This window comes from Salmo salar, chromosome 18 (assembly GCF_965601325.2).
Source record: "Salmo salar chromosome 18, fSalSal1, whole genome shotgun sequence".
Taxonomy (NCBI): domain Eukaryota; kingdom Metazoa; phylum Chordata; class Actinopteri; order Salmoniformes; family Salmonidae; genus Salmo; species Salmo salar.
This window is the reverse complement of record NC_138308.1, coordinates 35,394,714-35,466,802: the sequence shown is the minus strand read 5'-3', so window position 1 is coordinate 35,466,802 and position 72,089 is coordinate 35,394,714. Positions and strand designations below refer to the sequence as shown.

The 72,089-nt window shown below is 39.4% G+C and overlaps 1 protein-coding gene across 1 annotated transcript; it reads left to right on the top strand.

Annotated features, from left to right (window-relative positions):
• Window positions 1-17,920: 17,920 nt before the first annotated feature.
• On the top strand, window positions 17,921-71,551 carry LOC106594014 (butyrophilin subfamily 2 member A1). The gene is made up of 16 exons (XM_082964537.1): window positions 17,921-18,072; window positions 18,217-18,285; window positions 18,965-19,315; window positions 19,460-19,741; window positions 42,086-42,202; window positions 42,627-42,659; window positions 42,792-42,812; window positions 43,640-43,660; window positions 43,895-43,915; window positions 45,216-45,311; window positions 46,188-46,220; window positions 60,751-60,771; window positions 61,605-61,631; window positions 65,774-65,800; window positions 67,548-68,096; window positions 68,385-71,551. Exons 2-15 carry the CDS (start codon window positions 18,219-18,221, stop codon window positions 68,075-68,077), a joined length of 1,647 nt encoding a protein of 548 aa, XP_082820663.1. The 5' UTR covers window positions 17,921-18,072; window positions 18,217-18,218; the 3' UTR covers window positions 68,078-68,096; window positions 68,385-71,551.
• Window positions 71,552-72,089: the final 538 nt, after the last annotated feature.

Below are 72,089 nucleotides of genomic sequence, written 5' to 3'. Positions count from 1 at the left end.
ATACAGGGTCAGTTTAATACCATACTATATACAGGGTCAGTTCAATACCATAGTATATACAGGGTCAGTTTAATACCATACTATATACAGTGTCTGTTCAATACCATAGTATATACAAGGTCAGTTCCAGTACCATACAATATACAGGGTCAGTTTAATACCATACTATATACAGGGTCAGTTCAATACCATAGTATATACAGGGTCAGTTCAATACCATACTATATACAGGGTCAGTTCCAGAACCATACTATATACAGGGTCAGTTAATACCATACTATATACATGCTCAATTCCAGTACCATACTATATACAGGGTCATTTCAATACCATACTATATACAGGGTCAGTTCCAGTACCATACTATATTCAGGGTCAGTTTAATACCATACTATATACATGCTCAATTCCAATACCATACTATATACAGGGTCAGTTCCAGTACCATACTATATACAAGGTCAGTTCCAGTACCATAATATTTACAGGGTCAGTTCCAGTACCATACTATGTACAGGGTCAGTTTAATACCATACTATATACAGGGTCAGTTAATACCATACTATATACAGGGTCAGTTCCAGTACCATACTATATACAGGGTCAGTTCAATACCATACTATTTACAGGGTCAGTTCCAGTACCATACTATATACAGGGTCAGTTTAATACCATACTATATACAGGGTCAGTTTAATACCATACTATATACAGGGTCAGTTCCAGTACCATACTATATACAGGGTCAGTTCCAGTACCATACTATATACAGGGTCAGTTCCAGTACCATACTATATACAGGGTCAGATTAATACCATACTATATACAGGGTCAGTTCCAGTACCATAGTATATACATGCTCAGTTCCAGTACCATTCTATATACAGGGTCAGTTTAATACCATACTATATACAATGTCAGTTCCAGTACCATACTATATACAGGGTCAGTTAATACCATACTATATACAGGGTCACTTCCAGTACCATACTATATACAGGGTCTGTTTAATACCATACTATATACAGGGTCAGTTCAATACCATACTATATACAGGGTCAGTTCAATACCATACTATATACAGGGTCAGTTCCAGTACCATACTATATACAGGGTCAGTTCAATACCATACTATTACAGGGTCAGTTCCAGTACCATACTATATACAGGGTCAGTTCCAGTACCATACTATATACAGGGTCAGTTCCAGTTCCATACTATATACAGGGTCAGTTTAATACCATACTATATACAGGGTCAGTTCCAGTACCATACTATATACAGGGTCAGTTCCAGTACCATACTATATACAGGGTCAGTTTAATACCATACTATTTACAGGGTCAGTTCCAGTACCATACTATATACAGGGTCAGTTTAATACCATACTATATACAGGGTCAGTTAATACCATACTATATACAAGGTCCGTTCCAGTACCATACTATATACAGGGTCAGTTCCAGTACCATACTATATACAGGGTCAGTTCAATACCATACTATATACAGGGTCAGTTCCAGTACCATACTATATACAGGGTCAGTTCAATACCATACTATATACAGGGTCAGTTTAATACCATAATATATACAGGGTCAGTTCCAGTACCATACTATATACAGGGTCAGTTTAATACCATACTATATACAGGGTCAGTTCCAGTACCATACTACATACAGGGTCAGTTCCAGTACCATACTGTACACAGGGTCAGTTCCAGTACCATACTATATACAAGGTCAGTTTAATACCATACTATATACAGGGTCAGTTCCAGTACCATACTACATACAGGGTCAGTTCCAGTACCATACTGTACACAGGGTCAGTTCCAGTACCATACTATATACAGGGTCAGTTTAATACCATACTATATACAGGGTCAGTTCCAGTACCATAGTATATACATGCTCAGTTCCAGTACCATACTATATACAGGGTCAGTTTAATACCATACTATATACAGGGTCAGTTCCAGTACCATACTATATACAGGGTCAGTTAATACCATACTATATACAGGGTCAGTACCAGTACCATACTATATACAGGGTCAGTTTAATACCATACTATATACAGGGTCAGTTCCAGTTCCATGCTATATACAGGGTCAGTTCCAGTACCATACTATATACAGGGTCAGTTTAATACCATACTATATACAGGGTCAGTTCAATACCATACTATATACAGGGTCAGTTCAATACCATACTGCATACATGGTCAGTTCCAGTACCATACTATATACAGGGTCAGTTCCAGTACCAGACTATATACAGGGTCAGTTCAATACCATACTATATACAGGGTCAGTTCCAGTACCATACTATATACAGGGTTAGTTCCAGTACCATACTATATACAGGGTCAGTTCCAGTACCATACTATATACAGGGTCAGTTTAATACCATACTATATACAGGGTCAGTTCCAGTACCATAGTATATACATGCTCAGTTCCAGTACCATACTATATACAGGGTCAGTTTAATACCATACTATATACAGGGTCAGTTCCAGTACCATACTATATACAGGGTCAGTTCAATACCATACTATATCCAGGGTCAGTTCCAGTACCATACTATATACAGTGTCTGTTCCAGTACCATACTATATACATGCTCAGTTCCAGTACCATACTATATACAGGGTCAGTTCAATACCATACTATATACAGGGTCAGTTCCAATAACATACTATATACAGGGTCAGTTCCAGTACCATACTATATACAGGGTCAGTTCAATACCATACTATATACAGGGTCAGTTTAATACCATACTATATACAGGGTCAGTTAATACCATACTATATACAGGTTCAGTTAATACCATACTATATACAGGGTCAGTTCAATACCATACTATATACAGGGTCAGTCCCAATACCATACTATGTACAGGGTCAGTTCCAGTACCATACTATATACAGGGTCAGTTCCAGTACCATACTATATACAGGGTCAGTTCAATACCATACTATATACCGGGTCAGTTCCAGTACCATACTATATACAGGGTCAGTTCCAGTACCATACTATATACAGGGTCAGTTCCAGTACCATACTATATACAGGGTCAGTTTAATACCATACTATTTACAGGGTCAGTTCCAGTACCATACTATATACAGGGTCAGTTTAATACCATACTATATACAGGGTCAGTTAATACCATACTATATACAGGGTCAGTTCCAGTACCATACTATATACAGGGTCAGTTCAATACCATACTATATACAGGGTCAGTTCCAGTACCATACTATATACAGGGTCAGTTCAATACCATACTATATACAGGGTCAGTTCAATACCATACTATATACAGGGTCAGTTCCAGTACCATACTATATACAGGGTCAGTTCAGTACCATACTATATACAGGGTCAGTTCAATACCATACTATATACAGGGTCAGTTTAATACCATACTACATACAGGGTCAGTTTAATACCATACTATATACAGGGTCAGTTCAATACCATAGTATATACAGGGACAGTTTAATACCATACTATATACAGGGTCTGTTCAATACCATAGTATATACAGGGTCAGTTCCAGTACCATACTATATACAGGGTCAGTTTAATACCATACTATATACAGGGTCAGTTCAATACCATAGTATATACAGGGTCAGTTCAATACCATACTATATACAGGGTCAGTTCCAGAACCATACTATATACAGGGTCAGTTAATACCATACTATATACAGGGTCAGTTCCAGTACCATACTATATACAGGGTCAGTTCAATACCATACTATATACCGGGTCAGTTCCAGTACCATACTATATACAGGGTCAGTTCCAGTGCCATACTATATACAGGGTCAGTTTAATACCATACTATTTACAGGGTCAGTTCCAGTACCATACTATATACAGGGTCAGTTTAATACTATACTATATACAGGGTCAGTTAATACCATACTATATACAGGGTCAGTTCCAGTACCATACTATATACAGGGTCAGTTAATACCATACTATATACAGGGTCAGTTCCAGTACCATACTATATACATGGTCAGTTCAATACCATACTATATACAGGGTCAGTTCAATACCATACTATATACAGGGTCAGTTCCAGTACCATACTATATACAGGGTCAGTTCAATACCATACTATATACAGGGTCAGTTTAATACCATACTACATACAGGGTCAGTTTAATACCATACTATATACAGGGTCAGTTCAATACCATAGTATATACAGGGTCAGTTTAATACCATACTATATACAGTGTCTGTTCAATACCATAGTATATACAAGGTCAGTTCCAGTACCATACAATATACAGGGTCAGTTTAATACCATACTATATACAGGGTCAGTTCAATACCATAGTATATACAGGGTCAGTTCAATACCATACTATATACAGGGTCAGTTCCAGAACCATACTATATACAGGGTCAGTTAATACCATACTATATACATGCTCAATTCCAGTACCATACTATATACAGGGTCATTTCAATACCATACTATATACAGGGTCAGTTCCAGTACCATACTATATTCAGGGTCAGTTTAATACCATACTATATACATGCTCAATTCCAATACCATACTATATACAGGGTCAGTTCCAGTACCATACTATATACAGGGTCAGTTCCAGTACCAGACTATATACAGGGTCAGTTTAATACCATACTATATACAGGGTCAGTTCCAGTACCATACTATATACAGGGTCAGTTCCAGTACCATACTATATACAGGGTCAGTTCCAGTACCATACTATATACAGGGTCAGTTTAATACCATACTATATACAGGGTCAGTTCCAGTACCATAGTATATACATGCTCAGTTCCAGTACCATACTATATACAGGGTCAGTTTAATACCATACTATATACAGGGTCAGTTCCAGTACCATACTATATACAGGGTCAGTTAATACCATACTATATACAGGGTCAGTTCCAGTACCATACTATATACAGTGTCTGTTCCAGTACCATACTATATACAGGGTCAGTTTAATACCATACTATATACAGGGTAGGTTAATACCATACTATATACAGGTTCAGTTAATACCATACTATATACAGGGTCAGTTCAATACCATACTATATACAGGGTCAGTTCAATACCATACTATATACAGGGTCAGTCCCAATACCATACTATGTACAGGGTCAGTTCCAGTACCATACTATATACAGGGTCAGTTCCAGTACCATACTATATACAGGGTCAGTTCAATACCATACCATATACCGGGTCAGTTCCAGTACCATACTATATACAGGGTCAGTTCCAGTACCATACTATATACAGGGTCAGTTCCAGTACCATACTATATACAGGGTCAGTTTAATACCATACTATTTACAGGGTCAGTTCCAGTACCATACTATATACAGGGTCAGTTTAATACCATACTATATACAGGTTCAGTTAATACCATACTATATACAGCGTCAGTTTAATACCATACTATATACAGGGTCTGTTCAATACCATAGTATATACAGGGTCAGTTCCAGTACCATACTATATACAGGGTCAGTTTAATACCATACTATATACAGGGTCAGTTCAATACCATAGTATATACAGGGTCAGTTCAATACCATACTATATACAGGGTCAGTTCCAGAACCATACTATATACAGGGTCAGTTAATACCATACTATATACAGGGTCAGTTCCAGTACCATACTATATACAGGGTCAGTTCAATACCATACTATATACCGGGTCAGTTCCAGTACCATACTATATACAGGGTCAGTTCCAGTACCATACTATATACAGGGTCAGTTCCAGTACCATACTATATACAGGGTCAGTTTAATACCATACTATTTACAGGGTCAGTTCCAGTACCATACTATATACAGGGTCAGTTTAATACTATACTATATACAGGGTCAGTTAATACCATACTATATACAGGGTCAGTTCCAGTACCATACTATATACAGGGTCAGTTAATACCATACTATATACAGGGTCAGTTCCAGTACCATACTATATACATGGTCAGTTCAATACCATACTATATACAGGGTCAGTTCAATACCATACTATATACAGGGTCAGTTCCAGTACCATACTATATACAGGGTCAGTTCAATACCATACTTTATACAGGGTCAGTTTAATACCATACTACATACAGGGTCAGTTTAATACCATACTATATACAGGGTCAGTTCAATACCATAGTATATACAGGGTCAGTTTAATACCATACTATATACAGTGTCTGTTCAATACCATAGTATATACAGGGTCAGTTCCAGTACCATACTATATACAAGGTCAGTTTAATACCATACTATATACAGGGTCAGTTCAATACCATAGTATATACAGGGTCAGTTCAATACCATACTATATACAGGGTCAGTTCCAGAACCATACTATATACAGGGTCAGTTAATACCATACTATATACATGCTCAATTCCAGTACCATACTATATACAGGGTCAGTTTATACCATACTATATACAGGGTCAGTTTCAGTACCATACTATATACAGGGTCAGTTAATACCATACTATATACAGGGTCAGTTCCAGTACAATACTATATACAGTGTCTGTTCCAGTACCATACTATATACATGCTCAGTTCCAGTACCATACTATATACAGGGTCAGTTCAATACCATACTATATACAGGGTCAGTTCCAATACCATACTATATACAGGGTCAGTTCCAGTACCATACTATATAGAGGGTCAGTTCAATACCATACTATATACAGGGTCAGTTTAATACCATACTACTTACAGGGTCAGTTAATACCATACTATATACAGGTTCAGTTAATACCATACTATATACAGGGTCAGTTCAATACCATACTATATACAGGGTCAGTTCAATACCATACTATATACAGGGTCAGTCCCAATACCGTACTATATACAGGGTCAGTTCCAGTACCATACTATATACAGGGTCAGTTCAATACCATACTATATACCGGGTCAGTTCCAGTACCATACTATATACAGGGTCAGTTCCAGGACCATACTATATACAGGGTCAGTTCCAGTACCATACTATATACAGGGTCAGTTTAATACCATACTATTTACAGGGTCAGTTCCAGTACCATACTATATACAGGGTCAGTTTAATACCATACTATATACAGGGTCAATTCCAGTACCATACTATATACAGGGTCAGTTTATACCATACTATATACAGGGTCAGTTTCAGTACCATACTATATACAGGGTCAGTTAATACCATACTATATACAGGGTCAGTTCCAGTACAATACTATATACAGTGTCTGTTCCAGTACCATACTATATACATGCTCAGTTCCAGTACCATACTATATACAGGGTCAGTTCAATACCATACTATATACAGGGTCAGTTCCAATACCATACTATATACAGGGTCAGTTCCAGTACCATACTATATACAGGGTCAGTTCAATACCATACTATATACAGGGTCAGTTTAATACCATACTACTTACAGGGTCAGTTAATACCATACTATATACAGGTTCAGTTAATACCATACTATATACAGGGTCAGTTCAATACCATACTATATACAGGGTCAGTTCAATACCATACTATATACAGGGTCAGTCCCAATACCGTACTATGTACAGGGTCAGTTCCAGTACCATACTATATACAGGGTCAGTTCCAGTACCATACTATATACAGGGTCAGTTCAATACCATACTATATACCGGGTCAGTTCCAGTACCATACTATATACAGGGTCAGTTCCAGTACCATACTATATACAGGGTCAGTTCCAGTACCATACTATATACAGGGTCAGTTTAATACCATACTATTTACAGGGTCAGTTCCAGTACCATACTATATACAGGGTCAGTTTAATACCATACTATATACAGGGTCAGTTAATACCATACTATATACAGGGTCAGTTCCAGTACCATACTATATACAGGGTCAGTTCAATACCATACTATATACAGGGTCAGTTCCAGTACCATACTATATACAGGGTCAGTTCAATACCATACTATATACAGGGTCAGTTCAATACCATACTATATACAGGGTCAGTTCCAGTACCATACTATATACAGGGTCAGTTCAATACCATACTATATACAGGGTCAGTTCAATACCATACTATATACAGGGTCAGTTTAATACCATACTACATACAGGGTCAGTTTAATACCATACTATATACAGGGTCAGTTCAATACCATACTATATACAGGGTCAGTTCCAGTACCATACTATATACAGGGTCAGTTCAATACCATACTATATACCGGGTCAGTTCCAGTACCATACTATATACAGGGTCAGTTCCAGTACCATACTATATACAGGGTCAGTTTAATACCATACTATTTACAGGGTCAGTTCCAGTACCATACTATATACAGGGTCAGTTTAATACTATACTATATACAGGGTCAGTTAATACCATACTATATACAGGGTCAGTTCCAGTACCATACTATATACAGGGTCAGTTCAATACCATACTATATACAGGGTCAGTTTAATACCATACTACATACAGGGTCAGTTTAATACCATACTATATACAGGGTCAGTTCAATACCATACTATATACAGGGTCAGTTTAATACCATACTACATACAGGGTCAGTTTAATACCATACTATATACAGGGTCAGTTCAATACCATAGTATATACAGGGTCAGTTTAATACCATACTATATACAGTGTCTGTTCAATACCATAGTATATACAGGGTCAGTTCCAGTACCATACAATATACAGGGTCAGTTTAATACCATACTATATACAGGGTCAGTTCAATACCATAGTATATACAGGGTCAGTTCAATACCATACTATATACAGGGTCAGTTCCAGAACCATACTATATACAGGGTCAGTTAATACCATACTATATACATGCTCAATTCCAGTACCATACTATATTCAGGGTCAGTTTAATACCATACTATATACATGCTCAATTCCAATACCATACTATATACAGGGTCAGTTCCAGTACCATACTATATAGAGGGTCAGTTCCAGTACCAGACTATATACAGGGTCAGTTTAATACCATACTATATACAGGGTCAGTTCCAGTACCATACTATATACAGGGTCAGTTCCAGTACCATACTATATACAGGGTCAGTTCCAGTACCATACTATATACAGGGTCAGTTAATACCATACTATATACAGGGTCAGTTCCAGTACCATACTATATACAGTGTCTGTTCCAGTACCATACTATATACATGCTCAGTTCCAGTACCATACTATATACAGGGTCAGTTCAATACCATACTATATACAGGGTCAGTTCCAATACCATACTATATACAGGGTCAGTTCCAGTACCATACTATATACAGGGTCAGTTCAATACCATACTATATACAGGGTCAGTTTAATACCATACTATATACAGGGTCAGTTAATAGCATACTATATACAGGTTCAGTTAATACCATACTATATACAGGGTCAGTTCAATACCATACTATATACAGGGTCAGTTCAATACCATACTATATACAGGGTCAGTCCCAATACCATACTATGTACAGGGTCAGTTCCAGTACCATACTATATACAGGGTCAGTTCCAGTACCATACTATATACAGGGTCAGTTAATACCATACTATATACAGGTTCAGTTAATACCATACTATATACAGGGTCAGTTCAATACCATACTATATACAGGGTCAGTTCCAGTACCATACTATATACAGGGTCAGTTCCAGTACCATACTATATACAGGGTCAGTTCAATACCATACTATATACAGGTTCAGTTAATACCATACTATATACAGCGTCAGTTTAATACCATACTATATACAGGGTCTGTTCAATACCATAGTATATACAGGGTCAGTTCCAGTACCATACTATATACAGGGTCAGTTTAATACCATACTATATACAGGGTCAGTTCAATACCATAGTATATACAGGGTCAGTTCAATACCATACTATATACAGGGTCAGTTCCAGAACCATACTATATACAGGGTCAGTTAATACCATACTATATACAGGGTCAGTTCCAGTACCATACTATATACAGGGTCAGTTCAATACCATACTATATACCGGGTCAGTTCCAGTACCATACTATATACAGGGTCAGTTCCAGTACCATACTATATACAGGGTCAGTTCCAGTACCATACTATATACAGGGTCAGTTTAATACCATACTATTTACAGGGTCAGTTCCAGTACCATACTATATACAGGGTCAGTTTAATACTATACTATATACAGGGTCAGTTAATACCATACTATATACAGGGTCAGTTCCAGTACCATACTATATACAGGGTCAGTTAATACCATACTATATACAGGGTCAGTTCCAGTACCATACTATATACATGGTCAGTTCAATACCATACTATATACAGGGTCAGTTCAATACCATACTATATACAGGGTCAGTTCCAGTACCATACTATATACAGGGTCAGTTCAATACCATACTTTATACAGGGTCAGTTTAATACCATACTACATACAGGGTCAGTTTAATACCATACTATATACAGGGTCAGTTCAATACCATAGTATATACAGGGTCAGTTTAATACCATACTATATACAGTGTCTGTTCAATACCATAGTATATACAGGGTCAGTTCCAGTACCATACTATGTACAAGGTCAGTTTAATACCATACTATATACAGGGTCAGTTCAATACCATAGTATATACAGGGTCAGTTCAATACCATACTATATACAGGGTCAGTTCCAGAACCATACTATATACAGGGTCAGTTAATACCATACTATATACATGCTCAATTCCAGTACCATACTATATACAGGGTCAGTTTATACCATACTATATACAGGGTCAGTTTCAGTACCATACTATATACAGGGTCAGTTAATACCATACTATATACAGGGTCAGTTCCAGTACAATACTATATACAGTGTCTGTTCCAGTACCATACTATATACATGCTCAGTTCCAGTACCATACTATATACAGGGTCAGTTCAATACCATACTATATACAGGGTCAGTTCCAATACCATACTATATACAGGGTCAGTTCCAGTACCATACTATATACAGGGTCAGTTCAATACCATACTATATACAGGGTCAGTTTAATACCATACTACTTACAGGGTCAGTTAATACCATACTATATACAGGTTCAGTTAATACCATACTATATACAGGGTCAGTTAATACCATACTATATACAGGGTCAGTTCAATACCATACTATATACAGGGTCAGTTCCAGTACCATACTATATACAGGGTCAGTTCCAGTACCATACTATATACAGGGTCAGTTCAATACCATACTATATACAGGTTCAGTTAATACCATACTATATACAGCGTCAGTTTAATACCATACTATATACAGGGTCTGTTCAATACCATAGTATATACAGGGTCAGTTCCAGTACCATACTATATACAGGGTCAGTTTAATACCATACTATATACAGGGTCAGTTCAATACCATAGTATATACAGGGTCAGTTCAATACCATACTATATACAGGGTCAGTTCCAGAACCATACTATATACAGGGTCAGTTAATACCATACTATATACAGGGTCAGTTCCAGTACCATACTATATACAGGGTCAGTTCAATACCATACTATATACCGGGTCAGTTCCAGTACCATACTATATACAGGGTCAGTTCCAGTACCATACTATATACAGGGTCAGTTCCAGTACCATACTATATACAGGGTCAGTTTAATACCATACTATTTACAGGGTCAGTTCCAGTACCATACTATATACAGGGTCAGTTTAATACTATACTATATACAGGGTCAGTTAATACCATACTATATACAGGGTCAGTTCCAGTACCATACTATATACAGGGTCAGTTAATACCATACTATATACAGGGTCAGTTCCAGTACCATACTATATACATGGTCAGTTCAATACCATACTATATACAGGGTCAGTTCAATACCATACTATATACAGGGTCAGTTCCAGTACCATACTATATACAGGGTCAGTTCAATACCATACTTTATACAGGGTCAGTTTAATACCATACTACATACAGGGTCAGTTTAATACCATACTATATACAGGGTCAGTTCAATACCATAGTATATACAGGGTCAGTTTAATACCATACTATATACAGTGTCTGTTCAATACCATAGTATATACAGGGTCAGTTCCAGTACCATACTATGTACAAGGTCAGTTTAATACCATACTATATACAGGGTCAGTTCAATACCATAGTATATACAGGGTCAGTTCAATACCATACTATATACAGGGTCAGTTCCAGAACCATACTATATACAGGGTCAGTTAATACCATACTATATACATGCTCAATTCCAGTACCATACTATATACAGGGTCAGTTTATACCATACTATATACAGGGTCAGTTTCAGTACCATACTATATACAGGGTCAGTTAATACCATACTATATACAGGGTCAGTTCCAGTACAATACTATATACAGTGTCTGTTCCAGTACCATACTATATACATGCTCAGTTCCAGTACCATACTATATACAGGGTCAGTTCAATACCATACTATATACAGGGTCAGTTCCAATACCATACTATATACAGGGTCAGTTCCAGTACCATACTATATACAGGGTCAGTTCAATACCATACTATATACAGGGTCAGTTTAATACCATACTACTTACAGGGTCAGTTAATACCATACTATATACAGGTTCAGTTAATACCATACTATATACAGGGTCAGTTCAATACCATACTATATACAGGGTCAGTTCAATACCATACTATATACAGGGTCAGTCCCAATACCATACTATGTACAGGGTCAGTTCCAGTACCATACTATATACAGGTTCAGTTCCAGTACCATACTATATACAGGGTCATTTCAATACCATACTATATACCGGGTCAGTTCCAGTACCATACTATATACAGGGTCAGTTCCAGTACCATACTATATACAGGGTCAGTTCCAGTACCATACTATATACAGGGTCAGTTTAATACCATACTATTTACAGGGTCAGTTCCAGTACCATACTATATACAGGGTCAGTTTAATACCATACTATATACAGGGTCAGTTAATACCATACTATATACAGGGTCAGTTCCAGTACCATACTATATACAGGGTCAGTTCAATACCATACTATATACAGGGTCAGTTCCAGTACCATACTATATACAGGGTCAGTTCAATACCATACTATATACAGGGTCAGTTCAATACCATACTATATACAGGGTCAGTTCCAGTACCATACTATATACAGGGTCAGTTCAATACCATACTATATACAGGGTCAGTTCAATACCATACTATATACAGGGTCAGTTTAATACCATACTACATACAGGGTCAGTTTAATACCATACTATATACAGGGTCAGTTCAATACCATACTATATACAGGGTCAGTTCCAGTACCATACTATATACAGGGTCAGTTCAATACCATACTATATACAGGGTCAGTTTAATACCATACTACATACAGGGTCAGTTTAATACCATACTATATACAGGGTCAGTTCAATACCATAGTATATACAGGGTCAGTTTAATACCATACTATATACAGTGTCTGTTCAATACCATAGTATATACAGGGTCAGTTCCAGTACCATACTATATACAGGGTCAGTTTAATACCATACTATATACAGGGTCAGTTCAATACCATAGTATATACAGGGTCAGTTCAATACCATACTATATACAGGGTCAGTTCCAGAACCATACTATATACAGGGTCAGTTAATACCATACTATATACATGCTCAATTCCAGTACCATACTATATACAGGGTCAGTTTCAGTACCATACTATATACAGGGTCAGTTAATACCATACTATATACAGGGTTAGTTCCAGTACCATACTATATACAGGGTCAGTTCCAGTACCATACTATATACAGGGTAAGTTTAATACCATACTATATACAGGGTCAGTTCAATACCATACTATATACAGGGTCAGTTTAATCCCATACTATATACAGGGTCAGTTCCATTACCATACTATATACAGGGTCAGTTTAATACCATACTATATACAGGGTCAGTTCAATACAATACTATATACAGGGTCAGTTTAATACCATATTATATACAGGGTCCAACCAGCCAGTCAAAATGCTCTCAATGGTACAGCTGTATAACTTTTTGAGGATTTGAGGGCCATTACCAAACTTTTTCAACCAGCTGATGGGGAAGAGGCACTGTCATGCCTTCTTCACGACTGTAAGTGTGTGTTTGGACCATTTTAAGTCTTCAGTGATTTGGACACCAAGGAACTTGAAGCTCTCGACCTGCTCAACTGCGGTCGCGTTGATGTGGATGACGACGTGCTCTAATGTGGTTTCCGTGCCCACCACAGCACTTAGACAGCCTTAGTTACCGAGGTAAATGATCTTAGAGCCAACACAGATGCCAAACAGCTTTCTGTCCTTGTACTCTTATATTTAAGTGCTGCATTTGACACTGTTGACCATGATGTCCTTCTGGACAGACTGGAGAGGTGGGTTGGCCTCTCCAGTCCAGTCCTATTTAACCGGTCAAGAGTTCTTTGTCACCCTCGGTGAACAGAACTCAGAGAAAATACATATCACATGTGGCGTTCCACAAGGTTCTATTTTGGGTCCGGTACTGTTTAGTTTATATATGTTACCCCTTGGCAGCGTTATCAGAAAGCACAGGATTGATTTTCAATGCTACGCAGACGATACACAACTGTACATTTCTGTGTCACCAGAGTATTTTAGCTCCAAGGATAAATGATTAGACTATATTAGTGATTTAAATACTTGGACTTTCTCCAGCTAAATCAATACTAGACCGTGGTACTTATTGTTGGAGTCAAAGCACAGAGAGAGAATCTAGTCGCACATTTTAATTCACGGGCAATAAAGGTAAAAAACCTAGGTGTTATTTTAGATTCTGAAATAAATGTTGAATCACACACTAGGAATGTGACCAAACTATAGCTTTTTACCACCTGTTTTTAAATCAATCCACGGTTGTGCACCCCCATACATGTCAGACATGCTTCTAAGTTATGTACCCAGTAGGTTCCCTTAGGTCCTCTGGCACTGGCCTTTTAACTATCCCAAAGCCGAGGACCAAGAGACATGTAGAGGTAGCCTTTAGTTATTATGCCCCCAGCCTCTGGAATAGCCTGCCAGAGAACCCGAGGAGGGCCTAAACTGTGGACATGATTTAAAACACATTTTTAGCTTTGCTTTTCCTCAGTCTGCTATTTAGTTGTTCACTTTGTGTAATTCTTTTGTTTTTTATCTGATGTTTGTTGTCTAGTAGATATTTCAGCTTTTATTTTCATTGTTTTTTATTTGTTTGTTCCTGTGAAGCACATTGCATTGCATCCCATGCCTGAAATATTATGTATAAATAAAGCTTGATTTGATTTTATTCAGTTCATCATTTTGCTCATATTATTACAACCACAAGTAGGAAAACATCTAAGTAGGAAAATATCTTAAAGGGACAATCTGCGTTTGGTACATACATTTTTGGACTTCTAAATTAACGATTTATACCCATTGATTCTTGAAGAATATAACTTATAAATGCCTCAGGAGCTTAGTTCAACGTACCCCATTAGAACCCCATTAGAACCCAAAATACAAGCTTATTTTACTCCATATTTGTATTTGTATTTGTAAACAAACTCTGTATGGCCTCAAAACGTGGTTAAAACTGTAATTTCATGTATGGTCAGTCCTTGCATCCAAAGCTCACTTTATGAATTTGTGTGGTTTCATTTCTTCAGCTCAATCCCTCAGCTGTTTACCAAACAAAGTGACGGGAGGCCGTTTAGTTATTTAAATCTCAGATTGCCCCTTTAAGGATAATGGGATAGTGATGCTCACAGGTAAAGAGGGATCAGTGTTTGTGGAAATGTATTTCATTTGATTTCTTATTTCCGTTTTGTGTGTTTGATATTTGGGTTTGTGACAGTTTTTTCTCAAACCTGTTCCCACTGCCTGTATACATTTTCAGGGATGCCTTTGCACATTCTAAAGATATGAAATGAATGTGACCTATAGTTAACTGGTGCTGAATAATAAGATCTGTGGAGGAAAACTATGGACTGTAAAATGTAAGGGACTTTCTATGGAAAAAGTATATATCAATGATGTCGCTCTTGCTGCGGGTGATTCCCTGATCCACCTCTACGCAGATGACACCATTCTGTATACATCTGGCCATTCTTTGGACACTGTGTTAACTAACCTCCAAACAAGCTTCAATGACATACAACACTCCTTCCGTGGCCTCCAACTGCTCTACACTAGTAAAACCAAATGCATGCTTTTCAACTGTTCGCTGCCCGCACCCGCCTGCCCGACTAGCATCACTACCCTGGACAGTTCTGACCTAGAATATGTGGACAACTACAAATACCTAGGTGTCTGGCTGGACTGTAAACTCTCCTTCCAGACTCAGATCAAACATCTCCAATCCAAAATCAAATCTAGAATTGGCTTTCTATTTCGCAACAAAGCCTCCTTCACTCACACCGCCAAACTTACCCTAGTAAAACTGACTATCCTACCAATCCTCGACTTCGGCGATGTCATCTACAAAATAGCTACCAATAATCTACTCAGAAAACTTGATGCAATCTATCACAGTGCCATCCGTTTTGTTACCAAAGCCCCTTATACCACCCACCACTGCGACCTGTATGCTCTCGTCGGCTGGCCCTCACTAGATATTCGTCGCCAGACCCACTGGCTCCAGGTCATCTATAAATCTATGCTAGGTGAAGCTCCGCCTTATCTCAGCTCACTGGTCACCATAACAACACCCACCCGTAGCATGCGCTCTAGCTGGTATATCTCACTGGTCATCCCCAAAGCCTTTGGCCGCCTTTCCTTCCAGTTCTCTGCTGCCAGTGACTGGAACGAATTGCAAAAATCGCTGAAGCTGGAGACTTACATTTCCCTCACTAACTTTAAACATCAGCTATCTAAGCAGCTAACCGATCGCTGCAGCTGTACACAGCCCATCTGTAAATAGCCCACCCAATCTACCTACCTCATCCCCATATTGTTTTTATTTACTTCTCTGCTCTTTTGCACACCAGTATCACTACTTGCACATCATCATCTGCTCATCTATCACTCCAGTGTTAATCTGCTAAATTGTAATTACTTTGCTACTATGGCCTATTTATTGCCATACCTCCTCATGCCATTTGCACACACTGTACATAGACTTTCCTTTTTTTCTATTGTGTTGACTGTACGCTTGTTTATTCCATGTCACTCTGTGTTGTTGTTTCTGTCGCACTGCTTTGCTTTATCTTGGCCAGGTCGCAGTTGTAAATGAGAACATGTTCTCAACTAGCCTACCTGGTTAAATAAAGGTGAAATACAAATTACAAATAAAAAAAGAGCCTATAGAAAGGTTTGAATGCCTTGCTGTCCTTGGCTGTTCCTTTTAATGTACATACTAATGGAAATTATTTAGAAGAGGTACATGAGTGTGAACGTGTATTTGTCCGTGGTGAGATTTAAACACGTAAACACTAGATTATTACACTAGATGTTTACGTTATATGTCCACCTCGACCAACCACCCTCTTTTCACTGTTGCCTTAAGTAACCATACCAAACGTAACTTATACTAATTTGAGTGTTCTGGATTTATGTTTATTAAGTTACATCTAGTCTAGTAATGTAACCTAACATAAACATATCATACTATATGAATGGAGTGGCACAGATTTAAGTAAACTATAATATGTTTTGCTTGGGTTCCAGACCTCTCTGTGTCACATGGTCTGCACATCAGCCAGGCTCGGAAACTACAACCAAATTTCACCCCCACAGTTCACACCCATGTTATCTGATTCTGAGCTCACTATGCAACAGCTGTGTGCAGCTATGCAGTTGAACAGGTTCTTGTTCCAAGGAATAGAAAGAATAAGAAGGTAGTTTGATCACATCACAATAGTTTGATCACAGAACACTAGTACATTTATCAGACAAAGCTGCAGTGCCTCAATAGCACTGATTCAACCAGGTAAATGTATCAGCTAGTTGTCTTTTGAAATGTGTTATACTATGTTATCCATTGTTATTGTAGAATTAATGCTACAGTATTGCTTTCCTGGTTTGAAGTTATGTTAGTCTTTCTCTTTATGATGAATGTAATTGTCTTCTTCAGGAATGAAGGTGACTCAACTAGACTGTCTGTGTGTGATTCTTCTACATCTCCTACACACAGCAGGCTCTGGTACAGTAGAATACACATTTAATATCTCACTGCCTTTAATACCTCTGTGTGTATGATTAATATGATCTCATTGTGTCTTTAGTCACTATTGTGGTCTTAAGGGTTCTACACAGTCTAAACAAACGGAGCCGACGGAGGTCCTTTTGCTTCTCTGTCTACATAGTTCTACGTACTTTTGTCCGTCGGCTCCATTGTGTAAACTGTGGAGATCCCTTTAGGGTGTCTGGCCTAAGGTGATTTCCTCTCCCACTCTCCTTTCCTTCATCTGCACTGATGTAAAAACTCAACTAAAGGTGAATGCAACTCTTCTGTAGACATCCACCCTATAGTACTACTATATATATTACAATGTAAAGTACTACTATATATACTACAGTGTATAGTACTACTATATATACTACAGTGTATAGTCGTAATGTACTACTATATATACACCACAGTGTATAGGACTACTATATATGCTACAGTATATAGGACTACTACATATACTACTGTGTATAGGACTAGTATATATAGTACAGGGTCTAGGACTACTACATATACTACAGTGTCTAGTACTACTATATATACTACAGAGTAAAGTACTACTATATATACTACAGTGTATTTCAGATCAGTGCAGATGACAGAGGAGAACACTTTAAACTATTTAAACTGTTATTCCGTCTTTTCTCTTCAGAGAGGTTTGAGGTTCTAGGTCCAACTGATGTCATTGCTGCTGTGGCTGGTGATGACATCATTCTGCCCTGTTACCTCAAACCCAACATCAGTGCTGAGGACATAACAGTGGACTGGCTGAACCTTGACTTCTTAGACGGTCGTGTCTATCGCTACCAAAACAGCGAAATCATACGAGAGGATCAGATTCTCTTCTATAGAGGAAGAACGTCACTGTTTAAAGAGGAACTGTGGAGGGGAAACACCTCTTTAAAACTGACCAGGGTACAAGGCACTGATGAGGGACGTTACAAATGCTTTATTAAGGCAAAGAGCTGGTATGATGATTTCACTATTGAAGTCCTCGTTAAAGGTGAGGTTTATTTTCATGTTATTGTAATAATATAACTACAGTACAATGACATCATCTCTTTTCTTCATATTACTGGATACAGTATGTGTCTATTTGTTCACAGCCTGTCACCAGGTAACATCCAGTCTATCTGTGTGTCTGTAGCTGTAGGATCCAAGCCAGTGGTGTCCATTGAGGGACACAGAGAGGGAGGGATGGGTCTGCTGTGTGAAACAGAAGGCTGGCACCCTGAGCCTGAGCTGCTGTGGCTGGAAAGTAAAGGAGTCAATCTCTCTGCTGGTCCTCCTGAGATACATAGAGACTTAAAAGGATTCTACACAGTGAAACAACATGTCATTGTCCAGGAGACTGACACCAACCGCTTTACCTGCAGAGTCCAACAGAGCCGGATCAATGAGAAGATGGAGACAGAGGTTCACCTCCCTAGTGAGTAACAACATAATATTATTTAGACATAAAACACTAGAGATATTGATGTATTAATGTACAGTGTTTGTTTTCACCAAAGGCTTTGAGACAACAATACAAAAGATTTGTGTTTATTATGATACACTCCACTGCTGTGTGGTAGTATTAGTACCAAACCCTGTTGTTGATGTGTGGTAGTATTAGTACCAAACCCTGTTGTTGATGTGTGGTAGTATTAGTACCAAACCCTGTTGTTGATGTGTAATGATGTGTGGTAGTATTAGTACCAAACCCTGTGGTTGATGTGTAATGATGTGTGGTAGTATTAGTACCAAACCCTGTTGTTGATGTGTAATGATGTGTGGTAGTATTAGTACCAAACCCTGTTGTTGATGTGTAATGATGTGTGGTAGTATTAGTACCAAACCCTGTTGTTGATGTGTATTGATGTGTGGTAGTATTAGTACCAAACCCTGTTGTTGATGTGTAATGATGTGTGGTAGTATTAGTACCAAACCCTGTTGTTGATGTGTAATGATGTGTGGTAGTATTAGTACCAAACCCTGTTGTTGATGTGTAATGATGTGTGGTAGTATTAGAACCAAACCCTGTTGTTGATGTGTAATGATGTGTGGTAGTATAGGTACCAAACCCTGTTGTTGATGTGTAATGATGTGTGTGGTAGTATTAGTACCAAACCCTGTTTTTGATGTCTTATGATATGTGTGGTAGTATTAGTACCAAACCCTGTTGTTGATGTGTATAAATGTGTGGCAGTATTAGTACCAAACCCTGTTGTTGATGTCTAATGATGTGTGTGGTAGTATTCATACCAAACCCTTTGTTGATGTGTAACGATGTCTGTGTGGTAGTATTAGTACCAAACCCTGTTGTTGATGTGTAATGATGTGTGGTAGTATTAGTACCAAACCCTGTTGTTGATGTGTAATGATGTGTGGTAGTATTAGTACCAAACCCTGTTGTTGATGTGTATTGATGTGTGGTAGTATTAGTACCAAACCCTGTTGTTGATGTGTAATGATGTGTGTGGTAGTATTAGTACCAAACCCTGTTTTTGATGTCTTATGATATGTGTGGTAGTATTAGTACCAAACCCTGTTGTTGATGTGAGTAAATGTGTGGTAGTATTAGTACCAAACCCTGTTGTTGATGTCTAATGATGTGTGTGGTAGTATTCATACCAAACCCTTTTGTTGATGTGTAACGATGTGTGTGTGGTAGTATTAGTACCAAACCCTGTTGTTGATGTGTAATGATGTGTGGTAGTATTAGTACCAAACCCTGTTGTTGATGTGTATTGATGTGTGGTAGTATTAGTACCAAACCCTGTTGTTGATGTGTAATGATGTGTGTGGTAGTATTAGTACCAAACCCTGTTTTTGATGTCTTATGATATGTGTGGTAGTATTAGTACCAAACCCTGTTGTTGATGTGAGTAAATGTGTGGTAGTATTAGTACCAAACCCTGTTGTTGATGTCTAATGATGTGTGTGGTAGTATTCATACCAAACCCTTTTGTTGATGTGTAACGATGTGTGTGTGGTAGTATTAGTACCAAACCCTGTTGTTGATGTGTAATGATGTGTGGTAGTATTAGTACCAAAACATGTTGTTGATGTCTAATGATGTGTGGTAGTATTAGTACCAAACCCTGTTGTTGATGTGTGGTAGTATTCGTACCAAACCCTTTTGTTGATGTGTAACGATGTGTGTGTGGTAGTATTAGTACCAAACCCTGTTGTTGATGTGTAATGATGTGTGGTAGTATTAGTACCAATCCCTGTTGTTGATGTGTAATGATGTGTGTGGTAGTATGAGTACCAAACCCTGTTGTTGATGTGTATTGATGTGTGGTAGTATTAGTACCAAACCCTGTTGTTGATGTGTAATAATGTGTGTGGTAGTATTAGTACCAAACCCTGTTGTTGATGTGTAATGATGTGTGGTAGTATTAGTACCAAACCCTGTTGTTGATGTGTAATGATGTGTGGTAGTATTAGTACCAAACCGTGTTGTTGATGTGTGATGATGTGTGTGTGGTAGTATTAGTACCAAACCCTGTTGTTGATGTGTGGTAGTATTAGTACCAAACCCTGTTGTTGATGTGTAATGATCTGTGGTAGTATTAGTACCAAACCTTTTTGTTGATGTGTATTGATGTGTGGTAGTATTAGTACCAAGCCCTCTTGTTGATGTGTAATGATGTGTGTGGTAGTATTAGTACCAAACCCTGTTGTTGATGTGTAATGATGTGTGGTAGTATTAGTACCAAACCCTGTTGTAATGATGTGTGGTAGTATTAGTACCAAACCCTGTTGTTGATGTGTAATGATGTGTGTGGTAGTATTAGAACCAAACCCTGTTGTTGATGTGTAATGATGTGTGGTAGTATTAGTACCAAACCCTGTTGTTGATGTGTAATGATGTGTGAGTATTAGTACCAAACACTGTTGTTGATGTGTGATGATGTGTGTGTGGTAGTATTAGTACCAAACCCTGTTGTTGATGTGTGGTAGTATTAGTACCAAACCCTTGTGTTGATGTGTAATGATGTGTGGTAGTATTAGTTCCAAACCCTGTTGTTGATGTGTAGTGATGTGTGGTAGTATTAGTACCAAACCCTGTTGTTGATGTGTAATTATGTGTGGTAGTATTAGTACCTAACCCTGTTGTTGATGTGTAATGATGTGTGGTAGTATTAGTACCAAACCCTGTTGTTGATGTGTATTGATGTGTGGTAGCATTAGTACCAAGCCCTGTTGTTGATGTGTAATGATGTGTGGTAGTATTAGTACCAAACCCTGTTGTTGATGTGTGATGATGTGTGTGTGGTAGTATTAGTACCAAACCCTGTTGTTGATGTGTGGTAGTATTAGAACCAAACCCTGGTGTTGATGTGTAATGATGTGTGGTAGTATTAGTACCAAACCCTGTTGTTGATGTGTGATGATGTGTGGTACTATTAGTACCAAACCCTGTTGTTCATGTGTAATTATGTGTGGTAGTATTAGTACCTAACCCTGTTGTTGATGTGTAATGATGTGTGGTAGTATTAGTACCAAACCCTGTTGTTCATGTGTAATGATGTGTGGTAGTATTAGTACCAAAACCTGTTGTTGATGTCTAATGATGCGTGGTAGTATTAGTACCAAACCCTGTTGTTGATGTGTGGTAGTATTCGTACCAAACCCTTTTGTTGATGTGTAACGATGTGTGTGTGGTTGTATTAGTACCAAACCCTGTTGTTGATGTGTAATGATGTGTGGTAGTATTAGTACCAATCCCTGTTGTTGATGTGTAATGATGTGTGTGATAGTATGAGTACCAAACCCTGTTGTTGATGTGTTTTGATGTGTGGTAGTATTAGTACCAAACCGTGTTGTTGATGTGTAATAATGTGTGTGGTAGTATTAGTACCAAACCCTGTTGTTGATGTGTAATGATGTGTGGTAGTATTAGTACCAAACCCTGTTGTTGATGTGTAATGATGTGTGGTAATATTAGTACCAAACCCTGTTGTTGATGTGTAATGATGTGTGTGGTAGTATTAGAACCAAACCCTGTTGTTGATGTGTAATGATGTGTGAGTATTAGTACCAAACACTGTTGTTGATGTGTGATGATGTGTGTGTGGTAGTATTAGTACCAAACCCTGTTGTTGATGTGTGGTAGTATTAGTACCAAACCCTGTTGTTGATGTGTAATGATGTGTGGTAGTATTATTACCTAACCCTGTTGTTGATGTGTGATGATGTGTGTGTGGTAGTATTAGTACCAAACCCTGTTGTTGATGTGTGGTAGTATTAGTACCAAACCCTGTTGTTTATGTGTAATGATGTGTGGTAGTATTAGTACCAAACCCTGTTGTTGATGTGTGGTAGTATTAGTACCAAACCCTGTTGTTGATGTGTAATGATGTGTGGTAGTATTAGTACCAAACCCTGTTGTTGATGTGTAATGATGTGTGGTAGTATTAGTACCAAACCCTGTTGTTGATGTGTATAAATGTGTGGCAGTATTAGTACCAAACCCTGTTGTTGATGTCTAATGATGTGTGTGGTAGTATTCATACCAAACCCTTTGTTGATGTGTAACGATGTCTGTGTGGTAGTATTAGTACCAAACCCTGTTGTTGATGTGTAATGATGTGTGGTAGTATTAGTACCAAACCCTGTTGTTGATGTGTAATGATGTGTGGTAGTATTAGTACCAAACCCTGTTGTTGATGTGTATTGATGTGTGGTAGTATTAGTACCAAACCCTGTTGTTGATGTGTAATGATGTGTGTGGTAGTATTAGTACCAAACCCTGTTTTTGATGTCTTATGATATGTGTGGTAGTATTAGTACCAAACCCTGTTGTTGATGTGAGTAAATGTGTGGTAGTATTAGTACCAAACCCTGTTGTTGATGTCTAATGATGTGTGTGGTAGTATTCATACCAAACCCTTTTGTTGATGTGTAACGATGTGTGTGTGGTAGTATTAGTACCAAACCCTGTTGTTGATGTGTAATGATGTGTGGTAGTATTAGTACCAAACCCTGTTGTTGATGTGTATTGATGTGTGGTAGTATTAGTACCAAACCCTGTTGTTGATGTGTAATGATGTGTGTGGTAGTATTAGTACCAAACCCTGTTTTTGATGTCTTATGATATGTGTGGTAGTATTAGTACCAAACCCTGTTGTTGATGTGAGTAAATGTGTGGTAGTATTAGTACCAAACCCTGTTGTTGATGTCTAATGATGTGTGTGGTACTATTCATACCAAACCCTTTTGTTGATGTGTAACGATGTGTGTGTGGTAGTATTAGTACCAAACCCTGTTGTTGATGTGTAATGATGTGTGGTAGTATTAGTACCAAAACATGTTGTTGATGTCTAATGATGTGTGGTAGTATTAGTACCAAACCCTGTTGTTGATGTGTGGTAGTATTCGTACCAAACACTTTTGTTGATGTGTAACGATGTGTGTGTGGTAGTATTAGTACCAAACCCTGTTGTTGATGTGTAATGATGTGTGGTAGTATTAGTACCAATCCCTGTTGTTGATGTGTAATGATGTGTGTGGTAGTATGAGTACCAAACCCTGTTGTTGATGTGTATTGATGTGTGGTAGTATTAGTACCAAACCCTGTTGTTGATGTGTAATAATGTGTGTGGTAGTATTAGTACCAAACCCTGTTGTTGATGTGTAATGATGTGTGGTAGTATTAGTACCAAACCCTGTTGTTGATGTGTAATGATGTGTGGTAGTATTAGTACCAAACCGTGTTGTTGATGTGTGATGATGTGTGTGTGGTAGTATTAGTACCAAACCCTGTTGTTGATGTGTGGTAGTATTAGTACCAAACCCTGTTGTTGATGTGTAATGATCTGTGGTAGTATTAGTACCAAACCTTTTTGTTGATGTGTATTGATGTGTGGTAGTATTAGTACCAAGCCCTCTTGTTGATGTGTAATGATGTGTGTGGTAGTATTAGTACCAAACCCTGTTGTTGATGTGTAATGATGTGTGGTAGTATTAGTACCAAACCCTGTTGTTGATGTGTAATGATGTGTGTGGTAGTATTAGAACCAAACCCTGTTGTTGATGTGTAATGATGTGTGGTAGTATTAGTACCAAACCCTGTTGTTGATGTGTAATGATGTGTGTGGTAGTATTAGAACCAAACCCTGTTGTTGATGTGTAATGATGTGTGGTAGTATTAGTACCAAACCCTGTTGTTGATGTGTAATGATGTGTGAGTATTAGTACCAAACACTGTTGTTGATGTGTGATGATGTGTGTGTGGTAGTATTAGTACCAAACCCTGTTGTTGATGTGTGGTAGTATTAGTACCAAACCCTTGTGTTGATGTGTAATGTTGTGTGGTAGTATTAGTTCCAAACCCTGTTGTTGATGTGTAGTGATGTGTGGTAGTATTAGTACCAAACCCTGTTGTTGATGTGTAATTATGTGTGGTAGTATTAGTACCTAACCCTGTTGTTGATGTGTAATGATGTGTGGTAGTATTAGTACCAAACCCTGTTGTTGATGTGTATTGATGTGTGGTAGCATTAGTACCAAGCCCTGTTGTTGATGTGTAATGATGTGTGGTAGTATTAGTACCAAACCCTGTTGTTGATGTGTGATGATGTGTGTGTGTTAGTATTAGTACCAAACCCTGTTGTTGATGTGTGGTAGTATTAGAACCAAACCCTGGTGTTGATGTGTAATGATGTGTGGTAGTATTAGTACCAAACCCTGTTGTTCATGTGTAATGATGTGTGGTAGTATTAGTACCAAAACCTGTTGTTGATGTCTAATGATGCGTGGTAGTATTAGTACCAAACCCTGTTGTTGATGTGTGGTAGTATTCGTACCAAACCCTTTTGTTGATGTGTAACGATGTGTGTGTGGTTGTATTAGTACCAAACCCTGTTGTTGATGTGTAATGATGTGTGGTAGTATTAGTACCAAACCCTGTTGTTGATGTGTAATGATGTGTGGTAGTATTAGTACCAAACCCTGTTGTTGATGTGTATTGATGTGTGGTAGTATTAGTACCAAACCCTGTTGTTGATGTGTAATGATGTGTGTGGTAGTATTAGTACCAAACCCTGTTTTTGATGTCTTATGATATGTGTGGTAGTATTAGTACCAAACCCTGTTGTTGATGTGAGTAAATGTGTGGTAGTATTAGTACCAAACCCTGTTGTTGATGTCTAATGATGTGTGTGGTAGTATTCATACCAAACCCTTTTGTTGATGTGTAACGATGTGTGTGTGGTAGTATTAGTACCAAACCCTGTTGTTGATGTGTAATGATGTGTGGTAGTATTAGTACCAAAACATGTTGTTGATGTCTAATGATGTGTGGTAGTATTAGTACCAAACCCTGTTGTTGATGTGTGGTAGTATTCGTACCAAACCCTTTTGTTGATGTGTAACGATGTGTGTGTGGTAGTATTAGTACCAAACCCTGTTGTTGATGTGTAATGATGTGTGGTAGTATTAGTACCAATCCCTGTTGTTGATGTGTAATGATGTGTGTGGTAGTATGAGTACCAAACCCTGTTGTTGATGTGTATTGATGTGTGGTAGTATTAGTACCAAACCCTGTTGTTGATGTGTAATAATGTGTGTGGTAGTATTAGTACCAAACCCTGTTGTTGATGTGTAATGATGTGTGGTAGTATTAGTACCAAACCCTGTTGTTGATGTGTAATGATGTGTGGTAGTATTAGTACCAAACCGTGTTGTTGATGTGTGATGATGTGTGTGTGGTAGTATTAGTACCAAACCCTGTTGTTGATGTGTGGTAGTATTAGTACCAAACCCTGTTGTTGATGTGTAATGATCTGTGGTAGTATTAGTACCAAACCTTTTTGTTGATGTGTATTGATGTGTGGTAGTATTAGTACCAAGCCCTCTTGTTGATGTGTAATGATGTGTGTGGTAGTATTAGTACCAAACCCTGTTGTTGATGTGTAATGATGTGTGGTAGTATTAGTACCAAACCCTGTTGTAATGATGTGTGGTAGTATTAGTACCAAACCCTGTTGTTGATGTTTAATGATGTGTGTGGTAGTATTAGAACCAAACCCTGTTGTTGATGTGTAATGATGTGTGGTAGTATTAGTACCAAACCCTGTTGTTGATGTGTAATGATGTGTGAGTATTAGTACCAAACACTGTTGTTGATGTGTGATGATGTGTGTGTGGTAGTATTAGTACCAAACCCTGTTGTTGATGTGTGGTAGTATTAGTACCAAACCCTTGTGTTGATGTGTAATGATGTGTGGTAGTATTAGTTCCAAACCCTGTTGTTGATGTGTAGTGATGTGTGGTAGTATTAGTACCAAACCCTGTTGTTGATGTGTAATTATGTGTGGTAGTATTAGTACCTAACCCTGTTGTTGATGTGTAATGATGTGTGGTAGTATTAGTACCAAACCCTGTTGTTGATGTGTATTGATGTGTGGTAGCATTAGTACCAAGCCCTGTTGTTGATGTGTAATGATGTGTGGTAGTATTAGTACCAAACCCTGTTGTTGATGTGTGATGATGTGTGTGTGGTAGTATTAGTACCAAACCCTGTTGTTGATGTGTGGTAGTATTAGAACCAAACCCTGGTGTTGATGTGTAATGATGTGTGGTAGTATTAGTACCAAACCCTGTTGTTGATGTGTGATGATGTGTGGTACTATTAGTACCAAACCCTGTTGTTCATGTGTAATTATGTGTGGTAGTATTAGTACCTAACCCTGTTGTTGATGTGTAATGATGTGTGGTAGTATTAGTACCAAACCCTGTTGTTCATGTGTAATGATGTGTGGTAGTATTAGTACCAAAACCTGTTGTTGATGTCTAATGATGCGTGGTAGTATTAGTACCAAACCCTGTTGTTGATGTGTGGTAGTATTCGTACCAAACCCTTTTGTTGATGTGTAACGATGTGTGTGTGGTTGTATTAGTACCAAACCCTGTTGTTGATGTGTAATGATGTGTGGTAGTATTAGTACCAATCCCTGTTGTTGATGTGTAATGATGTGTGTGGTAGTATGAGTACCAAACCCTGTTGTTGATGTGTATTGATGTGTGGTAGTATTAGTACCAAACCCTGTTGTTGATGTGTAATAATGTGTGTGGTAGTATTAGTACCAAACCCTGTTGTTGATGTGTAATGATGTGTGGTAGTATTAGTACCAAACCCTGTTGTTGATGTGTAATGATGTGTGGTAGTATTAGTACCAAACCGTGTTGTTGATGTGTGATGATGTGTGTGTGGTAGTATTAGTACCAAACCCTGTTGTTGATGTGTGGTAGTATTAGTACCAAACCCTGTTGTTGATGTGTAATGATCTGTGGTAGTATTAGTACCAAACCTTTTTGTTGATGTGTATTGATGTGTGGTAGTATTAGTACCAAGCCCTCTTGTTGATGTGTAATGATGTGTGTGGTAGTATTAGTACCAAACCCTGTTGTTGATGTGTAATGATGTGTGGTAGTATTAGTACCAAACCCTGTTGTAATGATGTGTGGTAGTATTAGTACCAAACCCTGTTGTTGATGTGTAATGATGTGTGTGGTAGTATTAGTACCAAACCCTGTTGTTGATGTGTAATGATGTGTGGTAGTATTAGTACCAAACCCTGTTGTTGATGTGTAATGATGTGTGAGTATTAGTACCAAACACTGTTGTTGATGTGTGATGATGTGTGTGTGGTAGTATTAGTACCAAACCCTGTTGTTGATGTGTGGTAGTATTAGTACCAAACCCTTGTGTTGATGTGTAATGATGTGTGGTAGTATTAGTTCCAAACCCTGTTGTTGATGTGTAGTGATGTGTGGTAGTATTAGTACCAAACCCTGTTGTTGATGTGTAATTATGTGTGGTAGTATTAGTACCTAACCCTGTTGTTGATGTGTAATGATGTGTGGTAGTATTAGTACCAAACCCTGTTGTTGATGTGTATTGATGTGTGGTAGCATTAGTACCAAGCCCTGTTGTTGATGTGTAATGATGTGTGGTAGTATTAGTACCAAACCCTGTTGTTGATGTGTGATGATGTGTGTGTGGTAGTATTAGTACCAAACCCTGTTGTTGATGTGTGGTAGTATTAGAACCAAACCCTGGTGTTGATGTGTAATGATGTGTGGTAGTATTAGTACCAAACCCTGTTGTTGATGTGTGATGATGTGTGGTACTATTAGTACCAAACCCTGTTGTTCATGTGTAATTATGTGTGGTAGTATTAGTACCTAACCCTGTTGTTGATGTGTAATGATGTGTGGTAGTATTAGTACCAAACCCTGTTGTTCATGTGTAATGATGTGTGGTAGTATTAGTACCAAAACCTGTTGTTGATGTCTAATGATGCGTGGTAGTATTAGTACCAAACCCTGTTGTTGATGTGTGGTAGTATTCGTACCAAACCCTTTTGTTGATGTGTAACGATGTGTGTGTGGTTGTATTAGTACCAAACCCTGTTGTTGATGTGTAATGATGTGTGGTAGTATTAGTACCAATCCCTGTTGTTGATGTGTAATGATGTGTGTGATAGTATGAGTACCAAACCCTGTTGTTGATGTGTTTTGATGTGTGGTGGTATTAGTACCAAACCCTGTTGTTGATGTGTAATAATGTGTGTGGTAGTATTAGTACCAAACCCTGTTGTTGATGTGTAATGATGTGTGGTAGTATTAGTACCAAACCCTGTTGTTGATGTGTAATGATGTGTGGTAATATTAGTACCAAACCCTGTTGTTGATGTGTAATGATGTGTGTGGTAGTATTAGAACCAAACCCTGTTGTTGATGTGTAATGATGTGTGAGTATTAGTACCAAACACTGTTGTTGATGTGTGATGATGTGTGTGTGGTAGTATTAGTACCAAACCCTGTTGTTGATGTGTGGTAGTATTAGTACCAAACCCTGTTGTTGATGTGTAATGATGTGTGGTAGTATTATTACCTAACCCTGTTGTTGATGTGTGATGATGTGTGTGTGGTAGTATTAGTACCAAACCCTGTTGTTGATGTGTGGTAGTATTAGTACCAAACCCTGTTGTTTATGTGTAATGATGTGTGGTAGTATTAGTACCAAACCCTGTTGTTGATGTGTGGTAGTATTAGTACCAAACCCTGTTGTTGATGTGTAATGATGTGTGGTAGTATTAGTACCAAACCCTGTTGTTGATGTGTAATGATGTGTGGTAGTATTAGTACCAAACCCTGTTGTTGATGTGTATAAATGTGTGGCAGTATTAGTACCAAACCCTGTTGTTGATGTCTAATGATGTGTGTGGTAGTATTCATACCAAACCCTTTGTTGATGTGTAACGATGTCTGTGTGGTAGTATTAGTACCAAACCCTGTTGTTGATGTGTAATGATGTGTGGTAGTATTAGTACCAAACCCTGTTGTTGATGTGTAATGATGTGTGGTAGTATTAGTACCAAACCCTGTTGTTGATGTGTATTGATGTGTGGTAGTATTAGTACCAAACCCTGTTGTTGATGTGTAATGATGTGTGTGGTAGTATTAGTACCAAACCCTGTTTTTGATGTCTTATGATATGTGTGGTAGTATTAGTACCAAACCCTGTTGTTGATGTGAGTAAATGTGTGGTAGTATTAGTACCAAACCCTGTTGTTGATGTCTAATGATGTGTGTGGTAGTATTCATACCAAACCCTTTTGTTGATGTGTAACGATGTGTGTGTGGTAGTATTAGTACCAAACCCTGTTGTTGATGTGTAATGATGTGTGGTAGTATTAGTACCAAACCCTGTTGTTGATGTGTATTGATGTGTGGTAGTATTAGTACCAAACCCTGTTGTTGATGTGTAATGATGTGTGTGGTAGTATTAGTACCAAACCCTGTTTTTGATGTCTTATGATATGTGTGGTAGTATTAGTACCAAACCCTGTTGTTGATGTGAGTAAATGTGTGGTAGTATTAGTACCAAACCCTGTTGTTGATGTCTAATGATGTGTGTGGTAGTATTCATACCAAACCCTTTTGTTGATGTGTAACGATGTGTGTGTGGTAGTATTAGTACCAAACCCTGTTGTTGATGTGTAATGATGTGTGGTAGTATTAGTACCAAAACATGTTGTTGATGTCTAATGATGTGTGGTAGTATTAGTACCAAACCCTGTTGTTGATGTGTGGTAGTATTCGTACCAAACCCTTTTGTTGATGTGTAACGATGTGTGTGTGGTAGTATTAGTACCAAACCCTGTTGTTGATGTGTAATGATGTGTGGTAGTATTAGTACCAATCCCTGTTGTTGATGTGTAATGATGTGTGTGGTAGTATGAGTACCAAACCCTGTTGTTGATGTGTATTGATGTGTGGTAGTATTAGTACCAAACCCTGTTGTTGATGTGTAATAATGTGTGTGGTAGTATTAGTACCAAACCCTGTTGTTGATGTGTAATGATGTGTGGTAGTATTAGTACCAAACCCTGTTGTTGATGTGTAATGATGTGTGGTAGTATTAGTACCAAACCGTGTTGTTGATGTGTGATGATGTGTGTGTGGTAGTATTAGTACCAAACCCTGTTGTTGATGTGTGGTAGTATTAGTACCAAACCCTGTTGTTGATGTGTAATGATCTGTGGTAGTATTAGTACCAAACCTTTTTGTTGATGTGTATTGATGTGTGGTAGTATTAGTACCAAACCCTGTTGTTGATGTGTGGTAGTATTAGTACCAAACCCTGTTGTTTATGTGTAATGATGTGTGGTAGTATTAGTACCAAACCCTGTTGTTGATGTGTGGTAGTATTAGTACCAAACCCTGTTGTTGATGTGTAATGATGTGTGGTAGTATTAGTACCAAACCCTGTTGTTGATGTGTAATGATGTGTGGTAGTATTAGTACCAAACCCTGTTGTTGATGTGTATAAATGTGTGGCAGTATTAGTACCAAACCCTGTTGTTGATGTCTAATGATGTGTGTGGTAGTATTCATACCAAACCCTTTGTTGATGTGTAACGATGTCTGTGTGGTAGTATTAGTACCAAACCCTGTTGTTGATGTGTAATGATGTGTGGTAGTATTAGTACCAAACCCTGTTGTTGATGTGTAATGATGTGTGGTAGTATTAGTACCAAACCCTGTTGTTGATGTGTATTGATGTGTGGTAGTATTAGTACCAAACCCTGTTGTTGATGTGTAATGATGTGTGTGGTAGTATTAGTACCAAACCCTGTTTTTGATGTCTGATGATGTGTGTGGTAGTATTAGTACCAAACCCTGTTGTTGATGTGAGTAAATGTGTGGTAGTATTAGTACCAAACCCTGTTGTTGATGTGTAATGATGTGTGGGTAGTATTCAGTACCAAACCCTGTTGTTGATGTGTAACGATGTGTGTGTGGTAGTATTAGTACCAAACCCTGTTGTTGATGTGTAATGATGTGTGGTAGTATTAGTACCAAACCCTGTTGTTGATGTGTAATGATGTGTGGTAGTATTAGTACCAAACCCTGTTGTTGATGTGTGGTAGTATTCGTACCAAACCCTTTTGTTGATGTGTAACGATGTGTGTGTGGTAGTATTAGTACCAAACCCTGTTGTTGATGTGTAATGATGTGTGGTAGTATTAGTACCAAATGTGTGGTAGTATTAGTACCAAAACATGTTGTTGATGTCTAATGATGTGTGGTAGTATTAGTACCAAACCCTGTTGTTGATGTGTGGTAGTATTCGTACCAAACCCTTTTGTTGATGTGTAACGATGTGTGTGTGGTAGTATTAGTACCAAACCCTGTTGTTGATGTGTAATGATGTGTGGTAGTATTAGTACCAATCCCTGTTGTTGATGTGTAATGATGTGTGTGGTAGTATGAGTACCAAACCCTGTTGTTGATGTGTATTGATGTGTGGTAGTATTAGTACCAAACCCTGTTGTTGATGTGTAATAATGTGTGTGGTAGTATTAGTACCAAACCCTGTTGTTGATGTGTAATGATGTGTGGTAGTATTAGTACCAAACCCTGTTGTTGATGTGTAATGATGTGTGGTAGTATTAGTACCAAACCGTGTTGTTGATGTGTGATGATGTGTGTGTGGTAGTATTAGTACCAAACCCTGTTGTTGATGTGTGGTAGTATTAATACCAAACCCTGTTGTTGATGTGTAATGATCTGTGGTAGTATTAGTACCAAACCTTTTTGTTGATGTGTATTGATGTGTGGTAGTATTAGTACCAAGCCCTCTTGTTGATGTGTAATGATGTGTGTGGTAGTATTAGTACCAAACCCTGTTGTTGATGTGTAATGATGTGTGGTAGTATTAGTACCAAACCCTGTTGTAATGATGTGTGGTAGTATTAGTACCAAACCCTGTTGTTGATGTGTAATGATGTGTGGTAGTATTAGTACCAAACCCTGTTGTTGATGTGTAATGATGTGTGAGTATTAGTACCAAACACTGTTGTTGATGTGTGATGATGTGTGTGTGGTAGTATTAGTACCAAACCCTGTTGTTGATGTGTGGTAGTATTAGTACCAAACCCTTGTGTTGATGTGTAATGATGTGTGGTAGTATTAGTTCCAAACCCTGTTGTTGATGTGTAGTGATGTGTGGTAGTATTAGTACCAAACCCTGTTGTTGATGTGTAATTATGTGTGGTAGTATTAGTACCTAACCCTGTTGTTGATGTGTAATGATGTGTGGTAGTATTAGTACCAAACCCTGTTGTTGATGTGTATTGATGTGTGGTAGCATTAGTACCAAGCCCTGTTGTTGATGTGTAATGATGTGTGGTAGTATTAGTACCAAACCCTGTTGTTGATGTGTGATGATGTGTGTGTGGTAGTATTAGTACCAAACCCTGTTGTTGATGTGTGGTAGTATTAGAACCAAACCCTGGTGTTGATGTGTAATGATGTGTGGTAGTATTAGTACCAAACCCTGTTGTTGATGTGTGATGATGTGTGGTACTATTAGTACCAAACCCTGTTGTTCATGTGTAATTATGTGTGGTAGTATTAGTACCTAACCCTGTTGTTGATGTGTAATGATGTGTGGTAGTATTAGTACCAAACCCTGTTGTTCATGTGTAATGATGTGTGGTAGTATTAGTACCAAAACCTGTTGTTGATGTCTAATGATGCGTGGTAGTATTAGTACCAAACCCTGTTGTTGATGTGTGGTAGTATTCGTACCAAACCCTTTTGTTGATGTGTAACGATGTGTGTGTGGTTGTATTAGTACCAAACCCTGTTGTTGATGTGTAATGATGTGTGGTAGTATTAGTACCAATCCCTGTTGTTGATGTGTAATGATGTGTGTGATAGTATGAGTACCAAACCCTGTTGTTGATGTGTTTTGATGTGTGGTAGTATTAGTACCAAACCCTGTTGTTGATGTGTAATAATGTGTGTGGTAGTATTAGTACCAAACCCTGTTGTTGATGTGTAATGATGTGTGGTAGTATTAGTACCAAACCCTGTTGTTGATGTGTAATGATGTGTGGTAATATTAGTACCAAACCCTGTTGTTGATGTGTAATGATGTGTGTGGTAGTATTAGAACCAAACCCTGTTGTTGATGTGTAATGATGTGTGAGTATTAGTACCAAACACTGTTGTTGATGTGTGATGATGTGTGTGTGGTAGTATTAGTACCAAACCCTGTTGTTGATGTGTGGTAGTATTAGTACCAAACCCTGTTGTTGATGTGTAATGATGTGTGGTAGTATTATTACCTAACCCTGTTGTTGATGTGTGATGATGTGTGTGTGGTAGTATTAGTACCAAACCCTGTTGTTGATGTGTGGTAGTATTAGTACCAAACCCTGTTGTTTATGTGTAATGATGTGTGGTAGTATTAGTACCAAACCCTGTTGTTGATGTGTGGTAGTATTAGTACCAAACCCTGTTGTTGATGTGTAATGATGTGTGGTAGTATTAGTACCAAACCCTGTTGTTGATGTGTAATGATGTGTGGTAGTATTAGTACCAAACCCTGTTGTTGATGTGTATTGATGTGTGGTAGTATTAGTACCAAACCCTGTTGTTGATGTGTGGTAGTATTAGTACCAAACCCTGTTGTTGATGTGTAATGATGTGTGGTAGTATTAGTACCAAACCCTGTTGTTGATGTGTAATGATGTGTGGTAGTATTAGTACCAAACCCTGTTGTTGATGTGTATTGATGTGTGGTAGTATTAGTACCAAACCCTGTTGTTGATGTGTAATGATGTGTGTGGTAGTATTAGTACCAAACCCTGTTTTTGATGTCTTATGATATGTGTGGTAGTATTAGTACCAAACCCTGTTGTTGATGTGAGTAAATGTGTGGTAGTATTAGTACCAAACCCTGTTGTTGATGTCTAATGATGTGTGTGGTAGTATTCATACCAAACCCTTTTGTTGATGTGTAACGATGTGTGTGTGGTAGTATTAGTACCAAACCCTGTTGTTGATGTGTAATGATGTGTGGTAGTATTAGTACCAAACCCTGTTGTTGATGTGTATTGATGTGTGGTAGTATTAGTACCAAACCCTGTTGTTGATGTGTAATGATGTGTGTGGTAGTATTAGTACCAAACCCTGTTTTTGATGTCTTATGATATGTGTGGTAGTATTAGTACCAAACCCTGTTGTTGATGTGAGTAAATGTGTGGTAGTATTAGTACCAAACCCTGTTGTTGATGTCTAATGATGTGTGTGGTAGTATTCATACCAAACCCTTTTGTTGATGTGTAACGATGTGTGTGTGGTAGTATTAGTACCAAACCCTGTTGTTGATGTGTAATGATGTGTGGTAGTATTAGTACCAAAACATGTTGTTGATGTCTAATGATGTGTGGTAGTATTAGTACCAAACCCTGTTGTTGATGTGTAATGATGTGTGTGGTAGTATGAGTACCAAACCCTGTTGTTGATGTGTATTGATGTGTGGTAGTATTAGTACCAAACCCTGTTGTTGATGTGTAATAATGTGTGTGGTAGTATTAGTACCAAACCCTGTTGTTGATGTGTAATGATGTGTGGTAGTATTAGTACCAAACCCTGTTGTTGATGTGTAATGATGTGTGGTAGTATTAGTACCAAACCGTGTTGTTGATGTGTGATGATGTGTGTGTGGTAGTATTAGTACCAAACCCTGTTGTTGATGTGTGGTAGTATTAGTACCAAACCCTGTTGTTGATGTGTAATGATCTGTGGTAGTATTAGTACCAAACCTTTTTGTTGATGTGTATTGATGTGTGGTAGTATTAGTACCAAGCCCTCTTGTTGATGTGTAATGATGTGTGTGGTAGTATTAGTACCAAACCCTGTTGTTGATGTGTAATGATGTGTGGTAGTATTAGTACCAAACCCATGTTGTTGATGTCTAATGATGTGTGGTAGTATTAGTACCAAACCCTGTTGTTGATGTGTGGTAGTATTCGTACCAAACCCTGTGTGGTGTGTTGATGTGTGATGATGTGTGTGTGGTAGTATTAGTACCAAACCCTGTTGTTGATGTGTAATGATGTGTGGTAGTATTAGTACCAAACCCTGTGTTGATGTGTAATGATGTGTGGTAGTATTAGTACCAAACCCTGTTGTTGATGTGTATTGATGTGTGGTAGTATTAGTACCAAACCCATTAGTACCAAACCCTGTTGTTGATGTGTAATTATGTGTGGTAGTATTAGTACCTAACCCTGTTGTTGATGTGTAATGATGTGTGGTAGTATTAGTACCAAACCCTGTTGTTGATGTGTATTGATGTGTGGTAGCATTAGTACCAAGCCCTGTTGTTGATGTGTAATGATGTGTGGTAGTATTAGTACCAAACCCTGTTGTTGATGTGTGATGATGTGTGTGTGGTAGTATTAGTACCAAACCCTGTTGTTGATGTGTGGTAGTATTAGAACCAAACCCTGGTGTTGATGTGTAATGATGTGTGGTAGTATTAGTACCAAACCCTGTTGTTGATGTGTGATGATGTGTGGTACTATTAGTACCAAACCCTGTTGTTCATGTGTAATTATGTGTGGTAGTATTAGTACCTAACCCTGTTGTTGATGTGTAATGATGTGTGGTAGTATTAGTACCAAACCCTGTTGTTCATGTGTAATGATGTGTGGTAGTATTAGTACCAAAACCTGTTGTTGATGTCTAATGATGCGTGGTAGTATTAGTACCAAACCCTGTTGTTGATGTGTGGTAGTATTCGTACCAAACCCTTTTGTTGATGTGTAACGATGTGTGTGTGGTTGTATTAGTACCAAACCCTGTTGTTGATGTGTAATGATGTGTGGTAGTATTAGTACCAATCCCTGTTGTTGATGTGTAATGATGTGTGTGATAGTATGAGTACCAAACCCTGTTGTTGATGTGTTTTGATGTGTGGTAGTATTAGTACCAAACCCTGTTGTTGATGTGTAATAATGTGTGTGGTAGTATTAGTACCAAACCCTGTTGTTGATGTGTAATGATGTGTGGTAGTATTAGTACCAAACCCTGTTGTTGATGTGTAATGATGTGTGGTAGTATTAGTACCAAACCCTGTTGTTGATGTGTAATGATGTGTGTGGTAGTATTAGAACCAAACCCTGTTGTTGATGTGTAATGATGTGTGAGTATTAGTACCAAACACTGTTGTTGATGTGTGATGATGTGTGTGTGGTAGTATTAGTACCAAACCCTGTTGTTGATGTGTGGTAGTATTAGTACCAAACCCTTGTGTTGATGTGTAATGATGTGTGGTAGTATTAGTTCCAAACCCTGTTGTTGATGTGTAGTGATGTGTGGTAGTATTAGTACCAAACCCTGTTGTTGATGTGTAATTATGTGTGGTAGTATTAGTACCTAACCCTGTTGTTGATGTGTAATGATGTGTGGTAGTATTAGTACCAAACCCTGTTGTTGATGTGTATTGATGTGTGGTAGCATTAGTACCAAGCCCTGTTGTTGATGTGTAATGATGTGTGGTAGTATTAGTACCAAACCCTGTTGTTGATGTGTGATGATGTGTGTGTGGTAGTATTAGTACCAAACCCTGTTGTTGATGTGTGGTAGTATTAGAACCAAACCCTGGTGTTGATGTGTAATGATGTGTGGTAGTATTAGTACCAAACCCTGTTGTTGATGTGTGATGATGTGTGGTACTATTAGTACCAAACCCTGTTGTTCATGTGTAATTATGTGTGGTAGTATTAGTACCTAACCCTGTTGTTGATGTGTAATGATGTGTGGTAGTATTAGTACCAAACCCTGTTGTTCATGTGTAATGATGTGTGGTAGTATTAGTACCAAAACCTGTTGTTGATGTCTAATGATGCGTGGTAGTATTAGTACCAAACCCTGTTGTTGATGTGTGGTAGTATTCGTACCAAACCCTTTTGTTGATGTGTAACGATGTGTGTGTGGTTGTATTAGTACCAAACCCTGTTGTTGATGTGTAATGATGTGTGGTAGTATTAGTACCAATCCCTGTTGTTGATGTGTAATGATGTGTGTGATAGTATGAGTACCAAACCCTGTTGTTGATGTGTTTTGATGTGTGGTAGTATTAGTACCAAACCCTGTTGTTGATGTGTAATAATGTGTGTGGTAGTATTAGTACCAAACCCTGTTGTTGATGTGTAATGATGTGTGGTAGTATTAGTACCAAACCCTGTTGTTGATGTGTATTGATGTGTGGTAGCATTAGTACCAAGCCCTGTTGTTGATGTGTAATGATGTGTGGTAGTATTAGTACCAAACCCTGTTGTTGATGTGTGATGATGTGTGTGTGGTAGTATTAGTACCAAACCCTGTTGTTGATGTGTGGTAGTATTAGAACCAAACCCTGGTGTTGATGTGTAATGATGTGTGGTAGTATTAGTACCAAACCCTGTTGTTGATGTGTGATGATGTGTGGTACTATTAGTACCAAACCCTGTTGTTCATGTGTAATTATGTGTGGTAGTATTAGTACCTAACCCTGTTGTTGATGTGTAATGATGTGTGGTAGTATTAGTACCAAACCCTGTTGTTCATGTGTAATGATGTGTGGTAGTATTAGTACCAAAACCTGTTGTTGATGTCTAATGATGCGTGGTAGTATTAGTACCAAACCCTGTTGTTGATGTGTGGTAGTATTCGTACCAAACCCTTTTGTTGATGTGTAACGATGTGTGTGTGGTTGTATTAGTACCAAACCCTGTTGTTGATGTGTAATGATGTGTGGTAGTATTAGTACCAATCCCTGTTGTTGATGTGTAATGATGTGTGTGATAGTATGAGTACCAAACCCTGTTGTTGATGTGTTTTGATGTGTGGTAGTATTAGTACCAAACCCTGTTGTTGATGTGTAATAATGTGTGTGGTAGTATTAGTACCAAACCCTGTTGTTGATGTGTAATGATGTGTGGTAGTATTAGTACCAAACCCTGTTGTTGATGTGTAATGATGTGTGGTAATATTAGTACCAAACCCTGTTGTTGATGTGTAATGATGTGTGTGGTAGTATTAGAACCAAACCCTGTTGTTGATGTGTAATGATGTGTGAGTATTAGTACCAAACACTGTTGTTGATGTGTGATGATGTGTGTGTGGTAGTATTAGTACCAAACCCTGTTGTTGATGTGTGGTAGTATTAGTACCAAACCCTGTTGTTGATGTGTAATGATGTGTGGTAGTATTATTACCTAACCCTGTTGTTGATGTGTGATGATGTGTGTGTGGTAGTATTAGTACCAAACCCTGTTGTTGATGTGTGGTAGTATTAGTACCAAACCCTGTTGTTTATGTGTAATGATGTGTGGTAGTATTAGTACCAAACCCTGTTGTTGATGTGTGGTAGTATTAGTACCAAACCCTGTTGTTGATGTGTAATGATGTGTGGTAGTATTAGTACCAAACCCTGTTGTTGATGTGTAATGATGTGTGGTAGTATTAGTACCAAACCGTGTTGTTGATGTGTGATGATGTGTGTGTGGTAGTATTAGTACCAAACCCTGTTGTTGATGTGTGGTAGTATTAGTACCAAACCCTGTTGTTGATGTGTAATGATCTGTGGTAGTATTAGTACCAAACCTTTTTGTTGATGTGTATTGATGTGTGGTAGTATTAGTACCAAGCCCTCTTGTTGATGTGTAATGATGTGTGTGGTAGTATTAGTACCAAACCCTGTTGTTGATGTGTAATGATGTGTGGTAGTATTAGTACCAAACCCTGTTGTAATGATGTGTGGTAGTATTAGTACCAAACCCTGTTGTTGATGTGTAATGATGTGTGTGGTAGTATTAGAACCAAACCCTGTTGTTGATGTGTAATGATGTGTGGTAGTATTAGTACAAAACCCTGTTGTTGATGTGTAATGATGTGTGGTAGTATTAGTACCAAACACTGTTGTTGATGTGTGATGATGTGTGTGTGGTAGTATTAGTACCAAACCCTGTTGTTGATGTGTGGTAGTATTAGTACCAAACCCTGTTGTTGATGTGTAATGATGTGTGGTAGTATTAGAACCAAACCCTGTTGTTGATGTGTGATGATGTGTGTGTGGTAGTATTAGTACCAAACCCTGTTGTTGGTGTGTGGTAGTATTAGAACCAAACCCTGGTGTTGATGTGTAATGATGTGTGGTAGTATTTGTACCAAACCCTGTTGTTGATGTGTTGATGTGTGGTAGTATTAGTACCAAACCCTGTTGTTGATGTGTAATGATCTGTGGTAGTATTAGTACCAAACCTTTTTGTTGATGTGTATTGATGTGTGGTAGTATTAGTACCAAGCCCTCTTGTTGATGTGTAATGATGTGTGTGGTAGTATTAGTACCAAACCCTGTTGTTGATGTGTAATGATGTGTGGTAGTATTAGTACCAAACCCTGTTGTAATGATGTGTGGTAGTATTAGTACCAAACCCTGTTGTTGATGTGTAATGATGTGTGTGGTAGTATTAGAACCAAACCCTGTTGTTGATGTGTAATGATGTGTGGTAGTATTAGTACCAAACCCTGTTGTTGATGTGTAATGATGTGTGGTAGTATTAGTACCAAACACTGTTGTTGATGTGTGATGATGTGTGTGTGGTAGTATTAGTACCAAACCCTGTTGTTGATGTGTGGTAGTATTAGTACCAAACCCTGTTGTTGATGTGTAATGATGTGTGGTAGTATTAGAACCAAACCCTGTTGTTGATGTGCGATGATGTGTGTGTGGTAGTATTAGTACCAAACCCTGTTGTTTGTGTGTGGTAGTATTAGAACCAAACCCTGGTGTTGATGTGTAATGATGTGTGGTAGTATTAGTACCAAACCCTGTTGTTGATGTGTAATGATGTGTGGTAGTATTAGTACCAAACCGTGTTGTTGATGTGTGATGATGTGTGTGTGGTAGTATTAGTACCAAACCCTGTTGTTGATGTGTGGTAGTATTAGTACCAAACCCTATGTGTAATTATGAGTGGTAGTATTAGTACCCAACCCTGTTGTTGATGTGTAATGATGTGTTGTAGTATTAGTACCAAACCCTGTTGTTGATGTGTATTGATGTGTGGTAGCATTAGTACCAAGCCCTGTTGTTGATGTGTTTTGATGTGTGGTAGTATTAGTACCAAACCCTGTTGTTGATGTGTGATGATGTGTGTGTGGTAGTATTAGTACCAAACCCTGTTGTTGATGTGTGGTAGTATTAGAACCAAACCCTGGTGTTGATGTGTAATGATGTGTGGTAGTATTAGTACCAAACCCTGTTGTTGATGTGTGATGATGTGTGGTACTATTAGTACCAAACCCTGTTGTTCATGTGTAATTATGTGTGGTAGTATTAGTACCTAACCCTGTTGTTGATGTGTAATGATGTGTTAGTATAAGTACCAAACCCTGTTGTTCATGTGTAATGATGTGTGTGTTTTAGGTGAGTTATTTGATTACGCAACCCCATTGAGAATGGCCTTCATTGTGTTATGCTGTCTGGGAGCCATCACTGTGATTGGTTTATCTCTGGCTATGTACTGCATATGCATTAAGAAAGGTAATGGAGAGATGATATGAATGTTTCATTGTTAGAAATAAATGTCTGCAATGCTTTTTTCAACCTCAACACATTCACAGTGGTTGTATTCTATGGATACAGGATAATATACTACACCTGCAGGTGATTAACATGTTAACACTGATGACTGATTTTAATCTGCAGGTGATTAACATGTTAACACTGATGACTGATTTTAACCTGCAGATGATTAACATGTTAACACTGATGACTGATTTTAACCTGCAGGTGATTAACATGTTAACACTGATGACTGATTTTAACCTGCAGGTGATTAACATGTTGACACTGATGACTGATTTTAATCTGCAGGTGATTAACATGTTAACACTGATGACTGATTTTAACCTGCAGGTGATTAACATGTCGACACTGATGACTGATTGTTATTTTTCATCTGCAGGTGTGATAATAGATCAACTCAAACTGCAGCGGGGTAAGTAGTGGTTGAATTGTCCTTAACAAAGATTACACACATGAGTGTAAAGATTCACTAAACAGACTACAGCTTCTAATTAACATGTTAATGATCTTGTCACTGTCTTCCATCTACTCTACATATTTACAGATGACCAATCAAAGGAGGGGGGTAAGTAGTGTCTTCAGATCATCACTTTGCTACAATTATGTCAACCATTTTGTTTTTGGAGCACATTAAAGATGTACCTTCTGAAATTGGAATGATTTCATAGAACAGGATATATTGAGGCTGTAGCGGACCACTAGACTATAGAGAGGTAGTCTCTGATACACCTGGATCACTGATGGACCAGTCACATTAATGTTGTTGTTCTAGAACAGGATGTGTTGAGGCTGTAGAGGACCACTAGACTAGAGAGAGGTAGTCTCTGATACACCTGGATCACTGGTGGACCAGTCACATTAATGTTGATGTTCTAGAACAGGATGTGGTGAGACTGTAGAGGACCACTAGACTAGAGAGAGGTAGTCTCTGATACACCTGGATCACTGATGGACCAGTCACATTAATGTTGATGTTCTAGAACAGGATGTGTTGAGACTGTAGAGGACCACTAGACTAGAGAGAGGTAGTCTCTGATACACCTGGATCACTGATGGACCAGTCACATTAATGTTGATGTTCTAGAACAGGATGTGTTGAGGCTGTAGAGGACCACTAGACTAGAGAGAAGTAGTCTCTGATACACCTGGATCACTGATGGACCAGTCACATTTATATAATTAAATTAAGAAGTGGTGGTAGGGTAGAATATCTTTATTGTAGAAGTTGTCTCACAGAGGTACGCTGGACTCATTAAAGTGTGTGGAACTCAATTAGGATTTGTGCCATCAGAGAAGTGATATGAGACAAGGAGTCCCAGAGAGAGACTACATCTTCTAGTGTTCATGTTAATGATGTTCTCACTGTCTTCCATCTACTCTACATGTTTACAGAGGTCCTCAGGAAGGAGAGAGGTAAGTTGTCTCTTCAGATCATCACATTGATAACATATAAACCAATGTCTCTTCTATAGATGTAACATCTAGTGAAGTAGAAAACACATCATGTTGTGCATATTAATGTTCCCGGATTTTTATCTGATGTTGGAACTTTGATATAAGACAAGGAGTCCCAGAGAGAGACGACATCTTCTGGTGTTCATGTTAATGATGTTCTCACTGTCTTCCATCTACTCTACATGTTTACAGATGACCTCAAGAAGGAGAGAGGTAAGTCGTGTCTTCAGATCATCACTTTACTAGATTTATGTAAACCATTCTGTATTTTTTTGAGCACAGTGGCAATCGCTACATCCATTTTTTTTGTTATAAATACATTTTGTACCCATTTAATCTTGGAGAATATAACTTATTAATGATTAAAGAGATTACTTTAACTGTTGTACCCCATCAGAACCCAAAATATAACCTTGTTTAATCTCACTGATTGTAAACAAAGAAAATGTAAGCAAACACTATGTGGCCTCAAAACATATTTAAAACTATAATTTTGATACAGTATCATAGATGGTCAGTCCTTGCATTTGAGAGTGATATTATTTCTAAAGACCCTCCCTCAGCTTTTTACCAAGTCAACAGTGCCTTTTGTGCCATCACCTTTTGTTATTGGCTATGGCCAACTTCTGATTGGCCATAGGTGTTCCTTCTGTTGGAACAGTGGTATGAGACAAGGTCCGGGATTGACTGCAGGGCGCATTATAACACAGCACACTATAACAGACCTTTAAAATAATTTTAGGCTTGAGTTGACATGTGCAGTGTTAACCATGAATGTGATCTCCGCGAATGCCAATGGAAAATGCCTTTAAAAAGTATTTTGTCAGCTGTGAAGTGTCCTGCGGGATACTGCACATTGGATTGAATTGCGACCAAGGAGTCCCAGAGAGACTACATCTTCTAGTGTTCATGTTAATGATGTTCTCACTGTCTTCCATCTACTCTACATATTTACAGTTGACCTCTGGGCACAGAATAGTAAGTACTGTCTTCAGATCATCACTTTACTAACATCACTAGAACGACAAAAGTACAATTTTCTTTAATTTAACAATTTTAAGTAGGAAAACACTTTAAAGAAGGTAATTTTGAGCTCATTGAAGATGCTCCTTCTGATGTTGGAACATTGATATGAGACAAGGAGTCCCAGAGAGAAACTACTGTCACGTCCTGACCCTAGTAAGATGTCATTTTCTATAGTAGAGTAGGGCAGGGCGTGACAGGTGGTGTTTTGGGTTGTTCTATGTTTTCTATTTCTATGTTGGGATTGTTTGGGGTTGATCTCTAACTGGAGGCAGCTGATCCTCATTGCCTCTGATTAGAGATCATATTTAAGTAGGGGTTTTTCCTCATTGTTGTTTGTGGGTTATTCTCTTTTGAGTAGTGTGTTGTCCTCTCTGCATCACGGTTTGTTGTTTGTGTGTTTTTAAGTATTTAAGTGTATTGCAGTTTCACGTTTAATAAATATGTGGAACTACAAACATGCTGCATTTTGGTCCGCTCCTTCAAACAGCCGTGACAACTACATCTTCTAGTGTTCATTTTAATGATGTTCTCATTGTCTTCCATCTACTCTGCATTTTTACAGATGACCACAATGGGAAGCTAGGTAAGTAGTGTCTTCATATAATCACTTTGATAACATTATTAGAACCACTAGAATTATGTCAACCATTTTAGTTTTAATTTGAACTACAGTCCAGGTCATGTGATTCTGCTATTAGATGACGCACAGGGATATTCACATTAATCTGTTATATGAATAAACATATCTGACATTGTATTCCCAGTTGAACTTTGCTGTGCTTTAAATTAGTTGAAAGCGCAGTGATAGACATTTGGGTGACAACAAAAAAAATCTAACTTTGTTTTTCCACTGGAATTTGGTTGTGCTTTTAGATGGTTTTAAAGCACAGGGAAAACACACTGGAAATGTAAATAACTTCTTGCTGTTTTTGAGTGGGTGTATATACTTTCGGTTGTAATCTCATTGATCAGCGTCTCAACCTAATATTAACCTGTTATCAACATTGAAATGATGTAGTGTGCCCAGTGGGTAGTTTCTGATACACCTGGATCACTGATGGACCAGTCACATTTCCTTTAATTAAATTAAGAAGTGGCGGTAGGGTAGAATATCTTCATTGTAGAAGTTGTCTCACTGAGGTACGCTGGACTCATTTAGGTGGTGGAACTTAATTAGGATTTGTGACATTAATGAAGAGATATGAGACAAGGAGTCCCAGAGGGAGACTACATCTTCTAGTGTTCATGTTTATGATGTTCTCACTGTTTTCCATCTACTCTACATATTTACAGATTACCTCTGGGGCCCAGAATAGAAAGTATTGTCTTCAGATATTCACTTTACTAACATTTAAACCAAATGTCTCTTCAATAGATGTAACTTCTAGTGAAGTAGAACACACATAATGTTGTTCACATTAACATTTCCTGACTTCTATCTTATTATCTATGTCTACAGCTAAGGTTGAAAAGGACCTCACTAGTCAACTGGGTAAGTAGTGTCCTTCATATCCCAGTGTCTTCAGACCATAGAATAATGTTCTAGAACAGGATGTGTTTAGGCTGTAGAGGACCACTAGACTAGAGAGAGGTAGTGTCTGATACACCTGGATCACTGATGGACCAGTCACATTTAATGACTGAAATTAAGAAGTGGTGGTAGGGTAGAGTATCTTTATTGTAGATGTTGTCTCACAGAGGTACGCTGGATTTGTTTAGGTGCGTGGAACTCAATTAGGATTTGTGATATGAGACAAGGAGTCCCAGATCATCACTTTGAAAGAATAATGTGAACCATTTTATACAGGCAATTCCTAATCCAATTCAAAACTTACCATGAGGCCACAGGTTTGCGATTCCGACGTCAGACACGCTTTCAAAGTAACCACAAAACAGGGAATCCAAAGCTCCGATCGTGTAACAACAAACAAATGTTATAACTTGGTGAAGGGCCTTCAACCTGTGGTGGTCTGAGTTCTCACCTGTACTTGCCTAACCAGCCCTCTGGAGTCTGGGTGGTTTGTGTGACTTGCCCCCATAAGCCACAAGTTTAGTATTTAGGCAACGGCTTCTCTTCCTGGGGTCCAAACAGTAAACAAAACAATAAAATAAATACTATAACACTACACAATACAATACAAAATATATAAAAAAGTCTGTCTCTTCACAGTCCCCGTTGTGCCGTAAGGTTTTCTTTTATTTGTTTTTAGTGCTTACTTGAGTTACCTGACGTGGCAGAGTTCCATGTAGTCCAGTTCTGGACCTGGGGACTGTGAAGAGACCTCTTGCTGCATGTCTTGTGTGGTAGCGATGAGTGTCATAACTGTGTGCCAACTGCTTGAACAGACAGTTTGGAACCTTTAACCCATCAACACCTCGCACAAAGACCAGAGTCATCCCGATGAGAACCATGTCCCCAGAGACAAAGTTTCTACTCTTTCTTGTCAATGTTTGTCTCTTGCAACTCAGTAAGATTATCTTTGGTCCACTTCTTCCAGATCAAGTCTGACATATGCTGAGGTTACAAAACATTAGGAACACCTTCCTAATATTGAGTTGCAACCCTTTTTGCCCTTAGAACAACCTCAATTTGTCAGGGCATGGACTCTACAAGGTGTCAAAAGCGTTCCACAGGGATGCTGGCCCATGTTGACTCCAATGCTTTCTACAGTTGTGTCAAGTGGGCTGGATCTCCTTTGGGCGGTGGACCATTCTTGATACACACGGGAAACTTTTGAGAAATCAACACAACTCATCTGACGTCAAAATCTTTAGACCTTTATCCCTTTATTTTCTTTCCAAAACAATTGAGTGTGCCGACTCTGAACAACTTTCTCGTTAGCTCTCTCAGAACGACTTGACCTTAACCAGTCAGGCTTCAAGACTGGTGACTCAACTGAGACTGCTATTCTCTGTGTCACGGAGGCTCTCCGCACTGCCAAAGTGGACAATCTCTCCTCTGTTATCATCCTCCTAGATCTATCCACTGCCTTCGACACCGGGAACCATCAGTAGAGAGCATCTGGGTCTGCACCACGTTCTCTCACTATTGGTGTCCCCCAGGGCTCTGTTCTAGTTCCTCTTCTCTCTATACACCATGTCACTTGGCTCCATCATACCCTCACTCCTCTCATCACGGTTGACAACGTCAGTGTCGCCCTCCCAGAGTGCAAAGAACCTAAACGTGATCCTGGACAACAGTCGTTCTCTGCAAACATCAAAGCAGTGACTTGCTGCTGCAGGTTCATGCTCTACAACATCCGTACGACCCTACTTCACACAGGAAGCGCCACTGGTTCTAATCTAGGCACTTGTCATCTCCCTGGACTACTACAACTCACTGTTGGCTGGGCTCTCTGCTCTTGCCATCAAACCCCTGTAACTAAACCAGAACGCTGCAGCCCACCTGGTTTACAACCTTCCCAAGTTCTCCCATGTCACCCTGCTCATCCGCACACTCCACTGGCTTCCAGTTGAAGCTCGCATCCTCTAGAAGACCAGGGTGCTTACCTACATAGCAGCAAGAGGATTTGCCCTTCCCTACCTTCAGGGTATTCTCAAATGCTACACCCCAACCCAAGCACTCCGTTCTGCCACCTCTGGTCTCTTGGCCCTCCCACCCCAGTCCAAGTTCTTCTGTCCTGGCACCCCAATGGTGGAACCAGCTTCCCCCTGAAGCTAGGACAGCAGAGTCCCTGCCCATCTTCCGAAAGCACCTGAAACCCTACCTCTTCAAAGAGTTTCTTAAATAAGCCCCCCCCCCCCTTCTAGCTCTGACTTTGCTGATAGCTACTTTATTGAGGAAAAGTGTACTTACTATGCCTGTGATGTGTGGTTGTCCTAACTAGTTATCTTAAGATGAATGCAATAACTAAGTCGCTCTGGATAAGAGCATTGCTAAACAACTCAAATGTAAAAAAAATGAAAAGCAGTTCTTGACTCAAACTGGTACGCCTGGCACCTACTAGTCCCTGAACAAGGCAGTTAACCCACTGTTCTCCGGGTGCCAAAGACGTAGATGTCGATTAAGGCAGCCTCCTGCACCTCTCTGATTTAGAGGGGTTGGGTTAAATCGGGAAGACATTTCAGTTGAATACATTCAGTTGTTAAACTGACCAGGTATCCGCCTTTCCTTTTCCCTTTACTACTATACCACATTTAAAGACACTTAAATATTTTGTCTTGCCCATTCACGCTCTGACTGGCACACATGCACAATCCATGTCTCAATTGTCTCAAGGCTTAAAAATCTTTCTTTAACCTGTCTCCTCACCTTCATCTACATGGATTAAACAAGTGACATCAATAGGGATCATAGCTTCACCTGGTCAGACATGGAAGACATGGCAGGTGTTCCTAATGTTTTGTGCACTCGTGTATATTGCGCTTGGTATCATCTCCTTCTGGCATAAATCCTTTGGCATTAACACTTCAGTGGGAATAGCTGGCTTGGTTGGTTTGGATAGGGGAGAGAGGCTCCAAATCATTAGGGTCACTAGATGTTTTATTGCTAGGCCTGTCATTTATGATGGACTCTACTTCAGAGCAGGGTCTGCAGTCCATCATCCAGTGTCTCCTGAAGCAGTATGGCACTGAGAACCCTTCTGATTGTCCTTATCTGTCACTCCCAAATACCACCATGGTGAGATCCAGTGGGAGGGTTAAAGATCCATGTGATGCCTTTTTAGAGCACGGTGTCCTGTATCTGAGCATTATGCAAGCCCTGAATTGCTTCCTTTAGCTCATGCTCTGCTCTGACAAGGTTGGTTTCATTATCCAAGAGGATAATCTTCACTTGTCCTCTCCTGGCAACAAACCTTCTGGTTGCATTTATGCAAGAGTCAGTTTCCAATTAATGTGTCACTTCTATATGTACAGCTCTTATATTCAGGCATGTAAAGATGACTCCATACTGCAGACGGTTCCTCTGACACGCTTTATTTCAAACGGGCCAAAGTCGACGACCATATTGGAGAATGGTGGTGTCCACGGAGAGAGACCTTTTAATCAGTGTTCTCCTGTAATGGGAGTTCCAACTCATCAACTGTGGCAGATGTGAGATACATGCCTGGTATGGGGACTGGTTTTAACCTGTCTGGGCTAGGGGGCAGTATTTTCACGGCCGGATAAAAAACGTACCCGATTTAAACTGGTTACTACTCTTGCCCAGAAACGAGAATATGCATATAATTAGTATATTTGGATAGAAAACACTCAAGTTTCTAAAACTGTTTGAATGGTGTCTGTGTATAACAGAACTCATATGGCAGCCAAAAACCTGAGAAGATTACAAGCAGGAAGTGGCCTGTCTGACAATTTGTGGTCCTTCTGTTGCATCTCTATCGAAATTACAGTATCTCTGCTGTTACGTGACACTTTCTAAGGCTTCCATTGGCTCTCTAAAGGCGCCAGAAAGTGGATTGGGGCATCTGACGTCTCTGGGCAAAGTACAGGAGCACTGTTTGTTGGTGGACTGCCTGGTGGCTCAGAGACAGGAGATGCGCGTTCACGAGACTTGGCAATTTTTTTTTTTTCTTCACCTGTTTGAATGAATACAAGGTTGTCCGGTTGGAATATTATCGCTATTCTACGAGGAAAATCACAAATTGATTTTAAACAGTGTTTGACATGCTTCTAAGTACGGTAAAGGAACATTTTGAATTTTTTTTGTCACGAAATGCACCCGCGCGTTACCCTTTGGATAGTGACCTGAACGCACGAAAAAAACTGAGGTATTTGGATAACTATGGATTATTTGGAACCAAAACAACATTTGTTGTTGAAGTAGAAGTCCTGGGAGTGCAATCTGATGAAGAACAGCAAAGGTAATCCAATTTTTCTAATAGTAATTCTGAGTTTACTGAGCCTCGACGTTGGCGGGTGTCTGAATAGCTAGCCTTGATGGCCGAGCTATGTACTCAGAATATTACAAAATGTGCTTTCGCCGAAAAGCTATTTTAAAATCTGACACCGCGATTGCATAAAGGAGTTCTGTATCTATAATTCTCAAAATAATTATGTATTTTGTAAACGTTTATCATGAGTAATTTAGTAAATTCACCCGACATTTTGGGTGGGTATGCTAGTTCTGAACATCACATGCTAATGTAAAAAGCTGGTTTTTGATATAAATATGAACTTGATTGAACTAACATGCATGTATTGTATAACAATGTCCTAGGAGTGTCATCTGATGAAGATCAAAGGTTAGTGCTGCATTTAGCTGTGGTTTGTGTTTTTGTGACATATATGCTTGCTTTGAAAATGGCTGTGATTATTTTTGGCTGGGTACTCTCCTGACATAATCTAATGTTTTGCTTTCGCTGTAAAGCCTTTTTGAAATCGGACAGTGTGGTTGGATTAACGAGAGTCTTGTCTTTAAAATGGTGTAAAATAGTCATGTTTGAGAAATTGAAGTTATAGCATTTTTAAGGTTTTTGTATTTTGCGCTACGGTATACCACTGGCTGTTAAATAGAGTGGGACGTGGACGTCCAACCTAGCCCAGACAGGTTAACTTCTATGCGGGACACAGCCAGTGAAGTATCAGGGCGGAAAAAACAACAAAATGTAATAATTCAACTTTCTCAAACATACGACTATTTTACACCGTTTTAAAGACACACTTCTCGTTAATCTAACCACATTGTCCGATTTTCAAAAAGGCTTTACAGCGAAAGCAAAACATTAGATTATGTTAGGAGAGTACATAGACAAAAATAATCACACAGCCATTTTCAAAGCAAGGACATGTGTCAATAAAACCCAAAACACTGCTAAATGAAGCACTAACCTTTGACGATCTTCATCAGATGACACTCCTAGGACATTATGTTACACAATACATGTATGTTTTGTTCGATAAAGTTCATATTTATATCCAAAAACAGCTTTTTACATTGGTGCGTGATATTCAGAAAATCTATTCCCACCAAAACGTCCGGTGAATGTGCACATCAATTTACAAAAATACTCATCATAAACGTTGACAAAATAAATAATTATTTTAAGAATTATAGACAGACTACTCCTTTATGCAACCGCTGTGTCATTTTAAAATGGCTTTATGGAGAAAGCACATTTTTCAATATTCTGAGTACATAGCTCAGCCATCACGGCGAGCTATTCAGACACCCACCAAATTCGGGGCAACCTAAACTCAGAATTAGTATTAGAAATATTGTATTACCTTTGCTGATCTTCGTTAGAATGCACTCCCAGGACTGCTACTTCCACAAGAAATTTAGTTTTTGTTCCAAATAAATATGGATTATGTCCAAATAACTCTGTTTTGTTCATGTGTTCAGAGCACTATCCAAAGGCATAACGCGCGAGCGCGGTACCAGAGACAAAGTCTAAATGTTCCATTACCGTACTTAGAAGCATGTCAAACGCTGTTTAAAATCAATCTTTATGGTATTTTTTATGTAAAATTGCGATAATATTCCAACCGGACAATAGCGTATTCATTCAAGAAGAAAAAGGAGGGGCGCGCTCACGGGACCGAGCATATCCAATCCCTTTGTTGCCAGGCGGACCACTCAGTAACTGAGCTCCTATTATCTGCCCAGTGACAGGAAAATGCTCAAACCACTTTCTGAAGGCTTTAGACAGCCAATGGAAGCCTTAGGAAGTGCAACGTCACCCACAGACACTGTAGCTTCGATAGAGATTCAAAAGAACTACAATTCTCAGACTTTTCACTTCCTGCTTGGATTTTTCTCAGGTTTTTGCCTGCCATATGAGTTCTGTTATACTCACAGACACCATTCAAACAGTTCTAGAAACGTTAGGGTGTTTTCTATCCAAATCGACTAAGAGTAGTAACCTGTTTAAATTGGGTACGTTTTTCATCCGGCCGTGAAAATACTGCCCCCTAGCCCAGACAGGTTAATGATGGCCTTACACATGATGGAAACACAGTGAACTTGACTCTCTCTATTCATCAACAGATAAGTGACAGTGCCATCACTGCAAAGCCTTTGTCCAGGATGTCTGCCATGAAGTTGGTGTAGTCCTTACAGGACTAGGGATTCTTTCCTAGTTTCCATTTCAGGATGAGAGCACGCTGTACTGCCACACAGCAGTTGGGAAATTCAGCATCCTCATTCCTCAGTGAGAGGCAAATAATATAGTGACCACACACCAGCTTGGTTGACAGACACTCCATGATCTTCTCTTGATATAATATAGTGACCACCCACCAGCTTGGCTGACAGACGCTCCATGAAGAGATCATCTTATCTTGATATTTCAAGCTGCTCCTCATGGTGGTGCTCTGGGAAATCATGCTTGACCTGTTGCTGCAGCAGCTCTTCCAGCTCTACCGCAGAGATTCTGCGTAACATTATGTGAGACCGCCCATAGTTGGAGACATTCCTCTTAAAAAAAAAAAAAAAAAGCCCATTCACAATCCAGACCAGAGTGGTTTTCACAGGTGAATGAATGGCTGCTGTTTTACGCTCTCCTAACCAATTGTACTATTGTGTGTTTTTCACGTTATTTGTAAAAAATAAAAGTACTTGTCTATTTTTTACTACTCATCTTTTTTTACTTAACATGTCTTTTTCTTAAAGCTGCATTGTTGGTTAAGGTCTTATAAGTAAGAATTTCACTGAGGTCTACACCTGTTATATTCGTCACGTGACAAATAACATTTGATGATTTGAGGGGGTGACTTTCCCCTTTAGACGCCCATTCACAATCCAGACCAGAGTGGTTTTCACAGCGTATGGGCCATCTTCTTAGCTGTTTATGACCATCCATGGCTCCATTGCCTGAGGTGTGTTTGTTCTAATCAACAATACAACTTCAGCAGTCTGCTTGAGATGCACCTTTTCCAAATATGGCCATTGGTTCACATCTGTCTGGGTAGGAATTGGTGGAGGCTGGTGGGAGGAGCTATAGTAGAATGGGCTCATTGTAATAGGCTGGAATGGAATAAATGGAACGATATCAAACATCAATCATATGGAAACCACATGTTGGACTCCATTCCATTGATTCCACTCCAGCCATTACAATGAGCCCATCCTCCTACAGCTCCTACCACCAGCTGCCACTGGTGGGAATGTTCTCCTTAGTTACAGGGATTTCCTTCTGTGTAAAAATGTCAGAGTTCCACAAAACTGCTGTCATCAAGGTTGTTCATTTCCAAGCCAGAGAAAACAAAAATACTCCGGACTTCCTGCTTGTTGACAGTCTTGAGAAAAATGTCCGTTCTTCTTTCCGGGAACTTGACATCTTGAAGCAGTGATTCTGTACAGAATGTAGCTGTACTGCTGTACGTTCTAGAAAGGTATATGGTTCCACTCTAATTTCTTTAATTTACCCCTCCACAGGCACAATGTCTAGGATGAAATCAGGATCACCGGCCCAAGTGTGACTCCCAGCATCTCCATCTACAGTGGGGGAAAAAAGTATTTGATCCCCTGCTGATTTGGTACATTTTCCCACTTACAAAGAAATGATCAGTCTATAATTTTAATAGTAGGTTTATTTGAAGTGAGACAGAATAACAAAAAAAATCCAGAAAAACGCATATCAAAAATGTTATGAAATGATTTGCATTTTAATGAGGGAAATAAGTATTTGACCCCTCTGCAAAACATGACTTAGTACTTGGTGGCAAAACCCTTGTTGGCAATCAGAGGTCAGACGTTTCTTGTAGTTGGCCACCAGGTTTGCACACATCTCAGGAGGGATTTTGTCCCACTCCTCTTTGCAGATCTTCTCCAAGTCATTAAGGTTTCGAGGCTGACGTTTGGCAACTCCAACCTTCAGCTCCCTCCACAGATTTTCTATGAGATTAAGGTCTGGAGACTGGCTAGGCCACTCCAGGACCTTAATGTGCTTCTTCTTGAGCCACTCTTTTGTTGCCTTGGCCGTGTGGTTTGGGTCATTGTCATGCTGGAATACCCATTTTCAATGCCCTGGTTGAGGGAAGGAGGTTCTCACCCAAGATTTGACAGTACATGGCCCCGTCCACCGTCCCTTTGATGCGGTGAAGTTGTCCTGTCCCCTTAGCAGAAAAATACCCCCAAAGCATAATGTTTCCACCTCCATGTTTGACGGTAGAGATGGTGTTCTTGGGGTCATAGGCAGCATTCCTCCTCCTCCAAACACTGCGAGTTGAGTTGATGTCAAAGAGCTCCATTTTGGTCTCATCTGACCACAACACTTTCACCAGTTGTCCTCTGCGTCATTCAGATGTTCATTGGCGAACTTCAGACGGGCATGTATATGTATTCTTGAGCAGGGGGACCTTGCGGGCGCTGCAGGATTTCAGTCCTTCACGGTGTAGTGTGTTACCAATTGTTTTCTTGGTGACTATGGTCCCAGCTGCCTTGATCATTGACAAGATCCTCCCGTGTAGTTCTGGGCTGATTCCTCACCGTTCTCATGATCATTGCAACTCCACGAGGTGAGATCTTGCATGGAGCCCCAGGCCGAGGGATATTGACAGTTCTTTTGTGTTTCTTCCATTTGCGAATAATCGCACCAAGTGTTGTCACCTTCTCACCAAGCTGCTTGGCGATGGTCTTGTAGCCCATTCCAGCCTTGTGTAGGTCTACAATCTTGTCCCTGACATCCTTGGAGAGCTCTTTGGTCTTGGCCATGATGGAGAGTTTGGAATCTGATTGCTTCTGTGGGCAGGTGTCTTTTTTACAGGTAACAAGCTGCGGTTAGGAGCACTCCCTTTAAGAGTGTGCTCCTAATCTCAGCTCATTACCTGTATAAAAGACACCTGGAAGCCAGAACTTTCTGATTGAGAAGGGGTCAAATACTTATTTCCCTCATTAAAATGCAGATCAATTTATAACATTTCTCACATGCGTTTTTCTGGATATTTGTTGTTGTTCTGTCTTTCACTGTTCAAATAAACCTACCATTAAAATTATAGACTGATCCTTTCTTTGTCAGTGGGCAAACGTACAAAATCAGCAGGGGATCAAATACTTTTTTCCCCCACTGTAGTTTAACGAACACACTGGTAACTCTGCTCTCTGTTTTCGTTGCTTTTCCAGCTGTTTGTTTACCTCTTTGTAGGGGCTGTGCAACATGGTAGGATGTTTAAGTGAACACATTTTAAAGAGAAGTTTATGCGTGCATCCTTTGTCCAGGGGTCAGACAACACGGTCAGATTAATTTGTTCTTCATAAAATCACATTTCTCTTGATGTGGCTACTTCAGTTCGCTGCAGGTGTCTAGACTGTGTTCTCTTTGACATAATGGACACTGTCTGAGTGCAGCACTATAGGGATTGCCAACCCAGCTCTCCACTGTTTTCACATTGACACATTTTAGTCATCTAGCAGACGCTCTTATCCAGAGCGACTTACAGTAGTGAATGCATACATTTCATACATTGTTTTTTCCGTACTGGTCCCCCGTGGGAATCAAACCCACAACCCTGGCGTTGCAACACCATGCTCTACCAACTGAGCCACACAGCTGGTGTGACACTGGTGGCACTTTTCCTCTTCTTCATGACACTTGGCCTACTTACAGGCCCTGAACCTACCTTCACTGCTGCGGAGGGAGTTTCCCTCAGGTTTCCAAACAGGGGATGTGAGGCTATCCTGGCTTGGTAACCAGATGAGCAAACCTGGCACTTCTTCTATTTCTCTTGTAGGTCCTAAGCAGACCCTCTCCTCATTTACAGCAGCTGTGAGACTATGGCTCTCATATTTGACAGGCTGTCCATTTTCCTCCATATATTTAACATTCTCCATAGTTTTGTAGCATTCAGTGAAAACTGCAAAGGCTTGTAAGGATTTGGAATCTTCAACCTTGATGGATGGCCAGCTGAGAGCTTTCTCAATGTTCTCAATATTTTTTCAGAAGCCTTTAGGCCTCTGCATACCCCCTGTCAACCTCCATATGTTTAACTGTGGACTAGGTCTCTGGCTAATCTGACCTTAACTATCCTCCTTAATCCTGTTTACAAGTAAAAACTCAAGCAGGAAGTACCAGTGGCACGCTCAATTCGGAAGTGGTGAGGAGTTTATACAACGGCTGCATTGATGACATCGTCCCCACAGTGACCGTACATACATATCCCAACCAGAAGCCATGGACTACAGGCAACATCCAGACTGAGTTAAAGGCTTACACCTCAAGGAGCTGCACACAAACCCGGACGCTTAAAAGAAATCATGCTACGCCCTCCAACGAATCATCAAACAGGCAAAGTGTCAATACAGGTGTAAGATCAAATCCTACTACACCAGCTTTGACGCTTCTCGGATGTGGCAGGGCTCACAAACTATCACAGATTAGAAAGGGAAACCCAGCCACAAGCTGCCCAGTGACATGAGCTAGCAGATGATCTAGCTCCATTTTGAGTAACCTTCCCCATGGTATCTTAAGGCCTTCCCATTGCATTCAGGTGTCGTTCATTCCATCATCTGATTTGTTTCCCATTCCTTGAATGGCTTCATACTCATGGAATACATTCAGCTTAGCACTGTTAGCCAACATTTCAGCTTCAATTTCCAATTATTTATTTTGTGCCTTGAGTTGAGCCTCCTGTTTCTCCAATGCTTGTTTCCTTTTCAATGCTTCAGCTTTAACCAGTAAGGATGCCCTTTCAGCCTCCAAATGTAGCCTGATAGATGTGGTGGATTGTCCTGAGCAGCTGCTGTGTTGTGGTCTATTTATGTTTTGATGAGACATTGGAGATACGTGGCTAGACCTCCTCGTCAGTTTTTTTAGACATGGTTTATTACTGGGCTTCTTCCATCCATGTGTCCAATATGGTTGCAAAACAATCCAGTGTTGCTGCGTTTAAGCCATACCATTCAACCTGATACTTTGTTGCCTTCACAGCAGATAATAAAGCCTTTATGGACTAATTTAGCTCATGCAACAACTTAACCAATGTCGATGACTTTGGCCTCTTTTGGTACCCCCCCCCCCCCCCCCCCCCAATCGACCCTGTGTGTAAAGGGTCGTAAAAACTCTAAAATTCCAGGAGAGTCTCTGGCCACATGGCCCATAGAGAGACAAAGGAAATTCTTCCAACTCATAGAATTGGAGTGCCAAGCGACATTTTGTGTTCTGGAGAAGGTATGGAAGATTGGTGAAGAATCCAGCTACGAAATGATCCGCTTGGTACAATTTTGTGATAGTCAGAAGAGACAATATAGCCATATTACCATAAAACTGTTTATATAATAGACTCAGCATAAGACTTGCATCATATGGGTGTATGGAATGTATTAATAAGGATAAAGCTTTTGTAAGACATTGAGATGCTATTGTACTGATGTAATGTGATAGAATTGTATTTCTGTAACCAAATCTAACTCAGTCATAGGCACGCCCCCAGGGACCCATACAGGACCAGGCATCATTTGACAAGCTGTTCTATGGGCACTATAAAACACCCCCCTGATTTACATTTCCCCAGACCAGGCCTACACTCCGTTGGCTAATAGGTTTTACCTTCCAATTCCTCTACTGAAAGTGAATCATACCACGTGGTTAACTTTTAGACTATCGATACTGACAGAATAAGAACAAGTCTTTGATATTAATTATTAGTCTGCAGCTAAGTAAATTATATCATTGAACGCGAAGACCAACGAAACAACCATTCTATGACGACATTAATGAATGTCGCTCTGAAAGATCCATCTAACCGAGAGAGAGAGAGAGAGAGAACACGGACAAAACTCCCCAACAGAACTACTCTCCAACAAGAATCAGAACGACACACTGAGCGTAAATATATATTGATTGCAATTGTTCCCAAATGAGTGAGCCTTCAATTGTCAATTGTTAATATTAATGAACCCTGTGTAACTTCTCAGCCGACCTTTTATGATCCATTGTTCAACAGGCCGACCTGCCTGTTTAGCCAGTAGGGCACATTCCGATACCAATCCTTTGTGACGATAATGACTATGTTTTTCTGTTAATTACTTAGTGTAGTAAATAAATGATTTTAAGACAATTGATGTATGGATGATTTTAGTAAAGACTGGGTTCGTGCAGATACAACAATTTACGACATTTGGGATGAGACTGGACTAGAGGTAAAATACACCAATTGAAACTAGAAGATAATCTGCCTATACTATAATAGAATATAATATTATAGTACAGGAAAGTTATATTAGGAAAATTATAGCTTTGTAATCTGAATATTCTCCTTGGTGCCCCGATCTCCTAGTTAATTACAATTAAACGATTAATCAGTTTAATCGCGTGATAATAATTACAGGGAGCTAATTGATAAACATATCTTCCGTTTAATGGTACCCCCAAAGACACGACACCAACTTGGAGAAATCAGTGCACATCTTTGTGTCAGCAAATTCAACATTTCGATTATCCTCCATAAATTGTATGATCTCATTTCTCTTTTTAGTAAGTGCACCCAACTTAGCACTTCTAGATCCTTAGAACTTTTGCAAAGTTTCCATTGGCCCCATTGTAAAGGCAAGTAAGAGCACAGAACATCAAATCCCATTGATTTGCAACCATCAGCACAGTATGAACACATTTTAGCATGGTGTAGCTTAATGAATGCGCCAAAATCGATGTCATCACAACTCAGACACAGTAGTTAATCAGCAAAGTGTCTGCTTTTCGCCGCTCCACAATGATTTCTCGACTCGGCGCGCAAATCCAACAACAAAAGACACGCACGATTCCAAGCTTACAAGTTCCACGAATTCATCCAACATATAGAGCAGAGCCAAAACGGAAGAACAACCACAATTCTCTCCCCTTTATTCACAGTGAATAACTCAAATCAAACAGTCACAGAGCTTCAATAGCATCAGTTACTTCTGTCACTGGGAACATCCATTTACAGTTGAGGAGTTACACTAGTTTTACCTTGGTCAGATGAAATGTTCGACTCTTTACCTCCGGTCGTCAGCGTTCCATTCAGCGACGTTGTTTTCAAATTTAAAGGCAATTCGTAATCCAGTCGTGATGTCGCCGTCAGACGCGCTTCCAAAGTAACCACAAAACAGGGAATCCAACGCTCCTATTCTGCTCTACAAGCAAAAAGGCAGCAACTGCTAATTTGGTCGAATTAGTTAACGTAATTTTTGAATCATTAAATACATGCTTAATCATGTGGACAAGTATCCTGCCTCCATTGTGTTTAGGAGAACATTGGGGTCATGTTAGCAGTAACTGCATAAAGTTACTGTGAAACCAAGGTAAATAAAAGCAATTTTTGTCAGTTCCACACCATGAGCAGTTACTGCCTTTTGCTTGGTAGGGCAGTATAGTGTAACAACAAACAAATGTATTTGCCAGACAAAGGCTCCACGTTTCCAAAACAGGTAATTTCATAGGATACAGAGTCCATGATAAAAACAAAAAGTATCAGATTTAAACATAAAACAAAAGGGTATATAGTAGCAGCTTTCTTAGTTCATGTAATAGTGATTAAAAAAAACTAAGGTAACTCCATACCTGAGTCCTAGCTGACCCATAATGTATGGTAACGCCATACCTGAGTCCTAGCTGACCCATAATGTATGGTAACTCCATACCTGAGTCCTAGCTGACCCATAATGTATGGTAACGCCATACCTGAGTCCTAGCTGACCCATAATGTATGGTAACTCCATACCTGAGTCCTAGCTGACCCATAATGTATGGTAACTCCATACCTGAGTCCTAGCTGACCCATAATGTATGGTAACTCCATACCTGAGACCTAGCTGACCCATAATGCAAACGGTCTCAATTTGAATATGAACGAGTGTCCTTTACTCACTTACTGTTTCCAAAACGAACCCCTCATTTGAAAAGGTTCTTCAAAGTACCCCTTAAGTCTACAAAGGTTAAAAAACAAACAGATATATGTATGTATGTTCTTAAATGAACCTAAAGGTATTTTTTTTTTAACCTTACATTATCCTAAAAGATCCTACAGGAACCTTTTATTTTTAGAGTGTAGACTAGAGAGAGGTAGCTAACACAACACATGTTGATTCCCCCTTGGACACCACTGATGTGTCTAATTGACTATATGCATCTGTTTATCTGTAGAAATACTGGCTTCTCAGCTGGGTAAGTATTAAGGCTTTGTTACCTACTGTATATGATGGCTTTATACTGTATATGTTAGCTTTGTCAATGGAGTTGTAATGAGTGTGTGGGGACTGTACCTCTGACTACATCAAGTCCCTATCAGGCGACACAATGTCCATTCTTAAACTCTTGTACCTGTTTGTCCTATGTAATTGTGACTTTGTTTGCTGAAATCCATAGTTTATTAAAGTATCATTTTACGTGACCTCTGCCAAGGAGACATTGTTAACGTTGAGGGAGCAGTCAGTCATTGCATGGCTGATTTTTTTATTTTTTGTTTGTTTTGGCAGGGGAAGCCTAGAATTAAATGTTTTATGAAAAACTATGGATTTCCAGTCCAACTGACAACGCTATAACAATCAGGACAAGGATAAGCACAGCTACACAGTACGAGTTAAATAATAGATATTGATAAAAACATCGTTGTAGTGCCTGCTTGAAGTCATAACCTTTTTACTTCATTGGAAAACAGTGGATTACGATTATAACAGTTTTTATCCAAAACTACGGATTTCAGCAAACAAAAAAGGCACACAGTGATACAGGACAAACATAGGTACAAGGAAAGCATTAAAGAATGGGCATTTTTACAAGTATGGACTAGTGACTGGATGTAGTGACGGTACACTCTTCTTGGTGCATCACTCTAGAACTCATTATGGAAGATATCCTTATTACAGTGTTCTAAACTATAGCTTCAGTATATGCTGGCTTCCAGTACATCAATAATACATGGACCATTTCTAAATGTTTGTGTACAGTGAGAACTGTATCTTAATGATTAATATTGGTTAAAAATAATGTATCCACAGATTTTGTGAACACAAACTGGAGTCCAGGTAAAGGAAGAACTGATTTCTAATATTTTGAATGTACTTATTCCTGGAATCTTGTTTGCAGTTATAGTATGATAGATAATTAATGTAGTACATGTTTTATTACATTGTGTCAGTGTAATTTGACTGAAGTTTCCATCACTCACCACTGGCATAACACAGTTTCTCTGGACTTCCGCAAGGTCGGAGTTCACCCCATAAAATAAAAATCAAAGTATAGACTAAAGATCGCTGGCCATGGTACTGAAATCGCGACATGTCTATGCGGCTGCATGCCTATCGAATTGATGATAGGCTTTCTGTGGTGCCAAGGCTTAGCTTTGGCTAATGGATAAATGTTAACTGGTAAACAGGCCTATTTGATCGTAATTTTCTACTATTGGCTGGTGGCAATAATATAATTACTTGTTCAGTAATTAAAGTTGTAAATTAAATCATTGCAGATTGTAAAATAAATGTTTGATGCAACCGGATCCTAATCAGCTACCAGAATATACAACTGTCCTGTATAGCCTACCTGAACCTGCATAACATGAGCTGTCATCTCGCTCTCTCGCAGCTTGGATAGAAAGTTGTGTAAAACCAGTCTATTAATAACGCCAAGTCACTCCACCCTCAACACTCGCTAACTAGGGATTGTTTCATTATGCAGTGTACTATATGTAGCTATATACCGTATTTAGCTTTTATTTATACAATTTTAATAAAAGATGCACATCAAATCGCCGAACAATGAAGGAAAAAGTAGTCATCTTGAGGGTCAATTCAGCCACTATTTGTTTGGATAATAGTTTACACAAATGGGCTGCAATGTTCCAGGTAAATCAAATGAAATCCAACTTGAGACTCCCATGGTGTCCTGAAGTCCTCCTTTTTTGTGTGCAAATGTTTTCACCACGGCCTGTAGGTCCAGGTTGCGGGTCCGACTGCTTTCTATACTGAGTATTGACAGCCCAGACAGTTTTTCCTGAGACAGTGTTTAGTATATGTCCTTTGTGCTGCACACAAATCAACTTAGTCTTGAATGATGCATGCCAAGATATAACAGAAGGGACTGTTGATATTATAACCACACAACTCAATTTCCGGTTCACCGGTTTTGTTTGTTTGGAAAGTTAGTTTTTTCTGAGTATATTGGAAAGTTCTTGGTAGCTATCTAGCTTCTTATGTTGGATCCCGCTACGCAGTTGGCATCAGTTGCTGAGACTGCTTGTATCTTTCCAGTGATCCTGCCGACCAAGGACGGGTCTGAGGAGCTATTTGGTGTCGCAGCTAGCCTAGCTGCTAACTAGCTGGACATCGAGCTAGCGAGGTGTTCTTGAACATAGCCCACGACGCGGTTAGCCATTGTGGCTGGGACCGCGGGTTGTCCCAGGTTTGTGGCTATCTAGATCCCTGCTGTTTGTTGGGTAATCAAACAGTCATGTAAGCAACATATTAAGTAATTCTAGTGCCTGATTTCGGGGACTGTCAGCTTGTGGGCTCCCGAGTGGCGCAGAGGTATAAGGCACTGCATCTCAGTGCTAGCGGCGTCACTACAGACCCTGGTTTGATCCAGGGCAATATCACAACCGGCTGTGATCGGGAGTCTTGTAGGGTGGCGCACAATTGGCACAGTGTCGTCCGGGTTAGGGGAAGGTTTGGCCGGGTTAGGCCATCATTGTAAAATAAATTGTTTCTTAACTAAATTGCGTAGTTTAAATAAACATGAATTAAAGATGTTACTGAACTGCTGTATTTGAAGTACAACTCCCTTCTGCTCAGTTCCACTGCTGTTGCTATGGCAACTCAAGCTGTTTTTACCATCAACGTGTAACGGTTGTCGTCGGGAATGGAGGACAAACGCAGCAGGAATGTGGATGCTCATCTTATTTATTTTTAAATAAAGAGAACACCAAAATAACAAACGAAGAACAAAACAGTCTTGTCAGGCAAAAAAGAAACAATCTCCCACAACACTACACCAAACAATTACCCATATATAGGACTCAGAGGCAACGAGAAAGCACCTGCCTCCAATTGAGAGTCCAACCCCCCCATTAACCTACATAGAAATACCACAAACCAGAAAGAACAGACCAAAACCCAGAAATAATAAATCAAACACCCTACTACATAAATCACCACATGAACAAAATACCCTCTGCCACGTCCTGACCAAACTACAATAACAAATAACCCTTATACTGGCCAGGTCGTGACAGTACCTCCCCCCTAAAGGTGGAGACCCCGGATGCACCTCATAAATAAACAAAACAATCCCCCTAAACTAAAGGGAGGGTGGCTGCCGTCACCGACGGCACTTGTGCTACACCCGCCCCCCTCCCCAACCCACCTATACAGGAGGTGGTTCTGGCCTACTGTCCTCCAGAATGCAGATAGACTTGCTCAGTTTTGGGCCGTAGGCAGACTCCCATCGTTCCGGATCGTAGGCAGACCTCTTCCGTTCCACACTGTAGGCAGACTCATTTGATACACAGTTAATCATATTTAGTTCCGGATCGTCAACAGACTTACTCAGTCCCGGGTCGCAGGCAGATTCCCTCGGTCCCGGACTAGACACTGTTGCAGGATACTCTGGACTGCACACTATTGCCGAACTCGAGGCTGGGCTGACGCACTGGAAGCCTGATGCGTGGTGCTGGTACTGGAGGTATCAGCCTGGGAACACGCACCTCAGGGCTAGTGCGGGGAGCGGGAACAGGACGAGTCGGACTGGGCTGACGCACTGGACCGTAGAGGCGTACTGGCGGTCTCGAGCACAGAACTGGCATCGCTCTTACTGGCTGGATGCCCACTTCCCCCTGGCAAATGCGGGGCGCTGGTACTGCACATACCGGCCTAAAAATACTTGGCCTCGCCACTGTACCCATTGCCCCGAAGCACGGGACCTGTCCAGTCACTGGTTGCCCAAAAAAGGTACGGGGATTTGGCCTGGGGCTCAATCCTCGCCCAGCCAAACTACCCGTGTGCCCCCCCCAAAACAAATTATTGGGGCTGCCTCTCGGGCTTAAACGCCAGTCATGTTCCCCTGTAGCGTTCCCTGTCTTCGCTCCACTTCCTCCATGGACCTTCTCCGGCCATAATCTCCCACTTCCACTTCTCACGATCGTCCCTCCGTTGCTCCTTCCTCCGCTGCTTGGTCCTTATTTGGTGGGAGATTCTGTAACGGTTGTCGTCAGGAATGGAGGACCAAAACGCAGCAGGAATGTGGATGCTCATCTTGTTATTTATTTTTAAATAAAGAGAACACCAAAATAACAAACGAAGAACACACAAACAACAAAACAGTCTTGTCATGCTCACACAGGCGAAACAATCTCCCACAACACTACACCAAACAATTACCCATATATAGGACTCTCAATCAAATGCAACGAGAAAGCACCTGCCTCCAATTGAGAGTCCAACCCCCCCATTAATCGACACATAGAAATACCACAAACCAGAAAGAACATAGAGCAAAACCCGGAAATAATAAATCAAACACCCTACTACATAAATCACCACCCAGAACCACATGAACAAAATACCCTCTGCCACGTCCTGACCAAACTACAATAACAAATAACCCTTATACTGGTCAGGACGTGACACAATGTAACTGTTGCTTCTGCAGAGATATCATTTTCTAAACTAAAACTCATAAAGAACTATCTAAGAAGCATTAGGCTCTCGGTTTGATGAGTTTTTGAACACCTAAGTAAGCTCCACTCATTGCACTGGCGCTGTCGTAGCCTTGACAACAGCATTTGTTCACTGACTATCCCCTCATACTATCATTCAGTTTCTTTTTCACTTTTTCAGTCACATTCCTGAAGCCCAAAAAACTACATTTAGCTTCCTGGTACATTTGGAAATGAAAAAGGTTTATGAATGACTCTTTGGAGGGTTACTGTCAAAATGATTTATTATATATACGTATAAATTAAATTGGCTCTTGTGGTCCCCACCTTGCCGGGGCTGCGGGGGTGTCAGGTATGCCAGTGTTTCTCCCCGTATGTTCACTAAGATTAAAGTTATTATAGGTCTGCATAGTTTGAGGTCTGGATTAAACAACACAAATGTCCACTTACAGTAGTTTGTGATATCCATCAGTATGTTGCTCATTTTCATAACCAACAGTCTCTTACTCTATATTTCAGATGTTGAAACCATCAGAAGACATGCAGGTGTGTTTTATACTATGTGACTCTAGCTGTATTTTAGGGAGGAATAGTGTCCTCACTGTCCTGTTGATCTGCTCCAAACTCATCAATACTCTACAAGCCAGAGTATTAGCCTGACATAACTATCATGTATTTACTGTGACAGCTGTAAACATGGGCAAGTAAGGCTGAGACAAAGATTCAATCAGATCAAACGTTAACCAGCGATAGCGGATACCCACATAGGGGATATTTTGGTTGAGGTGGAACTGCATTGGAGCCGTCAATCTGTGTGAGCTGCTCTTGATCATTGTCACGAAGCCCCACCCGCCCCACTGGCTTTAGAAGTTCAGAAAGAGAAGGTGTAGGCTGTACAGACATAATTGCGATCAAATTGGACGATTTCTATCATCCTAATGAAGGGGTAGATTACATCTCATATTCCAATGTGTAAACAAGGCTGCATTTCTGGTAATGCAAGTGCAGCCAATGGCAATGTCCGCTTTTTGTATAATGCCAGGAGTCACTTGTGTATTCAGCCTGGTCTCATAATGCCAGGAGCCATTTGTGTATTCAGACTGGTCTCATACACTAGATGTAACATAGTAAATGTGAATCCGGTACACTGAAATTAGTATGATTTGTTATGTTTGGTATGATTACATAAGATAGAAGGTTACTTAAGGCTAAAACAAAAGGAGGGTGGTTGGTCAGGCTGTGTGGGCGTATAATGTAAACGTCTAGCAACCCAAAGGTTGATGTTCCAATCTCATCACAGACAACTTTAGCATTTTAGCAACTTTCTTAGCTGCTACTTTTTAGCTACTTTGCAACTACTTAGCATGTTAGCTAACCCTGACCTTAACCCTTTTAGCTAACCTTTCCTTAACTCTAACCTTAACCATTTTAGCTAACCTTTCCCCTAAACTTAACCCAACTCCTAAACCCTAGAGCTAGCTCACATTAGCCACCTAGCTAACTTTACCCACAATGAATTGGAATTCGTAACATATCATACGTTTTGAAAATTTGTAACATTGTACATGTTGGAAATTCATAACATATTGTACAAATTGCAATTCATAACTTACCATACAAATTGTAACTCGTAAGGTATCATACAAAATGGGTTATGGACATCCACAAATGAATACATACCATACGAAACGTAACATATCATACTAAATGGATTGTCTCGTATAATCTTACAGAATAATAGCAAGTGCTTTGAGACCACGTTGGTGGATTTGACAGCTCTTAACGCAGTTCCACCTCTGACACTGTCAAAACAACTGCTATGTTGGATAAAACAGATCTGATTGAATCCAGCCATAAATCATGTATTAACATTAGTTTAGAGGTTGTCACCCATGACCTAATGAAAACTGCTACAGGATGTCCTGTTCTCTCTACCTCAGTCACACATGGACCACTAATAGAGGAAGACAGTATGATGTGTCAGAGATCAATACAGTAACATGTTGTCTTCCACTTGTATTATACCAACTGATGTCATGTCATTGTGTTTACCATAGTGTATTATACCAACTGATGTCATGATGTCATTGTGTTTACCATAGTGTATTATACCACTGATGATGATGTCATTGTGTTTACCATAGCGTATTATACCACTGATGATGATGTCATTGTGTTTACCATAGCGTATTATACCACTGATGTCATGATGTCATTGTGTTTACCATAGCGTATTATACCACTGATGTCATGATGTCATTGTGTTTACCATAGTGTATGTTTCTCTCCACAGTGAATGTGACTCTAGACCCTGATACTGCACATTGTAAACTCATCCTGTCTCCGGACGGGAAACAAGTGAGACATGGAGAAGTAAATCAGGTTCTCTCTGACAACGGGAAGAGGTTTACAAATTGGTCCTGTGTCCTCGGAAATGTGGGCTTCTCAGGGAAGTTGTACTATGAGGTGAAGGTGGAGGGGAAGACTGAGTGGACTTTGGGTGTGGTCAGAAAGTCCATCAATATGAATGAAAGTTTAAGACCGATCCCTAATAAAGGATACTGGACTGTGGAGCTGAAGGATGGAAAGTACACAGCTCATGCTGATTCCCCTGTCACCCTCTTACTGAGAGAGAAGCCCCAGAAGGTGGGGGTGTTTGTGGATTATGAGAAGTGTCAGGTCTCCTTCTACAATGTGGAGGACAGGTGTCATATCTACTCTTTCACTGGCTGCACCTTCACTAAGAAACTCTATCCATTCTTCAACCCTGGTGGTTCAGATAGTATTTCACTGGTCATCTGTCCTGTAGATGCCACTGACTGACTGTTTTAAATCCAACAAGGTGCAATTGTTATTTGTGAAATGCTTGTTATTCTGCTAATGTGCAGTAAATATACTATATATATATATATATTTTTTAAGTAGAAAAACAAACCAAAACAGTTTGACAAGAATAATGCAATATTTGTTACATGAGTTGACTTAGTTAATAGATAACGCATTTTTTTTTTTTAATTAGAGGGGCGTTGTTTTTCTAGCTTTCTCCATTGAGGGCATTGTGTGGAACATTCGGTCTTACTGGTCATCTGTCCTGTAGATGTCACTGACTGACTGTTTTAAATCAAACAAGGCAGATACAGTATAAACAGCAGTAACTCCTATTGAGAGACTTAATGTACATGAGTTCTAAGTTATAGATTTCCTGTCAGTCTTTGTTGTTGTTGTAGAGTGGGACAGTATATTGTTTATTGGGTAGGACAGAAAGGTAAAGGTAGGAATGTTGAAAGAGCAATGGGTTGGATCTGAACCCATTCTGGTACTGGACCATCCCAGACCACTGATTATTTGACTAATCTTTGATGTGTCTTTCACCAATCCCTTGGACTGTTCTGTCTTCAGGAGAGTGTGCTATATATTTTTATTCTCTGTGTTTTCTAAAAGTAGTGCTTTCTGTGGTGGTGGGGCAAGCCAGCAGAAAATACGAAGCCTAGCACCGTGATTGGCTCAGTGTTCTGTCTCTCATGGGGACACTTCGTCACGGCGAAGTCAAAGGGTAGACTTCCAAAATTCTAGCCCTTTGGGTGCTGCCATAGAGTTACATTAGAAGTGCCCATCCAAGAAGGCTCAAGGTCATTGGCCACAGATAAAATGACGTCAAATCACGTTACATGTAGAGTAGCTTTGATTGGACTGATCTTGTCAACATCATACTTTCAATATTTTAGCTAGCAGTCAATCATGAATCAAGTCGACAATCTACTGGCAAATCCTTTTAAATCCTTGTCATATGAAGATAAATAATGGAGTGAAGTTATAGATAAAACGTGTCGGTGCTTATCGGCCATTGGACATAAACATTACACAACAAGTTAGAAATCGCAAATTCAACAATGAGTGGTTTGGAAGGGAGTGCTCACAGCACAACAAGGTGAGTCCAAAAATGTATTGTTTGCTGCTCCATAAATGATGTAATATGCCAGGGAGATATGTATACTGTAGCTAAGAAAGTAATACTAAATGTATGTTGTGTTGTAAGCTGTTAGTAGCCCATGTGCCTCATGCTAATAATTTGGTCCCTTTTCCCCTCCTGTACTGACTTGGTGGTGGACATGTAGCCTATTTTAGAGAAATGTAATCATTGAATATTGTAAGAGTTTTCATTTTCCGCTTATATGCCCCCGTTATTTATCCTACGGTTCTTACTTGGTGTACAGGGAGAATACTGTAAGAACAGCCCATGTTCTGAATTCTGTTGCTGTATATTTCAAAAGTGCTGAACAAGTAGTTATATTGAGAATGTCCGTCCTAGCTCGCTCATTTGTCTTAATCGAAATTACTGATTGTCTCTTATCCGCTCGTCGTTCCCTTATGCCATAGTTTGTACATCTCAATTGTCAGTAGAAACCACATTTTGTTTAAACAAGTCAGCCATATCAGCTATATTTTTTAAGGCCGTAAATGAGGCTAAATTAACTGTTTCAATGCCAGACATGGCTCCGCTGATAGCCAGGTGTAGCAGTGGTAAGGTGTTGGGACTGCTGTTGGAACTCTGCTGTTGGGAAAGCTTTATGTTTGCCCTAACAGTGTGTCGGCACTGTTTGTAATCGTTAAAGTGCAATTAATGTATTGTGTTGTGTAGTGGGTTTGCTGGCATGCACAAGATTTACATGCTAAAATTGCAACTGGTTGTGTATCCATTCTGCTTTGTGCTCCTACATGTAGGTAACAATATAGCAGCAGCACAAAATACATGTGTTTTACATATTGGTCATTTGATAATTTAATGTTCTGAAAGAGTGTTTAAAAATAGTTTCAGCTCCATCATTGTCATCAGACAGCCTACTGGGTCAGACAGCCTACTGGGTCAGACAGAGTATTGGATCACACTGTTTCAGACAGGATACTATCAGACTACTGTATCAGACAGACTACTGTACTGATTTTGAAACCATCAGAAGACATGCAGGTGTGTTTTATACTATGTGACTAGCTGTCTTTTAGGGAGGAATAATGTAGTATTGTAAAGTACTTAAAGTATTTTTTCTTAAAGTACTAAAGTTGTTTTTTGGGGTATCTGTACTTTATATGTTTGACTACTTTTGCTTTTACCTCACTACATTTCTAAAGAAAATATTGTACTTTTTACTCCATACATTTTCTCTGACACCCAAAAGTACTCGTTACATTTTGAATGCTTAGCAGGACAGGACAATGGTCCAATTCCCACAATTATCAACAGAACATCCCTGGTCATCCCTACTGCTTCTGATTTGGTGGACTCACTAAACACACATGCTTTGTTTGTAAATTATGTCTGAATGTTGGAGTGTGCCCCTGGCTAGCCGTAACTTTAAAAAAAAATGGTGCCATCTGGTTTGCTTAATATAAGGAATTTGAAATTATTTACACTTTCAAGTATACTTCTGCAATTACATTTACTTTTGTATACTTAAGTATATTTTAAACCAAATACTTTTAGACTTTTACTCAAGTATAATTTTACTGAGTGACTTGTACTTTTACTTGAGTCATTTTCTATTAAGGTATCTTTACTTTTTTAAAGATGCCTTAAGTATGACAATTGGGTACTTTTTCCACAACTGGAATAGTGTCCTCACTGTCCTGTTGATCTGGTCCAAACTCATCAATACTCTACAAGCCAGAGTATTATCGTGGCATAACTATCATGTATGTACTTTTATCACCAGCCATGTGTCTTTGACAGCTGTAATTATGGGCAAGTAAGGCTGAGGCAAACAGTCAATCAGATCAAGCATTAACCAGAGATAGCAGACACCCACATAGGGGATATTTTGGTGGAACTGCATTGTAGGTGTCAATCGGTGAGCAGCTGCTCTTGATCAGTCACGAAGCCCCACCTTTGCCAATCACAAAAAAAGTTCCGAAAGAGAAAGTGAAGGCAATACAGAAATAATTGCGCTCAAATTGAAAAAAACATTCAAGAAAATAATGAGGATTTCTATCATCCTAATGAAGGTGTAGATTACATCTCACATTCTAGTGAGAGAGAATAAAGTAGATGGCACGCGTCAAACGTTTGATTTATGACCCTATGTCCGGATGACGTGTGCATGCCCAAATATGGGCATCCAGTCAGGACATCCTGGCGGGAAGTTATCACGTGCTCTAGGGAGTGCCAATATATGGACATCCGGTCAGGACATTAGAGTGAGTGTTAATTTATGCATATAGTGCATTATTCCTTTGAAGCTGTCACGCTTTAGTTGGTGTTATTTTAACAAGATAGTTCATCTATATATGTTAAAGCATGTGTAGGCCTTTGATCTATCCTGGGGGGGGGGGGGGTCTCTCTGCAGGGGGTGTTTGAAACCATTTAAACAATTCAACAATAGGAGGGCATATATATATATATATATATATATATATATATATATATATATATACAAACATGTGATTTTCCTAGGTAGGGGATCAAAGGAGAGCTGCTCTCCAGGGTAGGGGCTGTCACAGTCAATGCCAGCCTCTTTTTGAAAGGCCTTTACTTATGACTTAAACAGAATCATTTTCTACCCAGCTTATTAATTAATGGTGTGGGCTAAATCAGGTGTTTCTTGGTGGTCTTAAACAAATCTACTGTGAAACAAATGTACACTCTACACATGTTTATTGACTTAAAAAAAGACCACAGTAACATGCCAGATATAGTAGAGATGCTACAAAATCTATTAGTTTTTTCCAAAGCATGTCGGGATGTAAACTACATTGTGCCTGGAAAATTTACGGAGCTGGGGCTTGTGTGGGCTATCCTGCGTGCAAGAGAGCCTGTCTTGACGACAGGATGTCAGGGTTAAAC

What these genes read in the sequence shown, in the direction of transcription:
- LOC106594014 (XM_082964537.1), top strand. Translation starts at nt 18,219, where the DNA reads ATGAAGGTGACTCAACTAGACTGTCTGTGTGTGATTCTTCTACATCTC. An exon ending in TGACCAATCAAAGGAGGGGG is followed by an intron (nt 42,813 to 43,639) that starts GTAAGTAGTGTC and finishes ACATGTTTACAG; the next exon opens with AGGTCCTCAGGAAGGAGAGA. An exon ending in GGACCTCACTAGTCAACTGG is followed by an intron (nt 46,221 to 60,750) that starts GTAAGTAGTGTC and finishes GTTTATCTGTAG; the next exon opens with AAATACTGGCTTCTCAGCTG.